This window comes from Leucopleurus acutus (assembly GCF_964270905.1).
Source record: "Leucopleurus acutus genome assembly, chromosome: 13".
NCBI lineage: Eukaryota > Metazoa > Chordata > Mammalia > Artiodactyla > Delphinidae > Leucopleurus > Leucopleurus acutus.
In genome coordinates this window covers 15,263,073-15,335,161 of record NC_139155.1, presented here as the reverse complement: position 1 = coordinate 15,335,161, position 72,089 = coordinate 15,263,073, and the positions used below count along the sequence as shown (strand labels likewise).

At 36.1% G+C, this 72,089-nt stretch overlaps 1 protein-coding gene across 1 annotated transcript; it reads left to right on the top strand.

Annotated features, from left to right (window-relative positions):
• Positions 1-17,240: 17,240 nt before the first annotated feature.
• Positions 17,241-58,332, top strand: LOC309970626 (glutamate decarboxylase 1-like; the record flags this gene model as incomplete). The annotated part of the gene is given in 15 exon segments (XM_082853064.1): positions 17,241-17,420; positions 35,911-36,031; positions 36,455-36,570; positions 36,572-36,622; positions 36,624-36,699; positions 38,743-38,833; positions 41,650-41,762; positions 42,081-42,196; positions 43,785-43,864; positions 46,088-46,142; positions 46,876-46,992; positions 47,996-48,060; positions 48,163-48,241; positions 54,250-54,357; positions 58,159-58,332. Coding segments are annotated over 15 exon segments (1,542 nt in total).
• Positions 58,333-72,089: the final 13,757 nt, after the last annotated feature.

Below are 72,089 nucleotides of genomic sequence, written 5' to 3'. Positions count from 1 at the left end.
TTGGGCAGGGCTCAGCTTCTCTTCCCTCCTGCTATTTTGGAGTATCTGTCCACAGGGGACGAACTCCAGCTGCTCGGCCTGGGGCCCATCTATCTCCTGCCCCATAACCACTCTAAAAATCAATGAAATGTACTTTCAACCAGTGTTTTGCTGACTGTTTTGTTTATCAAAATGGCAAATATGAATGATATGGTTTCAATCAATACCATCAAGGGTATTGATTAAAACCATCAGCCCCCTCATGTTCCTCCCATGGAAATGTAAATTGGTCCAATCTTTCTGGAAAGCAATTTGCAAGATTACCAAGACACTTTAAAGTGTCTTTAGACTTTGTTTTCCTCTTTTGTACATTTTGTCTGAGGAAATGAGTTTATGATAAATCATAATTTATGTGTAAAAATGTTCATAGCAGTGTGATTTGTAACACCCCTAAACTTGATAAACTGCTAATTGAGAAAATAGCTTAGTGCATTACTGTATGTTCACATGATAGGATATTGTGAAGCTACTGAATCTGATTTACTCAAATAAAATTTGCACAAGAGGGTAATGAATTAAGTGAGGAAAAAACAGGATAAATTTATGACAGCATCTGCTAAGTGTTAACCAAAACACACTTTATCCTCTTTTCTGGTAACACAGCTAGAATATATTTGTAGTTAGGTAGGTTCAGGTAACTAAGCTCTAATGGAATATTTGTAAAAATTATTTTCTTATCCCAAAAGACCCCCCAAGAAAGATGATCTGTGCTTTTTCCCCTTCCACTGAGTAGACAGAGGTTGACCATGGTGACTTTAGAATGGACTAGCTGATGATGGAGAAATTTGCCCCTGAATGACCACTCTTCCCAAAACACATACATGCAGTCACTCAGGACTCTGAGCAAAAAAATATATTTTACAGCTGTTGTTACAGACTTATGTTTTGCTTTTTTAGGTAGCACGGGTTTTTCTAAAACTTACCAAGGGTACAGATGGGGAGATAACTTTAAGAGCAATAACACAATTCTCCTGTATTCTTTCCATATTTGCTTATGGAAAGGAGAATGCTGCTCATGTATTTTTTGAAGTCCCCTGGAGTTGTCTTCACCAGTGTCCTGTACGTAAGCTGTTGCTTCAGCTATAGTGGCATCATCCGTTTAGGCCCTTTTTGGAGCTCTGGGCATCTTCAAAGTGCATTGCCATGGCTACCAGGTACCCTCATCTCTCTTAGAGCATCTTTGAGGTTCAAGAGAGTGAGGAAAACTGAAATGATATTCAGGTACAATCTTTTTATTTTATTCTTTCAGCCTCAGCACTGCAAATAAACCAAAACATTGTTTACTGTTTCAAAGATGGTATCTTTGGTACACTGAGATGTTTCTTTATTAAGGATTTAATTTTGCCAGACAATTATTTTAATCAAATTAGCTGCTCAGTTAATATAGTGTGGTGATTTTATTGAAACATATCCAAGATTTCATTATTTCTACTTGGAATTAAAATGATTATTTAAAAAAATAGCAGTACTAAAAGTCTTTTTAATGAAGTAGAGTGAGAAAATTTTATTGTGCCCATTTTATTCTTCACATAATTAACATCTATGTTTTATTATGTTTTATCACATTTGATCTTTATAATCAAATTTGGCTATATTGCAATATGAATTTCATACTATTCCTAATGATAATCTGTATAATACTTTTTAGAATTTATCATTTTTATTATAACCTGAATAATCATATTCTTAAGCAGCACAATTATTCTTAGGGTACACATTTTATAGAGAACTGAGGTCAAATAATTTTTTCTCAACCAAGCCTATGTAATTTTGGTAAAGTCAAGCTATGATCTGTATTAAGTTGGCTCCCAAGGGGAAGCAGTTAGCATACTTGGAATAGGGTAATTCACAGAGAGGTTAATTATTAAAGAGGCTTTTTACAAAGACATGGGCATACATAGTGCAGGAACTGGAACTGTTACGTCCTCTAGACCTGGAGGGGTAAGAAGAGGGTTCCAGTTACTGGAGCCTGGAAGGAGAGATTCCTGAGGAGTGAGCTGCCTTGAGAGAATCAGTAACCTTCAGAGAAGGGAACCTGTCTGCTCTCAGAGGGAAGGTGATGGGAAATAAATACACGAACCTCATCTTCTCCCTCCATCTGATCTCCTGCCAAGTTCGTCTTTGACCGAACCCAACCCAAGGCCAAGGGAAACTTTCATATGGTTCATATAATTCAGCCCACTGAGGTGGGAGGGGCAGGGCATCTGCTACCAGACCTCAGGCTCCATCTGACCAGAAGCTGGTCCTTCTCCCTTCACAGCAGAGAAGATCTTGTCCTGTTGGCTATCAAGGCTTCAGTGATGATTCAGAAAGTCTCTGTTTCGGTCCTTCCCCCCTCAGGTCTTACTGCACAGCCATTGGTAGAAGAGGAGATGAAGCCTAAACTGCTGGCTCCTGAGGGTTCTGCTGAATCCAGTGTTATAAGTAATACTAAGTAACCAGAGATTGAAAAGAACTTTGTACTGTGTATTTGTTATTTTTTGGCAGCTCAGCTTCTAAATATCCTTGCTATACACAAGGTCTAAGTCAAATATATGCTTCCACCAGACTTCACATCTGGAGAAGGATACATACACACACACACACACACACACACACACACACACACACACACAGAGTCATAGGAGAAATTACTTGAAGCCACAGCAGTGGAGTCAAGGAGTCCTACCGCAGTTGCCGTGGCTATGAAATGATGTTCACTGCCGGTGGATGACCAGTGGGGACAGCACAGCAGCTGTACCTTAACCAGACAGTTGCAATGGCATGACCTTGACTTTCCTCTCTGCTACCCAGAAGACTCCCTTAATTTCTGTTACTTCTTTGCTGATTCCGTGTGATATCTGGTATCCTGTTCATAAATTCATTTTCTACTTAAATTAGCAAAATTATCTTTCTGTTATTTTCAACAAAAACTCCAGTGGGAAAAAATCCTCTCAATGCAAGCATTATTCTTCAAACTGCAGGTTGAAACCAGTCGTGAAATAATAGGTAGCCAGCAACAGTTAAAAAATGAATTAGAATGTGATAGATGAGAAAATAAAATGCATCGCTTCTATTAAATTTAAGTATTTTTTCATTAGAACTTTGGGGGTTTTGTATGTGTTTGTTACTGTCTGTATATATGTGCTGAACTAAACGTAAAATCAATTTTTTAACATGGGAAATGGTCAAAGAAGTTTGAAAATCATTATTCTAGAGTATATTACAAGATTCTGGTTGTCCTTTTTTTTTTCAGCCATGATAGGTGAAGGAATTCATGGCCTCACTACAATGTAAACAGAACATTAATCATTTTTGAATTAGTGTTCACCACGAGCCAAATTGAAGGCTTAGATTGTGTGCTTTAAAAAAAAATTGTATCCTATGCTTTTATGTGGCATGGTAAATTTGTCTCCAGCATCAAAAGCTTTGAAAGTAGGGCTTCCCTGGTGGCTCAGTGGTTGAGAGTCCGCCTGCCGATGCAGGGGACGCGGGTTCGTGCCCCGGTCTGGGAGGATCCCATGTGCCGCGGAGCGGGTGGGCCCGTGAGCCATGGCCGCTGAGCCTGCGCATCCGGAGCCTGTGCTCCACAACAGGAGAGGCCACAGCAGTGAGAGGCCCGTGTACCGCAAAAACAAACAAACAAAAAAACCAAAAAAAGAGTGGATGGTGGTAAAGAGCAGGAGTTTTTCTTTTTTTCGTAAAAAGATCATAGAGAATTATCTGCTTTATAAGAGACTTGTAGTGATTTATCTTGCAATTCAAAGAAAAGAAAAAACGTAGATCCTGTCTTCTGATCTTGAGACCCAAGTGTATGACCTCACCAAATTTCAGGGGATACTGTGTTCTCAGGTTCAGTTAAGACAAACCAGTACAGTAAGTACTCTCTGAAAGATGAAGATGTTTGTGGAGTTTGCTGATAATGGATCTATATTGGCCAAGGCACAGTAAAAAACTTTCCGAAGGGGTGGTTGAGTCAGAAGCAAGAATGTGCAGAACTTATTGGGAACAGAGGTGTGGATAAGATCTAATGACCAGGGATTATGATGTAGGTGTTAATGGATAAAATTAGTGAGGCTGCTGTGGAGTCGTTTCAACGGCTCACTTGAAAGAGAGTGAGCCCCAGCCCTTGACCAGGGTTAAGTAAAAATAGGTATAAAATTTAAGGAGTATCTTTCTGTCAGGTTCATGCACATACGGAGTTGGCACTTGCACTGCCCTGAGAGTGAGTGCTTCCTTAAATTTTATGCTCTAGATTCCAACTCTTTCTTCACCCTAGTCTTTGTCAACGTGACTTCAGAAGAATTATCGCACTTGACCTGCAACTGGGGTACTATTTGTCACAGTGGTTACAGTCTCTGCACACAAATGTTAGCTACATTATGAACAAGTACAACAATCTGTGTATTTATTGTCTGTTTTGTGCCACTGATCTTCTTGTGTGTGCTAGTATTCCGCTCTTTTGGCTTCTATAGATTCATGGGGTGGTGCAGGTGATTTCCTGTCATTATTCTTCAGAACTGTTTGTGGCGAGGCTGATTCTTCTCAATCCCAATTATCTTTCAAGTGGTTTTGCCGAGTCCTAAGTGCGATACCACTGAGGGTATTGGCTGGGATCACAGTGAATTTGTAAACAATTTCATAGAAAATGTTTACGTTGCCAAGCCTGCCCATCACACATGACTTCCCCAAAACATGGAAAATGGTTTTCCATTATTTAGGTGGGTGTTTTTTGCCTTTAGTAAAGTTTGGTAATACGCTTCATATGGGTCCTGAACATTTCTAGTTGAATTGATTTCTAGACATTTTATGTATTTTATTGCTCCTATGATGGAATAATTTTTCTATCATATTTTGAACATTTTTGGCTTCTATATAATAATAAGCATTATTGCTGCTTAATTGTACCACTTCTCATTACTGAACCATGTTATCCATATTAATAATGTGTCGATAGATTTTCTTGTAATTTCTCAACAGATTAATAACATATATATATATATATATATATATATAAAGGATAATAATTATTGTCTTTTTCCAATATTTGTACCAATGATTCACTTTCATTTTCTTTGTGCCCTGGACAAAATATCTAGTAAGATGCTCAACAGTAATGGCAATATAATGCATTCTGCCTTTCTCTTGATTTTATGTGAATACTTCCGTTTATCTAAGTTATGTATCTCTGTGTCTTAATTTCCTCATCTGTAAAATGAAGGTAATAGTACCTAATACACAAAGTTAAAGGAAGATTAAGTGAGATAATTATAAATTATTATTATTTATACATAAATTGCTAAAAGTGTGTCTTGGCCTCTTTGGAATTCAAATAGTAGAGATATCTAAAAGTGCAGAACAAAGCTTCAAAGAAATGGAAACTATGTTGGAACAGATCATAGCTTTGGAGAATAGATTTAGGAGACCTGGAGGAAAATCCAAGGCAGATACGGGTGAGTTCTTCTTCCTTTTTCTTTGAAACTTTACATGTTTCATTTAAAAAAGTTTTAATATGAAACATTTAAAATATATAGAGAAGTAGAGAGAATAGCAATGAACTTCTATGCTCCTATATCACCCAATGCCTACTGTTATTAACATCTTTCCATTCTTAGCACAGTATTGTAAATCAATTGTACTTCAATTTTAAAAAATACATAAAACTGAAAAGCAGAAAAAAAAAGCAGCTTTCCATTCTTGAGAAACAGTCTCATCTTTATCTTCAGAGATATAGAGAATTTGTCATGAAGCAAAAGCTGATTCTTTTTTTCCCACCTAGTGAAATTTTAGTTAAATTTGGCTTCTGTGTCAAGGCTCAGAAATCAATTGAGCTGGTTTTCAAGGAGGTTAATTTTAGACAAGTCTAGTGTTTCATCTTCCAGTCACTAACTCACTGACTCAAGCTGAGTTTTCTGCTTTTCCTCCTTGTCTGCACAGGGGCCCGGTGCAGATGTAGCAACTTTTTTCCCTCAGTGTCCTTCTCTATGAAATGGTTGTAGTAGAACTTGGCTCTAAGGCCAGCTAGGTAACATTCTCCTGCCTCAGGACTCCTCAGAGACCGTTATATATAATCACCAAGTGTCACAGGCATGACGTGAATGATTATGCAAAACTCTATGCCCAATTTCCAAGTGGCTCCGTGATTTGATAAAATGATGTGGCCATTTGTGAAATGCAAGCAAATGAGAGGAAATGGAGGGTATAGGATTTCAGAAGTGACAGAGTTGTTCTTTACGGAGTATCTAGTGTGTGTTAGATAGTGTGTCTGAACAACAAGACCATATCCCTGTCCTCCTGCAGCTGACAGTCAAACTGGTAAGTAACACTCAAAAACTTTCTGTTCTCTATTTCTATGCTTAACTGTAATACACTACAAACAGGAATTAATTTCACCACTGGACATATTTGGGCACAGTAAAAATGAATTCTCAAGACTTATAAGCTATATTAAATAGAGATATAAATACAAAAGTATTTCATTCATAGAAAGATATAATTCTTGTCTCTGTGTAACACTTTCCTTTTTAATAGTCAAATTCAGGGCAAATGAAAGGAAGTATAACTTTGTATAGCTAGGAGAAATTTGAATACCAAACCTATTAAAAACTGAAAATAATAATAATATGTCTAAAAAGATTTTAATAAATTCACTGATATTTGTTCCTAATAACTTCAGGAAAATATTTTAGTATACTTTTTTTTACTTTAACTTTAGAAAAGCAATTTTTGTTGTACTTTAAATGTCTTTAGGTGATTCTAAATCTAAGATGAAAAATGATGATGAAAGATAAAGGAACTACCAGCCGTGTTTACATTCTTAGAATGGTTTTCTTGTACACAGATGTTTTTAATTTCTGAGAATAATTCCCTTGAAATCATGTAGAAAAGATACATTTAACACTTTTTATTTCATATAGGTCATTATGCAAAAATCTATTTATCAGAGAGGCCAGTTTTAGTGAGTCAAGAACATGTGAAGATATAACCAGCTATTGAAACTTTTAAATTGATGTTTAAATTACTAAAGTATTCTAACTAGTATTTTAAAATAAAAAGTATATCATAATATGCAGACATAACTCTTAAAGCTAAAGCTACTCTTTTTTCCCTAGAGATAACTTCTATTTTAAGTATGGCATTCCAGAATTTTTTCCATGCATTTATACTACATGAATTTACACACAGAAATATTTTGTGTATATATGTTGCATATGCTTTACATAAATGATGTCATATTTTAGATGTTATTCAGCAACTTCCTTTTGCTTTTTACTGAAATATATCCTAGTGCTCTTTCCAAGTCGGTATCTAGAGAATCAACTCATTTTTAAAATTACAGCATCATACTCTATGATACGGAAATGCTAAGTCTAGAATCTTTGTTCTTTCTAGATCCTTTAAAGCTTCTGTAGCTACTGATGATAATTTAGGGTAGAGCCATCTTAAAAAAGAAAAAAACTTAGCACTGAATATTGATTTTTCTCTTCCATGGTTGTATTTGACAAGCTTGTTAGCCATTCTTCATCTTTTAAAGGCATTACTTTATTTCTGGTGAAACAAAATCAAAATGTTCCCAATAATTAATGATCTAAGGCAGGAGTAACTTTTCTCTGTAGTAAAAGCAGCAGAGCTTTTAGGATCTTAAAACTATGCTGTTGCCAGTTAAGTAAATGCAGAAGTAGTTTTTGTATGACCACAGAACTTTTCTCTCTGTCTGTCAAAGTCCAATCTTTCTAGAGTAGAAACAAAGCAGTTCTTCGCAAGGAGGCCAACTAAAATTACACACAAATGCAGAATGATTAGGTTGCCTGGTATTTTCTGTAATTTAATCTGAGCGTCAGATCAGGGTGGCCTCCACAGCTGTCCCAGTGCTGGTCATCTGTGAAGGGTGATGTCAGAAGTGTCGTTTTTCTTATCTCTTTCTCTCACGTGCTATGCATTCTTAGGCTTTTTCTCTTTCTCTTTCCCTCTCCCTTCTGTTACTGACGGCATACATACTTTAAAGAAAAAGATTGCTGTACATTTCCTAGTTTACAACCTACCTTCTGCACTTAACCATCAAATCGTATGTTTATTCAGAAATGTGATGGCGATTCCTTAGAAAACCATTTAACCATTTATTTTATCAGCTCAATTCTCTTCGCTTTGGAACTTTTGGGAGTAATAGTAAGCTAACGTTAGTTTAGCGTTCTCTATGTGCCAAGTGGTGTCACTGTAACCCCACGAATAGATTGTGACATTATCCATAAATTATAGATTAAACAAATGAAGCACAGATTGGTTAAATAGCTTGTTTAAGGCCACACAGCTAATGAGTGGTAAAGATAGTATTTAAATTCATATTTTGTTTTTCTCGGAGACCACATATGCAAACTTTGCATTTTATGACTCTACATGGGATAAAACTAATGGATGGAGTTACAGTTTCTTAGGGACATTCCTTGGAAACATAGATGCATAAATCTGTATTTTTTTTTCTACATGGAAGGGCAATATAATACACATACAAATTTTTATGAAAATATTCTCCTAGACTCTTGCCAGTTTAACAACCCAGGAATGCCTTTCTCAAAGACCTGGGAGCCTTCTCTAGAACGTGTAATCACCAGGAAAGGTGGAGTCCCCATCTCCCAATCCCTACAGGGGAGTAGGGGCCGAAGTTCGATAAGTGGCAATTTGCAAACACACATGGCCTCCACACTGAATTATGTCCTTCAGTACTTTCCCATTAGCTCACCTCAGCATTTAAAGTTCCTCCTGCCTTTTGTTTCAGCAGAGTTAAGTTCAACCTCTCTCCCCTGTTGCAATCATCTTGACTCGTTGCAATCTCAGCTGTCTTGAATAAAGTCTTCTTGTCTGTTTAATTCGATCTGGTACAATTTTCCTTGACACCTGAAGAAACTTCTTTTTGAGAGGAGATGGAACAAAATGTGGATTAAAGTCTTCTGCTCTCTTCTGTCATCCACTGAGTAATCTATGAAATATCAGCAAATCCACTGGCCCATGCACAGTGCCTCTTGGCCTATACCTCTATTACTCATTTTTCCACCCAAATCTTAAATTCGAGGCTGGCGGATGTTCCAAACAAGTGCCTATAAAAGATAGTCTGGTGTGATTAGCAGTAGAATCAGAGGTTTCAGGTCCATCAAATATTCTAGTCTCTGGATTTCCCTTTTCTCTACAGTTGGCTAGAGTAAAAAAAAAGTAGTCAACTGTCTTCTGTGTAATATTCATTGCTGTTCGTGCTGCCTGTCTTACCATAGGCTTTTTACATCCTTCACTTTCTAAATCCATATAGTTTCCCTGACAGTTGGAGAGAGTATGATAAAATGATCCTGTGGTTACTGCTGTAGATTACAGAGGCTGGTAATAAGAGCTATCATATAATAAAAACTAATTCTGTGCCAGCCAAGTGCTAACCACTTTACACAAATTAACATATTTAATCCTTACAAAACCATGTGAAGTAAATACTATCACTTCCCTCATGTAACAGATGATGAAATGGAGGTAATAGAAGGTAAATAACTTGCTTGGAATTATAGAGTTAGAAAATGGTCCTTTTGTGTCCACCAAGATCTTTCTTTATCCAGCGTTCTTACAAAGAACCACTGCATTTCAAATCCTGGCTTGTCAATTATGAAAGTTTTGGGGGAGGTATTTATCCCTCTTAGTCTCAGTTTCTTCATCTTTAAATGTACATAAGAAATGCCATTAGCATTTTGTTAGCTTTAAAGGAGTCATACGTATTAAGTTTCTAGTACAGTAATCAACCAAAATAAACATTAATGGTAGCATTTAACTTTTCAGTATTTTGGTTTATTTAACACATTTATTCCAAAATACTATAATATTTTCCCTATAAGATATTAGAGGTCCAAAAACTGTACACTCATATATTATTATTCACCCGACTCTTATTAACCAGAATGGGCTTTACCATGCCAAATCTATAAAAAACTGTCTTAATATTTGAGTTAACAAGCCATGTAGAAAACTGGAACTAAGAATTTTTTAAAATAAACTTCTGTTTTTGAGAAGGCAGTCAGGTGAAGCCTGGGATGCTTCAGAGGGGAGATTGGGACAGAAAGTCAGATACAATCCACCAGGCAACAAAATTCAGTGGACCTGATTCCAATGTTTGTGATTCCTGTCTTCCTGAATGCAAATGGGAAACTTCCCACATTAATTGATGAAGGGATTCCTTCTGGTATGGCTGAATTCCCCATTATTGGGCTTGACGTTAACTCAAACTGGAAGCTTCAGATATTTTAAGAACTAGGGAAATGTTTGTTCTCTTACCAAATGTCAAGCCTCTTGCTGATATGTGAATTCCAGTTTTTCAAAGCATACTTTTCCTCCTCCTTTCTCAATGTAGTCATTCCAAAGAATGTACTTTTGGTTTTCAGTGCTGCTAAAATGCCATCCTGAAGGAAATGGAGACGTTATTTCAAATAGCATGAATATTACATCAGAACAACATTGCACAAAATGGGCTTTTCTCGAAGCTTTCTTTTCATTTGCTTAGGGGCTGAATATATGCTTGATTTTTTTTTTTTACATCTGCAAGTGACTTCAATAATTAAATGTCTTTTCTTTGAATCTGTGATGCGGGATGTAGTTGAAACTCTGCTGCTGTTAAGTAGCACTCTCTTTGCCTGTATCTGATCATTGAAAGAAGGAGGTTCACTGATCCGATGCCATCTGTTTCCTTGCCTGTTATTCAAAAATATTGTACGTAGATGGGTTTGAAAATGTCTTTAAGTGCCTTCAAAACACACATACAGCTGTTTAAAATAACCTGCACACACACACACACACACACACACACACACACACAGAGTAAGGAGAAGTGAGGACAGAATCTATTTTACTATCTTTATATCATATTCTGTTGCCCGCATCTACTCTACAAGACCTTTGCTTTCTGAGAACTTTGGTCTCAAGACATTAACTTAATGTTTGTGTACACACATATTCATAATTATGTACATTTGCATACATATATGTAGACATACATTTGTGTATGTATAATGTGTTTATATATGATTTATATATTCATACATGTTTGTACGTAGACCTAATTTTTCAAATGTGTGAATAAAAGTGTTTCCTTTTATTCATAAAAGTAACACATGTTCGAATGTACAATTAGGAAAACTATGTTATTTGTTAGTTAACAACATACTCTGGAATCTGGTTGACTACATCTAGAGTGACCTTCACTAGCTGTGTGACTTTGAGAAAGTCACTTCACCTCGCTCAGCCTTAATTTCCTCATTAAAATGCAAATAATAACAGGACCTATCAAATATGGTTGTTGGGAAGAGACATTGTAAGTAGATTACCAATAAAAGCATAATATTCAATGAATGTTAGCTGTTTAAAAAAATTACCCTTAATCCCACATTCATAGACAGCTACTGTTAATATCTGGGTAGAGATATAGTTATAGCTGTCAATACAAACATAGATATAGTGATAGATTATTTCAACTGTATGTCCTTAGATTTTGCGTTTGTTTGTTTGGCATCCGTTCATCACAGGCTCAATTATATTAACTATATTTTCTTATTTTCTGTATTCTTGAGATTCTGGCATTTGTGGTCTCCCTGACTGGGGAGAGTCTACCCCTCCCGGTGCTAGCCAATTCTTAGAGATAGCAAAGGGCTAAACCCAGAGCATGCCTTTCATATGCAAACTAACCAATAATTTGATGCTAAGCTCCACTTTTATAATAATTTCTATACCTCTGTTTGTGCAAGTTCAAGCTGAGTGACCTGGAAATTGTTTCAGAGGTTGAGCATCAGAGGACTTTTTCCATCAGGTGTGTGTATGTATGAGTGTGCGCTTTTTAATAAAACTCCCTTAATAACTTAGGCTGCTTCAGAACTATTGCCATCTAGACAATTTTAAGAGGGTAACAAAACCAGGGTTGTTGTATGTATAGGCTTGGAAGATAGTAACAGGCCTTAGAAGTATAAAATTCCATTTTTAATACAAATTTATTATTATTATTTTGGATAGGTTATAGCAGGAGACATTTAACCTAGTGCTATTGCAGAAAGGAGGCCATAAAGCATCATTTTACTTTGGAGAAGGTCTCCCATAACATACTGTATGTATGCTGATCTGGGTAGGAAATTTTGACACTTGTCACCCCAGTGACTGTAGTCAGCCTGAGCCTGCAGCGGCCATCTTGTCCGGGTCCTGCACTGGCGACCCATCATTGGTGCCTGGAAGCTGATGAAGGGATCATTCCCCAAAGAACCATGAGATCATGTCTTTTTTGCAGGCATGATTACCTGGAAATGGTGAAGCGGGAAGTACACACACAGTTTTATTTTGCCACTAGAATTTAAATATGCTAAATGTTTGTGTGTTTTTTTAAATCATAAAAGAAAGTCTATTTTTTTCTTAGTTTGGAATTCCTTTGCTTACTTTATACTTTGTTTCAAGATGAGTAACAGGATCAACTCATACAGTTAGGAAGTAATTTTACAGCATTTTAATGATTCATACTTTTGTTTCTCTTATCTCTGTTTTTATCATCTACTTCTCCTCCATTCATTGAACCTTTGGTTAAAGCATAGATCGCAGGTTCTACCAAGACTGGGAAAAAGGTGTAATTCAAAACACCTTGCAGAGAGATTTGCAACAATGATCATCTATAGATTCAGTTTATTCCCATAGGTAACAAGGGGTGCTTTAGCAAAGTACAAAAAGAAATTTATTTCATATTATTTATTAATAACTTCCTTCTTCCACAAAGTATTTAAGGGAGCATATACATGAACACGTATACTAAAACATAGCTAAGAATACAGAATCAGACTGAGAGTAGAAATAAAGATCTGGGAAAGAAGCACATACCTGGCAGCTTTAAATTTCACATGACTGCTGCAGGCAACTTCAGATTTATTTTTGAAGAAATGGAAACACTACTGTCTAAGTCCCATTAACACAGAAGAAGGAACATACCAGTTCATCAGTTGCTGTAAATTTTAAAATCAGTCTGACTCACTGAAGAAAAAATTCCTCAAAACAATTAGCCTTCTGGCTGAAGCTGGATTGACAAGATAGCATGCACGGTGCAGGGACGTTTTGGAATTAGCAACTTGGAGGTTTTGTCATTAGGCTGGCAAATTTTTCACACACATCACTGATGCATTTTGGTATTGTTCTTAAAGAACGTAATAATAGCATAACAATACCATCACCACTAACAGTAGCCCTTTCATAACAATTACTGTACCAATACATTATTCTAAGCACTTTACATTTTTTAAATTTGTCAAACTCTGTCACTGACCCTATGATATAAGTATGCTTTAGAATCCCTGTTTTATGGATAAGAAAACTGAGACACAAAAAGGTCAAGTATGTTGCAGGAGCAATCACTCAGTGAGTGACAGACCTGAGGTCTCAGTTATTATTTATCATGTCCATAATTTACAGAACCACTCTCTGGAACATGCTTGACTTTTACAGAATGGAGATGAAAGAGAAGATGAAAATGTACGTTATTGTTTACATTATTATAGTCACTACCTTGTAGAAAACAAATTGAGGGAAGAAAAGTGAAGGTAAAGCCATTGTCACTCAGCTTGGGCACCACAGAGCACAGGTTGTAGGGTCTATAATTGTTTGGACCAGTTAGCATTGTTTTATTTTCTAAACTGCCTGGAGGGGGATTGTATAGAGTGAACAAACCAGTGTGTATAGAGCATCCCCAGGGAAGGAAAAATTCAAATTGCATTCCTGGCTGTGAGTAAGCAGCATCTTCCTCATGGATACAGTAACATGTACCATCTGTGACTTTGTGTCCTAAGCGTAGTGTTGCCCAATCTTTTGTCCACAGGTGAGCATTAGATCTGTTACAGCAGTGGCGAGACAGTGGGAAATTATAATATGGGACAAGGAAATGTGTTTGTAACAGAATACTGAGGATTATTTTATTAACTAGCTTGCAGGTAGCTCTTTAAAATGAAACTAGATCCATAATAAAGAGCATTGGGCTTTCTGCTTAATTAAGGCAATAGATTTGCTCCTCTTAGAGAAATGAGGTTGTGGGTTACTTCCCTTATTACTCTGCCACTGAACAGATTATATAAATTATACATAATGCCTCACATTTAGTTTTCAACTTTCATTTTTTTCCTATCTTTTAATACTCTCCTATTTAGAATATACATGAGTTTCTGGAATGTAATATCACCACTAAATACTCATGATTTTGTCTTTTTATCCTGTAATTGTAAGAGAAGTTTAAAAAAGCAGGAAATATCTGGTAAGAAATTTTATAAGTTGTATCTTTTTAATGCAATGCTTTAATTTTGATTTTACAGAAAAAAGGTATATGACAGTATGAATTAAAAAGTATAAAACAGGTAACGTAAGACTGGGGGGAAAAGAACAAGCAAGTATGCCTCTGGTAAATGTTAGTGTTGCTATAATTGAGCACAATTAGCTCTTACCTCCTGTAGCTAAGGCAAAAATGGAAACGTAATTACTTATAGAACTTATGTTCTTGTTTCCATAGCAACTTACGTATATCTCTTGCATTTAATTTATTGCATTGCTTTAGAATTAGCTTTCTGAGACTCTGGTTCCCACTAGACAGAGTTCCTTGAGGTCAGACACTCTGCTTACCCAAAATAGTGGCTCCAAAAAAATCCCTACGTTTTTACCCTCACAAACTGAAACTCATTGTCCGGAAAGACAGAAATAATCCAAGTTTTCACAGCAATACAGATTTTTCATTTACTAAATCTGAAGGGGAATTTCTCGCTTGGGATATTACGAGAGGTCCATTGGGTAGTACATCAGAGAGTGTCCTCAACAAGTTTTATAGCAAATAAGGAAGTGAAATCCAAATATCTATTTCCTGTGGTGAAGTCTGATTAATTTGAGAGCCTAATATTGAAGCACCCATCAGTGTAGTGACCTTACCAGGAGCACGCTTAGGAGTTGCACACACGTAGACTTCCGGCAGTTTTAGTTAATTCAAAGGTGAAACTGTATATCTAGAGAATTGTGGGTTTTGTATTTACACATGTGTTCCATGGACCCTGAGGGACTGCAGGACTTCAGAATTCACTAAGGAGTAAGGAAGAGATGGGAGCTTTTGATGTTCTAGATCACAAATTATTTTTTAACCAGAAGACGTCCTCTTCAATCTGACTAGCATATTGTTTCTGTATAAACATAACTACAAAAAAGTGCATTGCTAAACAAACATACAAACAAATACGTTTTGAAGATAATGGGCCTAGATAATTAGATGGATGCGTGCACCTTGCGTGAGTCTCAAACCTGTCTGGTCAATCTGTTCACCTGGGGTTCTTTCCATAACCACAAGTATGAAGGTCCTGACCTTTAGAAATTCTGATCTATTAAGTACAGGGTAGTAGAGCACAGAAATCTGTCCTAAAAAAAAAAAAAAAAAAAATTCTGTGATCACTCAGCTCAGAACCCACTGCTTCTACCGTTTCCTAATACATAGTCTTTCTGTAAAACTATGGAAATAGTTGTAAATACAATGTCAAAACTATGGAAATAGTTGCTGGTACACAGCAAATTTAAATTTTGCTTTTTAGAATTTTATGGAATGATTTTTAGATTTTTTTTTTTGGCGGTACGCGGGCCTCTCACTGTTGTGGCCTCTCCCGTTGCGGAGCACAGGCTCCGGACGCGCAGTCTCAGCGGCCATGGCTCACGGGCCCAGCCGCTCCGCGGCATGTGGGATCTTCCCGCACTGGGGCACGAACCCATGTCCCCTGCATTGGCAGGCGGACTCTCAACCACTGCGCCACCAGGGAAGCCCTAGAATATTTTTGATTTATGGTTGGTTGAATCCAAGGATGCAGAACCCTGGTGATAGAGGGCTGACTGCATATTCTATCTTTAATACCCGATGACATAGATATATTATAATTCCAGTAACTTAATGATAAGGAAATTGACCTTTATAGAAGCTAACAAATAAATAGCAGGCTGGGACTTGAACCCTTGCAGTGACTTAAAAACTCTTTGATCAACTCATAGGGCAAAAATAAACACCTGAATTGAACCCTTTCATTACTGCTGTCTTTGGAAAATGTAAATGAAAATGCCTAAGCTGTTGTAGATGCCCCTGGAATAATGCTCTGAACAATAGCAGTAATGGGTTGAGAAGGATCTGCTGTGTTTTTTAAAACGGTAATTCTGCAATGTCTATGTAATACTGAGCAGTCCAGTCCTTCACTGAATGATGTTTATTGTTTGACTTTTGTTTTTAGCACTTTGGAGAAATAGAATTTCTATTCCTGAAAACCATCTGATGTCAAGTTTCTTTAAAATAAACTTAAAATTAATCTTCTTTTGGCTTTTGATCTTAAGTTTTAAAATGCCCTTGGAATGAAAATAGGACAACTTTGAGTACATGAGACGCATAATCAATTGAATCTAACCTGGTTTTTTAATTGTCCTTCTCAAAAGGGAGAACCAATTGAATCATTCAAAGTGGGCCAGTTTTGTGTTGAGACGACCTTTAATCTTTAAAGAATTGGAAATAGGGCACTGATGAACAAATAACGCAGTGTATTAGTATAAGACCAGTTATAAAGTAGGTGCATGTGCAGAGGATCTCTCTGATCAAGTGAATCAACGGGGAAACATAAGTAAACATAAATGTCTGTAGAAGACATTTAATAAATATTTGTTGGATGATGAATTATTTATCTTATAAGCATGACTCAGCTATGTGGTTTCAAAAGTTTCTGTACAAAGTCATACTATGAACATAGTACTGTTACTCACTTGGCCCTTCATGATATAACGGAGATGGGAAAAGTTGGACATAGTTAGGGTAAAACAATTGAAAAAAAATAAAGGAATACAAACAGAGATTTTAAAGGAAGCAGATATGTTTGGTAAGTTAAGGCAAACATCATATTCGCTAAATATGAAAAGCTGTTACCTGTCTGGGTGGTGGTCAGTTTCCCCAAAGTGTGCAGTACAGGGGTGAGTTAGTAGCATAGGAAGGATTGAGTAGTGGAAGCATCCTCTTCATCAGTGCTCATGAGAGCCTTGCGAATGATGAACTTATTGGATTTTCTGACTAGAAGGAGATCTACCAAAGTGATTTGGGATGTTTGGAGAGTTGGTAAACATATGATGTTTTAATCACCGCCTACTTATCCCATCAGTGAGGGAGGGGTTCCTCCACTAGAGTTATGGGGATGGCTGAACACATGACACCAGACACTGGATGGATGAGATCACAGCAGTGTATGAATCACAAACACTCACAGCCTGGGGGAGGAGGACCCCCCAGCCGGGCAGGACCACATTGGGCTGCACTTGGGAATAGAGCAAATCAGCAAGGGGCTGGAGGAGATGGGCTCTGGACCACCAGAAAGGTGAGGTGACCCCTGGTTCCCACTCGAGGATGTGATTGGCTTGTTTGAATAATTCCCACTTAGCAGCAAACTGAAACCCACTACAGTACTCTTGGATTAAGCAGGAACTGCTCTAGGTCCCTCTGATAAGGAGCGTTGTTTAGCTAGGGGACCTTATCCTCAGGAGCGAGTAAGGAGCAGCTGGGCCATTCAGTGCCCTCTCAATTTCACCAGATATCAAGGTAGCACTCGATATTGAGCCTTAATTTTAGGCCTTATGCCACGTGATGATGCAAGACATTATCAAGGAATGAACATTTTATGCCACATTTTTACTAATACAGGTGAATTGCAAAGTGGCCTCAGTTGGATAGGAAACATTCCTTTTTCCCTTTGAACAGAGGTGAGGTGAAGGGAAATAAAAATAGTTTTTGGCATCCTGTACCCAAAAGACACAACTGACAAACATGGGCCTGGACAAAACAGGCAACATGTTTCTTCTGATATTTTCCTTGTCTGCTGTGTCATCCCTTTATTCTCATAGACAAGTGATCCTAACTACAAGAGTGACAAGAACTCAGCATTATTTTTGCTGTGGAGTTTAGACGATAGCTAAACTATTGGAGATAGGTCCAATCTCGACAAAGCAGAGGAAGAAGTAACCTTTAGCTTTCCTCTGTGTCCCATCTCTGGGCCCCTTTGACCCGTTCATCTTCTTCAACTGTTTTCCCTGTGTTTTCACGCTATTTCTCTGGTTTACTTTGGCCCCCTAGAAGGGCTAGCTTTAATCAGATGTTTGTCTTTCATCCAAATGTCATTCCATTCTTTATGCTCATCAGAACTTGAATTTTCTTGGGTCAGCATCTTCCATTTATGTGCTGTGGTGTACGGAGAGTGAGATTTTGAACATCTACATCTGGACTCGCGCACTAAGTCTGCTATTCACTGTGTCAACTTAAGCGACTTCATTCGTTTCTCTGGCCATGAGTGCTTTCATTTGTCAAACTCATTAGTTAAACTGTGATCCCTAAGGTACCTTGTAGTTTTTTCATCTCAGGCTTCTGAATCTATGTGTCGGAAGTCTGGCTCTCAGGCGTGGTTTAAAATAAACGAAAAGCCTGGTTCCTGTGGTTCCTGTTCTGTCAGAGTGAATATGAGAGGTTTCCTTCCTGAGCTGAGGCTTGCTCCAGTTTTGAAGTCTATGTGCTTGAGGTGTATATCTGCTTCTGCTGACTACCTGGCCCTCATCTTCGAATTCATTCCTTGGATCTTCCACTCTGCCTTTAATGAACACCTGGCTTTGGTTTTTCTTCTGGAATTCTTCTTCCCCCTGCCCCCAATGCCCACTCATTAAAAAAAAAATTATCTTTCCTCCTGGCTCAGGTTTCTCATTCAGGAACTTAATTGGAGCCCATGTTAGGAAGGGCAACTGTATTAACTGGTTGCTTGGAGGAAAGGCTCTAATTAAACCTTGTAGGCGTGAATAGATCTTGAATTGGATGTCATTTGAAGTAACGTCACATAGGTGATTGCCTGCTTTGCGTCCTAATAAATTCATTGGTACTGGCAGTCATTGTGGGGAACCAGTTTTCTTTCTTTTTCTGCATAATTACCATTTCTGAAAGATTTCACTAAATGGTCCTGGTTGGATGTAGTAATAACCTTCGTATCTTCTATCCCTGGTGGCTGAATTCTACTCAGCCTTGACTTCAGAGTAGATGGTTTTAAAGGGGCTTGTATGAGGAACTAGTCTTGTTTAATATTCTTTTTATCTTTTATTGATCTAGAGAGGAAGCCCAACAAGGGAAAAAACTAGATGTGATTAAATAAATTCTCATAAGAAGCAGTTTTAAAAACTGGCCATTCTTGATAAAATGTTGAGATTTAATTGTATGTGTTTCCTTAATATTAGCTCATTATGATTGGTGCATTGGGATTCTTAACTGGATGTAATTGATTTAAGATTTATCACCATGATTTCTTATCATTATTGAATAATTTAATAATGTTTTAATGCTATTAATACAATAATATAATGAGTCAATAATAATTTTCCTCATTATTTAAGCTCTAGAAAAATTAATCCTCGACCTCAAGTGTTTTACAGAATTCTTTCTATAAAATTTAAAGCTAAGGAAAAGAGCTAAGTTTTTTTTTTTTAATGCCATAATATAATGAGTCAATAATAATTTTCCTCATTATTTAAGCTCTAGAAAAATTAATCCTCGACCTCAAGTGTTTTACAGAATTCTTCCTATAAAATTTAAAGCTAAGGAAAAGAGCTAAGTTTTAATTTTCAAGGGCAATGAAAAGTTTTGGAAATACAGACCATTATTCTGATCAATACGACTCGCAACTTCCTGCTCTGAGAGGAAGGCGGAAGCAGCGTTCAGTGAGCGGTTTGAGTATTTATTAAGACTTTCCAGGTGAACAACAGTCAGGTGGTATTATAAGTATTAAGGTCATTCAGAGTGTTTCACATTAGATTCTAATCGGCCTATCCGACTTCGGACTGACTAGTGAAAAATGTACACATATTTTGCTTTCAGAACAATTCAAAAGAACAAAACTCGTGCTTTTCAAGGGAAGGACTTGACTCTCTCTGAGGCACATTAGAATTCCATTGCTGCTCTGTATTCCTGCTGAGCTTGCCTCAGGAAGTCAAGGCAGGACTACGAATAGACACCTTTGTTCCAAGGCACCAGCACAGGAACAGAGTATGCGCTTTGCAGTTGAACGGACGCATGTGAATTCCGCCTTCTCTATTTACTCTGTGCCTTTAAAAGTTCTACTTGATCTCTCTGAGTTCTAGGTATCTCATGATACATATCTCAATATATCATAAGGTTACCCTGTGAGATAAATAAGATAAAATGCGGGCTTTTTTAAGGCTTTTACAAATGGTACTTAATATTATTTTATTCATAGAAATTTTAACTATGATACTCCTCTCCATGAAAAGCTTAGTCTGATTATCTTGTATTATGAGGATGATCTTAGCCTGCTGTGAAGCAGTAACCTAGCATGAAACCCAGCAGGGCTGATCATCATTGCTAGATGGTTTTCTCCCTTATTAGAAATTCAATCCCCAAGATCACCTGGGAGGCATCTGAAACAAAATCTGAGGTTAGAGACTCTTAAGTTAGTTTGATTTTGAAAATGGTCAAGTTACAAGTTATAACTTTATAAAGACCAAGACAATAAACATTTTTCTAATACAACTATTGTTTACTTCCTTGGTCTTTTAACATTTTTTTATGATAATTCAACAGATTTTACTGTCACAATGAAACAAACTATGCTTTGCATATAGGGTGCTTGCTAAGTTACTATTTTTTTTCAAACAGATTAATGCAGTATTAGGAGGTAAAGAAAGTCATAAACATTCATATCCGTTCAAGCACACCATAATAAAAGCCATCATCACTTTTTAAATTACTATTTTATAGAATAAATTCATTTCTGGAAAGTTGACTGTTAATTAATGCTTAAATAATATAAAATGGAATAATTCAAGGAAATATTGGGCATTTAAAGTATGACATAAATGTATATTGTTGACATAAAAATGCTCACTGTATATTTTTAAGTTTAAAAAAATCAAGTTTCAAGACAGTTTGCATATAATTCCATTTAGAAATTCTTATCATAAAATCATTGTAATACATGGAGTGATAATTTGTCTCTTTGTGGTGGAGTTGTCTATACAGGGTGGTTAAAGTTAAGTATAATGAGAAACACTCTAATTCCTGTATTGGACAAAATACATCTCTATTAATTATGATTGTTCTCACTTTAAATTCAGAATCTCTCCCTCAAATAAGTCCTGCAATCCTACTTGAGTTTCCCAGTCAATTCACTCGCCCACTTTCCTATAAACTATTCATACCCTCTCTCTCTCTCATCAAACTTTCAATAGCTCCTCTTTCCTTTCCCCTCATTCTTTGCTGATAACCTTCTTTGTTCCCTAGAAGTTGAAAGCATTTGGAAGATAACTTCTACCTGCTCCCTCCTCCAAATCTGCCCTCCTTACAAGCATCTGTATCTATACACTCCACCTTGCCTCATGTGTCAAGGGATAAACCACGTGTGCTGTTGTCCAAGGCCAACTCCTCTCGAATCTATTTTGTAGCTGTTTTCTTTTTCTGTCAGGATTTCAAAATGCCGTAATCGCTTATTGATTGTAAATCACTTTAAAGCTACCATTCCACTTCTCTGCCACTCTTTATAGCAAAACTTTTTCAAATTGTCACCTCATTATTGCCTCTTCTCTATTCTCTGGGACCCTCTTTAATCAGGCTTTTGTCGCCATAGCCGTTCTGGCCAAGGTCACCATTGATCACCCCCTACCCCATGGTCAGTTCTCAGTCCTCACCGTATTTTCTCAGCAGTATTTGATACCTGAATCATTCCCTTTTATTTGAAACACTTTCTTCATTTGACCTACTGTACACCGCTCTTTTGGGTGGTTTCCTACTGTTGCACTGACTGCGTGCCCCTCTCAGTCGCTATTACTGGATTCTCCTCATCTTCCTGTGTTTTTTTTTTCGGTACACGGGCCTCTCACCGTTGTGGCCTCTCTCGTTGCGGAGCGCAGGCTCAGCGGCCATGGCTCACGGGCCCAGCCGCTCCGCGGCATGTGGGATCCTCCTGGACCGGGGCACGAACTCGTGTCCCCTGCATCGGCAGGCGGACTCTCAACCACTGTGCCACCAGGGAAGCCCTTCCTGTGTTTTAAACTGTGTAATTCTACAAGGATTAGTACACATTTCTCTTCTCTGACCACAATTACTCTTAGGTGATCTCACTCATATATTTAATTATTGATATATATGACACATGTATACATAAAATTAAATATCATATGAGACTATATATATTTCATTTTGTATGAAAATATATATATATATATATATATATATATATATATATATATTCAAAGTAGCCCCTTTCTCCTCAACTTCTCACTTAACTCCAGACTAATATGTCTCCCTTCCTATTTGGGTATCTATAGATAAGTCAAATTCAACATTTCTAAAACTGAACCCTTGATTTGAATTTTCATCATCCCACTCACCCCCATGTGCACATATCCCACACCTTGTTCTCAGGCAATCTTTCCCACCTCAATTAGTGGAAACTCCAATTCATCTGTAGTTCCAGCTTTAAAAAAAAAAAAGGAATTCTGACTCCCCACTTTCTCTTACATCTTGTATTGAATCCAGGAGGAACTCCTATTGGTTCTCCCTTGAAAATGTTTCCCTAATCTGACACCTTCTCATACCATCCTCTCTGACCATTTGAGTCTGAGCACATCATCTCTCTTGGATTACTGCAACAGAATCCCAACTTCTGTTTTTGCTTCTGCCCTTGCCATCTTATGCTCTTTTCTTAACACAGCAATCGGTATGATCCTTTTAAAACCTAAGTCAGTTCATCTAACTTCTCCACTCTGATGCCTCCCCCATGGCTCCATCTATCTTAATGAAGGTAGAGGGCAAATCCTTACAATGGCCTGTAAGCTTCTATGCAATCTAGGCTCCTGTTGACCTCATCTCCTTCTCTCCCCGTGGCTCCACCCTCCCCACTCACCCTGGTCTCCTTTGAGGATCCTTGAACACCTTAAGGAAGCCCGGACATCAGGACTTTTGCTATTTGCTCTCCTAGGATTCCTTCACCCCACCCCTTCCAAGTAGTCATATCACTTACTTTCTCACTTCATTCTGCTGTACCGTCATCTCATTAGAAAAGACTGTCTTGATCACCCTGTGTAACAGAGCACCACCCTCCCTCCACCACAATCCTCCTTATTTCACCAAAACTTTATGACTTGCCATCACCTGACATAGTTTGTTATTTATTTATTGTCTGTCTTCCTCAGCTAGAATAAAAGCTACGTGACAGCAGGAACTTGGCATATTTCGGTCATTGCTGTATGCCCCATTTTGAAGTTGTAATCTACTCTTCATTCCAGGGCCAGACCGCCTACAGTTTGGCCCGTGCCCCAAACCAACAACTCCATGCAGATAGGCTCTGCCCAAGCCCAGCAGCAGGATCTGTGAGTCAAAGGTGACCCTGAGACCTGTCCCTGGAAGGCTGGGCCACCAGCTTCCCTTCTCTGACTCTCAGGGGTCCACTCCAGGGGGATATCCGCTCGTTTAGGCGGTGCTCTGAATCCCCTCTCCTCGCGCACCCTGATACAATGGTCTCTTGCCTCTTCGGTAGGTCCAGACTTTTTCCCGGACTCCCTCCCGGCCAGCTGTGGTGCACTAACCCCTTCAGGCTGTGTTCACGCCGACAACCCCAGTCCTCTCCCTGCGATCCGACCGAAGCCTGAGCCTCAGCTCCCAGCCCCGCCCGCCCCGGCGGGTGAGCAGACAAGCCTCTCGGGCTGGTGAGCGCTGGTCGGCCCCGATCCTCTGTGCGGGAATCTCCCTGCTTTGCCCTCCGCATCCCTGTTGCTGTGCTCTCCTCCGCGACTCCGAAGCTTTCCCCCTCCGCCACCCGCAGTCTCCGCCCGCGAAGGGGCTTCTAGTGTGTGGAAACCTTTCCTCCTTCACAGCTCCCTCCCACTGGTGCATGTCCGGTCCCTATTCTTTTGTCTCTGTTTTTTCTTTTTTCGTTTGCCCTACCCAGGTACGTGGGGAGTTTCTTGCTTTTCGGGAGGTCTGAGGTCTTCTGCCAGCGTTCAGTAGGTGTTCTGTAGGAGAAGTTCCACATGTAGATGTATTTCTGATGTATTTGTGGGGAGGAAGGTGATCTCCGTGTCCTACTCCACCATCTTGAAGGTCCCTCCACCATGTCCTTTTTGTGTGTGATTCAAGACTTAATTTAATAGTTACCCTCTTAGCAAATTTCAACTATGCAATATAGTATCATTAACGATAGTCACCAGGCTGTACATTAGATCGCAAGAACTTATCTTCCATAACTGAAACTTTGTGCCCTTTGACCAGCGTCACCCTATTTCCCCTTCCTCCAAGTCCCTTGCAACCACTATTCTAGTCTCTGTTTGTATGAATTTGACTATACCAGTCCCCCCTTATCTGAGGTCTCTCTATCCGCAGTTTCAATTACTCTCAATGAACTGATCTGAAAATATTAAATGGAAGATTCCAGGAATAAAGTTTTATAATGCATGCCATTCTGAGTAGTGTGATGAAATCTCGCACCAACCTGCTTTGTCCTGTGCTGTGAATCTCCCCTTTGTCCAGTGTCTCCAGGCTGTGCATGCCACCACCCGATAGTCACTTGGTAGCCGTCTCGTTATCAGATTGACTGTTGCAGTATCACAGTTCTTTTGTTTAAGTAAACCTTATTTTACTTAGTATTGGCCCCCAAAGGCAAGAGGAGTGATGCTGGCAATATGGATATTCTCTTATTGTGCCTAATTTGTAAATTAAATTTTATCATAGGTATGTATGTATAGGGAAAAACATAATATATATAGGGTTCGGTACTATTCATGGTTTCAGGCATCCACTGGGGGTCTTGGAAAGTATCCTCTGTGGGTAAGGGAGACTACTGTAATTTAGATTCCATATCTAAAGTGAGACCATGCAGTATTTGTCTTTTTAAAGTTAGATACAAAAATAGAACATAAATTATCACGAAATATATTTTGAACTAATTAACTCTTGAAGTTTACTCTCTACTACCCTTCAAATTTCAATCAGCTTCCATTTCATATTATTTCAGTTGGCATAATATTTCATATTATTTCAATTTTAACCTCCCAATATTTCCAACCCCAAATATTTCAAGGTCCCTGGCAGAAAGGTGGGGCTGTATAGTGGATGATCTTATAGGGGTAGGGCTTCTACTATTATTTCAGTATTTTAATAACCCGTATGATATTTCAGAAGTGGTTGAATATGAGCCCTGATTATCACCAATATTTCATAGAGAAATGTATGAATTTGAAACAAGCAGCAGGAAAGACACTGAAGTTTAAATTTGTTCAAATAAACCTCAAGTGTATACAAGAAATCCTAACGAGCAGTAAATGGAGGGAAATAAAATATCTGTGCAGATGAACAAAATCTTTTCTCATTCCTATTTTGAAATTATCAGCCATATTTATATTTTCTAAACTTTAGTCTATAAATTTTCTGAGAAGCCAACACATTTTTCAGTCACAAGATATTTAGTTCTCTCACAAGAACGGAGAAAATCTTGACTTATACAAACATGCTTTTTTATTTATCCTTTTGGAATCCAAAGCCATCAAGTGTTAGTGTGTAGAATTCAGGTAACGAAAAGAAGGAAAACCTGTAGTAGGAAAAAATCAGTGCTTATAAAAGTGGCTGGTGATTTGCCATCATGAATTCAGAAGTTTCTTTGTCCAAAGTCAGAAAGTAGAAAATAATTACATCATCAAGAATAAGATTCACAATTGCCCATTTTTATATTTTTAGATCAGATTACTGCGAGTCAGAAAGCTGATCATAGGATGAAACGCATAAATGACACAAATGTCTCTAACAAAGGAAAACGTCAATTTCCCTTTTTTCAATATTCGGATATTGCCCTTTGATGGAACTGAAGATTCTTGTAAGTTAATAGAAGATAAGCAAACTGATTCTATTCATGAGGTTTCCACTATGTCCTTCAACTGAAACAAACTAAAGGCCAGTCTGTCACTGACATAAAGCAACCAATAACTCACGCACCCAGAAATAATACAGTTCAAATAACGTTATCTAGCATACATTGTTTCAGAAATCAAGATTATTAGCTATAGATGGAAATGTCAGCAGGCAGTCAGCAATGGGCATGTTTTCGGGATAGAACATCACCCTCATGCTCTGTGCTATTAACTCATACACCCTGTTTCCTGGAATCGTGTAAATGCTACATATTTATTGCCTTTGAATTTGTTTTTGTGAGCTGTCATCACTTGTGTTCCCTGAAATTCAATCTTAGTACCATCAGTTTCACCACATTAGGGTGATGAAATAGTTTCTGCTACTTCTCATCCTACTGCTTTACCCAAGTGCATTACCGAAGGGTGATATGCCCCATTTATGAATATATATACTCATATAAGCCATTAGCCATAGAGATAAAATGATTAGAATCTTAGCATAGTCCCATTCACTCACTTCATGGGTTTTTAGGTCCTGTAAATATCAAACTGTTTTCCTTGTAAAAATAATTGTAAAGTTTAGAGAGGTAAAGCATTTTTGTTATCAATGACACTCCCACAGAGTTGTCAGTTTCTTTAAACTTGAGCAGGGTGCACCTCCCTTAAAGGTAAACAGTCCAGGCATTCACAATGGCTTAAAAGAATGAATGGGTCATACATGTCAGAACCCTGGCCACTCATCTTTATGCATACAACCATTTCTTTCCCGTGACATCACTGCTGGACAAGGACATTAGAAATATGTTCCCCTTTAATAATATGTTCCCCTTTAATATAGTGCTTTGGAGTTAAGCAAACTAGGATTTTAATCCAAGCTCCACCCCTTACTTACGAGAATATCCCCATCTTCTTTGAGCCTCATCTTTAAAGAGGAGGAAAACTGGCACCACTCTTACAAGATTGTTTTGAAGGCTAATTGAAAGCCTAGGGCATGTGAAAGATATGCTCCTCCAAGTAGTGATGGGAAATGAGACACAGTGCATGTGCATCCGTAATATCACGAAAAAAACGTATCCACATTATCCCTGTGGCAATGAACCTTAGCCAGTCGCCACAGGGCATGTCTCCTTTCTACACTGATTGATGCACAAGTTCTTAGCATATTATGATAATTACTACAATATAACTAGGAAGAATAAAGATAGGAAATTGAGTTCTACTGTGTGCCAAGCATTGTTCAACGCTTCTATTAAAAGTGCACTTGTAATGAACTTCCATGACTTTACTGTAGAAAGAGCAGTGTCAACAGTTAATGTAATTTACTGTCAAGAGAACTTCAACTATTCATGAGGAAGAGCTACCTTTTATTTCTCTGTGGTCTTTAGCTGGCCTACACCTGGTAAATGCCCAGGGAAGATCCTGAAAGAGTCCCAGGAGGTGGCAAGATTTCATGCTTTGCTTTCCTTTCCTCTAGAGAACCTTACAAACAGAGAAGGCCAAGATGTGATGTAAACAAGCATGACAATGTCTGGGGTGTGTGTAACTACCAGGTAAACTTTGGTAGCGCTCCGGTGACATTTCTATCAATATTCGGGGAATCTTTTCATTGTTCCTCTACCTTCTTGCCCTTGAATATCATACTTATATCATAGGCATATATTCAAATATAATGATTATTTTGTATCAATTTAGTGGAATAGTTTATTTTTGGATGAAAAAATAAATCCTCACACATTGTCCATTTTAGTCATAGAAAAGTATTCAAATTTGCATTTTTCTCTACTGAATTGTGTTTCTTGGCTTCTAATAAAAAAAGAGAGAATTCTAAAATATAAGGTGGAGATCATATATATTACATTGTATGATTTTTACTATTAACTAATAGTTATTTGCTAATAACTAATAGTTATTTATTAATAATACTGTTATTTAAAGAATCAATGATTTAGTTTTTATTACTGTTGCATATATTCACTAGAATGTGAAAGAATAAATATCAATGTCTCCATCAAAACATAGGACAGAACCAAAATGGATCCTGTCCATTACAAATAATAAAATGATGAATAAAATATAAAAACACTTAAAATATATAGCTGAGTTATAAAGAAAAAACATTTTTGAGTGCTGGAAATAGATAAGACCCTCAATGCCAGGTCAAGAGACTAGAGCTGATGATTTTGCAAACCCTGAAAGTGGGAAGAAGAGGCAACGGGACGAGATGTAAAGCCTAGAAAATTTGGAGCAGAGGTTCTGACTCCACATGGGGCTTTGGACTTACTAAGTCTTAGGTCCGAAAATCCTAAATAAAACCATAAGGCCAGGACCTTGTGGTGCTTCCTCTTCTGTGAAAATGAAACTGGAAAAAAATCTTCTCACCAGCCTAGGAAAGTTGAAAGAAGCTTGTAGTTTGCCCCAGGTACAGGCTGACACTGGGGAGGGGAATGGCTTTTAAAATTGAAAACTCAAAAAAATGTGACTCATGAGTCACTTACGAATTCACACTATCAACAATGTCATATATTTTGTTAACAGAATAAAAGGGAAAAAATACATGATTATCTCAAAAGCTACAGAAAATCATCTGACAAAAATCCAACACCTTTCATAATAAAAACACCCAGCAAACTAGGCATAGAAGAGACCTTTCTCAAACTGATGAATGTCATAGATGAAAAAACAAACCAACCCACAAAAACCACAGCTAATATCATACTTAACGGTGAAAGACTGGATGTTTTCCCACCTATATCAGGAAAAAGACGAGGAGTTTCACTGTCCTACTTCTGCTCAATAATATACTGGAAGGGTCTAGTCAGGGCAAGAAAAAAACAAAATGCATACAGATTGGAAAGAAGAAAGACTATCTCTACCTGTAGATGACGTGACATGATCTTGTGTATAGAAAATACCAATGAATCTACTCTCAAAAGTCTGTTAGAACTAATAAAAGAGTTCAGCAAAGTAGCATGATACAAGATCAATATTAAAAAATCAACTGTATTTCTATAAAACAGCAATGAACAATCCAAAAATAAAGTTGAGAAAATGATTAAATTTACAATGGTATCAAAAGGAATAAAATACCTGGAAACAAATTTAACAGTAAGTGCAAAATTTTGCATTGAAAACTACAAAACCCTGTTGAAAGAAATTGAAATAGACCTAAATAAATGAAAAGTTATTGCATGTTCATGGATTGGAAGACCTAATATTGTTAATAAAGCAATACTCCCAAATTTACCAACACATTTAATGAAATCCCTATAAAAATGCCAGTTGGATTTTTTTGTTGCTGTGGAAATTAATATTCAGATCCTAAAATTCACATGAAAAGACAGGCAACCTAAAAGAGCCAAAACAATCTTGACAAAGAATAAGGAGTAAACTTCACATTAACAAGAATAAAGGCTAAAAACTACCTATGAATATATAAAGGAAGTTTTAATATAATAGAGATAGCACTACAAAAAATAATGGACTAGTAAAAGGATGAATGTTTTTAAAAAGTGGTGTTCACTACTCAGCTATATATATGATTAAAAACTTAAATCAGATCCCTGCTCACAGCATGGAGAACACTTAAAGTCTGAAATGTAAAAAGCAGAAGTTTAAAACTCAGAGATAAACTAACAAGAGAAAGGCAAGTCAATTATGAAATGGATAAAAGACAGGCAGTTCACTGCAAGGGAACCCCAAGAGCCAATAGACATACGAAAAGTGCTCAGTTTCATTATTTATCAGGAGAATGTAAATTATAACAACAGTGAAATACCGTTTTACTTGATTGGCAGAACTTAAAACTCTGATAATACCAAGTCTTAGCTAGAATATGGGGAAACAAATTCTCTCATGCAAGGCTTGTAGGAATCTAAGTGTTTGCACTGTTTGCGGGGAGCAACAGGCAATTTCTAATAAAGCTGAGCTGTGCCTGTGTTTTGATCCTGCCATTCTACTTACAGAATTAAAACCTATTTAAAAGACCTGAACGTATGTGCAGGTGAGCATCCTAGTATAGTCATTATAGCCTTGTTTGAAAAGCAAAAACAAATGAACAAACTAACAAATAAATGTATATCAATAGGTAAAAGGAACACCTTACTATGGTGCACTTATACAACAGAAATGAATTTAATTTGTTTCAATCAGAATTGATAATCCTTAAAACCTAATGTTGAGTTTACAAAGAAGGTAAATAATAATTATATTATGGTGTGAATTTTACAAATACGTTGAGGAATTGTATTTGTTGTTTACAGGTAGGGAAATATGTTATAAATTTATAAATTATAGAGAGAAGGATGTACATGGCTTCCTCATGAGGAGAAGGGTGTGGGGAGAGATGGAGGAGAGACTTTTAATCTTTTTTGTAACACTTTATATAGACTTTATTTTTATACATTTAAAAATCTGCATATAATAAAATACATTATTATTTATGTATATACATTTTATAGCAAATGTATATATATAAAATCCTGAGGTAAACATGGCAAAACAATTTTAAAATCTGGGTAGTGAGTACATTGTTCTATTGTTCTCTGTACTTTGACTGTCTTTGAAATCTTTCATAATTAAAAATAAATATATGAAAGCCTTCTTTTGAAAGTAAAAAATATCACATGGTTTTGGAACTATCAAGAAGTGTGTAAGCATAGGGCATATTTTGGTTAGTTTAGCATATATACGTAATTCAAGGAAGGGCTTTTTTTTTTTTTTTTAGCTCTGAGGAAGCAGTTGAAAACTAAATGAATTGATTAATAATATGTTCTTATCGTCTTAAGATGCTCCTAAAATACTGGAAAACCAAGTATCTTTAAAATGGCCATATCCAGAATAATATTTATCTTCTCTTTCATATATATAAGATTTAATTTCAAATTTACCCCTTTATAAATCTCTGGCCCTGAGCTTATGAAATCAAGATTATCAGTTTATACTTTGTACATCCTAGAAAAAGTGTTTGTCTTTAGGATGCATATGTAAGCACTATAGGGAAATAAATTTGCAGTTATAGTTATCACTGCTATTTACAGAATGAATACTCTTCATTAGTAACTCAACAGCTGATATACTAATACCAAGGGATTTAAAAAAAACAAAACAAAATGACAATATCCCTAGCACTTAGAATGGTGAATAGCACTTAGTAATTAATTACTCATTAGTTTTTTATTGAATGGGACAATGAGTGTGGAAATATTATTTCATTTGATCTTCAGAATGATCTTTAAAGAAGGTATTAATCTCTACGAGGTTAACAAGGTTTTCTAACTTACCCAAATTCACACCATAAACCACTTTTTTTTTTTTAAAGGAATTTTGCCTTTTTGTTTTTAAACGTTATTTATTTATTTATTTATTTTTGCTGTGTTGGGTCTTCGTCTCCGTGCGAGGGCTTTCTCTAGTTGCGGCAAGTCGGGGCCACTCTTCATCGCGGTGTGCAGGCCTCTCACTGTCGCGGCCTCTGTTGCGGAGCACAGGCTCTAGACGTGCAGGCTCAGTAGTTGTGGCTCACGGGCCTAGTTGTTCCGCGGCATGTGGGATCTTCCCAGATCAGGGCTCGAACCCGTGTCCCCTGCATCAGCAGGCAGATTCTCAACCACTGCGCCACCAGGGAAGCCCAAACCACTGTTTCTTGAACCATCCTCCAAGTCGGGAACAAGAGTTCCTGTCGTCACAGAACAGGGTTGCTGTGGATGTGTTGGCAGTAAAATCTCTGATTGCGCTGTTTTTCTAGCAGGTAGAGACACTGTACCTCCAAGGTTACAGGAAGTGGGTTCTCCTACCTCCTTCCTATGAATTAGTGGTGAGAGGATTTGAAGATTTTTTCTTTGGAGAGAGAGTCTGCACTCATTTCTGTATTGTTTTTCTTTTCAGTTAACAGAAAACTAAACACAAAGTTCATTTGCTTCTATCTGCTATCATATCATGGAAATATATCTCCCTCAGGAAGTCAGTATGTATGCGCATGGGGCGTAATTGAGGCCCTGTGATGTGGGCCAATAACTTCTCTTTAGCTCATGTGTGAATCTCAGGTTAAGTGTTACTCTGTTAAATGACATTTAAATTATTAATGTAACTTTCAGACATTTGTGTTTTAGTAGTGCCCTCTCTATTCTCAAAGGCTTTAGGTAGAAAATCATATATTTACCTTACCTAGTCAGGACCGGCCCAGGTGAAATACCAGAGTGAGATGGAGGCCTCTCGCCTGGTGGGAGAGGCATGAGGACGTGATCACAGGTGGAGGGTAAAGGATGCTGAAAATGGAAGTTGTACAAATTCTGTTCCATTTCCCCAAGTAGGGCCTTGCCTGGGCCTTTTGTTGGGAGGCCTCTCACCTAAGTCTGCGAAGCACAGCATGCTGACCTTGGTTCTGGGTTCTCTAGACTGCGGCTTCATGACTGTGGCTCTCAGGAGTCTAGTAAGAGGGTGACACATGCTCACAAATAACTGTGATAGGTGATAGAATGTCCCTGTGAGAGAAATAAAGAAAATGAGTAGATTTCCTTTCAGGAGAGAATTTGTAGGTCATAGGTACCAAAAGACTTGGGGATTAGGGTGGAATTTTTCATGACTGTTAATGACTTGGCAGCATTTTTGATGTAAGGAGAAGAAATGGGATAAAAAATACACTCATCTCAATCAAAGGAGGCAATTAGATTTCTAACACCTGCATCAAAAAATGAGTGTTAAAAACAAACTGAGGAGTACTGAGTGTGGATAAAGAAATAATTTCTCTTATTGTGGGAGTCCTGGATTAATCACATCTAAAGCATACTGCTTTTCCTTAAATTTGACCTCTCCAAGCCAATACATATCTTCCCCAGAGCTGAAAAATATGTACCACCTGACATTATAAAGCTCTCTACCTGATTTTTAAAATAATTTTATTAATGATTTTGTTGTATTGTAAGAAAATTCCTGTATGAACAATACAACAATCTGATTTTCTTAATACACTGTAAGAGGAAAAAGTAGCATTTTGGACTATCAAATATTTAAAAAACTACTTTTGTTTTCTAGTCTGGTAAACAAAATGAGAGAAACGGAGCCTGCTGAGTTAATTCCTTGAATTTCATCCTGCACAGGCTACCTCTGTTTTTAAGTCCAACAGTGCCCTCTACATCCCATTCTCTGTACAGAATTCCAGCGTTTGAAAAACACAGAATGATCAAGACGACGAAACTGCCCTCAAATTTATGAGTGTATCCTCAAAATAAGTATAACAAGAAAAGTTTACTCATATACTCTTTAATCTAAAGTACATAATTCTCAATATTTTCTACTTCTAAATCAGCAATATCTTCTGATCTTCTAAGAAGACAGATGTCAGGCATAGGTTGCTGGAAAAATATTAAATCTTATATTCACATATTATTTATGATATTTTCAAAGCCATATTTGAATTATCAGTAATTTTAGAATTTCTTTTTTAAAAAATGTGATCTCTAAGGGTTGTCACTGCTTGAAACTAGATTTCCAGAAAACTGGCTCCTATTCTGTTTGTCTTTGAGATCAAACAACTCTCAAGTTGCCAGCTGTTAAACTGTCATTAGTAATCTTGCCTTAATAACTTGATACATTTAGAAACAGCATGCTTTTCTAACTGATTTCTCCTAATAAAAGTAACAGCAATTTCATTTGATGGACTCCATTTTTATTCACAAATGTTCTTATTCAATTTGATTTTTAAGGATTTCGATGTGTGATGAAGAGGTTTGTTAAGCAGGACCAATTCAGTTACTTCTGAACTTGGCGCACTGTCACTGTGGCCTAATTTATATGTATCAGCAGAGTTTCCATCAGATGTAGAATTTTACTTTGTGATTAAAGGTGCTATTTCATAGGTAAACATTTTGAGTCCTGAAGAAGAATTTCAGGAATGTAAATGTTTTTAAGAAAAAACAAACAAATAATTGATTTATTCCAGATCATTATTAGCTACTTAATATATACCACCACATCTTGGGAACCAGAGATAAAGAGGTGAATAAATTGAGAACATCACTCTCATGGGGAAATTAGAGGAGGGTGTCCAGACAATAACACAGTCAAGAATCAAATTAATTTTATACTTGCAGATATTTTTTTGTTTGTTTTTTTTTGCGGTACACGGGCCTCTCACCGCTGCGGCCCCTCCCACTGCGGAGCACAGGCTCCGGACGCGCAGGCTCAGCGGCCATGGCTCACGGGCCCAGCCGCTCCGTGGCATGTGGGATCCTCCCGGACCGGGGCACGAACCCGTGTCCCCTGCGTTGGCAGGCGGACTCTCAACCACTGCGCCACCAGGGAAGCCCTGTTAACATATTTTGACAGAAGCATATTAGCAATCATTATCTTACTTATGCATTTAAAACAAGCATTTTGTTATTAAAGATTAATTTAATTTAGTTTTAGGTTGTAGATCCAATGTGTAGTTGAGCTATTAGTGGAATATAATTCTTATGCCAATAATATCAAATTTTTTGGTTTCTACATAATTTCCTTATAAACGTTCTGTAACACTGTTTCATGTACAGAAGCTTTTTACTTTCCCTTTTCCTTGTGCTTTTTGTTTCCACTATTTTTAAAAAGTAATGCTTTTAAAGCTTTAGTACTTTAAAATTTACTTATTATCAATTATTTCTCATTGTCTATAGCAGTGAAACTCGAAGAAAGCAATTTTCCTCTAGAAAAAAAATTGTACAAAGTATTAACCTAATATATGTCTACTGGGTCAACATGTAATATGGAAATTTGTTTTTAAGTACACTGCATTCTTTGCAGATCATCTCACATTTCTGTAATTTCTGCTCTCTTTTCTTATGCACAGTTTTTTTCATGTATCAGGTTTTTATTTATGGAAAAAGCTATTATAGAACACTTTTATCTGTTATACATAAACATTTAAAATGCTTATGTTTTATCAATTGATAATTGTTGTAGCAATGCTTAAAAATTAAACCAAATTAATCTTGCTACAGTTTTAACAAATGTAGTCTGGATGATATAGGGAAATAGCTTATTTTACTTTAAGAAAGATCCATTAGAACTGGAAACAATACTACTAAGCTTATAAAATCCAAACTACAAAATTTAGCCATACATCATTTTCTGATTAGTGTTTTTTCTATATAGCTATAGGTAAACAAGTTGATTTTATACATTATAGTTTGTACTTTCTTTTTTCCCATACATTGCCCAGAACATAAAATGATGCTTAACAACGAATTACTTGCTTGATTGGATATCTGGTTAAATACTTTTATTGAAGAAGACCTCAAGACTTACTATTTTCAAATATTAATTTTTAAAGAGGATAGATAACTTAATGGCGTTTCGATTCAAATACCTGTCTATAAATTCTAGTTCCACCATATATAAAGCTATCTTTGTTAATAATAATAGTTATCTACATCATAAGCCTATGCTATAAGGATTGAATAGAATAATACATGTGAGATACTTAGAACAGTTCCTGGGCCATAGTATGTGCTCAACAAGTGTTAATTATTATTATTTCTTCTTTAAATCTGTTTATGTGCATGCTGGGAAAAATGTCTTTATAAGGATTAAAATGTGTGTACAGCACTTAGGACTCTTAGTATGTAGTAGAATTTATAGTTAAATGCTAATATGTATGCAAGGCACTTCAGGATCCTACATAGTAGGCACTGTTATTTATAGTTAAACATGATAGGTCTTAATTACTAAATTACTAATCCTCTACACTAAACTGATATGAAACTAAAGAGCCTTACGTAACTTCAGTAGAACTAATGCTTCTCTCCAGTTTACACCTATCCACCAGAGATCATGTGTAAATAAAATTTCTAATGTTATGAATTTTTTGGAGGCATACATTTGATTACAGATAAAAGCAGTAAATACATATTATCAGCATGTTTTAATAATCACAAATAACTTTCTTTCTCAACTTAGATAGGAAACAGACAGATGAGAAAAAAATCTGTCTATCCATTTCAATCAGCTGACAAAGATGCAAAAAAAGAAGCTCACACTGAAAATTTAATGACTAATTTATCAAATGCTTATGCTTCAGGTATGGATGCCATTAACAAATGTTATTTGTTTTCTTTTTACAAAATTCTATGTCATCTATATATTTATTGAAGCAATTATGATTTCCTTAAGATCTGATTCTTCAACTTACTTTTAAAAGTACACTTACCAGCTCAGTTTTTGACAAGACAAATAAGGTACATCTAGGAGAACTTGAAGGGACAATTCTTCTGTCCAATGATGTTAATCTAAAATGGTCTATTTTTTGGTGAAAACTGTTATCCAGTGGGACTTTGAATGAAGATTACTTGTTGGATTTGGACAAATGCTGCTTCATTTGCTATTTGACATGGCCTTTTAATATCTTTAATATTTAATGATCAAAACTCAGTCTCATGGTGATTTTCTTTGGCTCTTTAGTTACTGACCCTGCTGTTTATCTCTCTCTTTTTTTTTTCTCTAGATTTGTTGCCATCCAAGGATGGCAAAGATTTAACAAAATGTTTTCTGCTACAGGTGGTAAATATTCTTCTGCACTACATCGAGAAAACTTTTGATGTTAAGAGTAAAATATTGGACTTTTCATCATCCTCATCAACTTCTTGAAGGTTTGGATGGGTTTGACTTAATAGCTGTCTGACCATCCTGAGTCTCTGGAGCAGTTGCTTGGTTACTGCACAGATACCTTAAAATATGGGGTTAAAACAGGTGATTTTCAAATTTGTGTGCCTGAACTGAACTGGATGAATAGCTTTGAGTTTACATTTGTGTTGAAAAATACTCCAATTTTATTCATTTTTATTTAAAACATTTGGTTTATTTTAAATTGGTATTGTCATATATGAATTGCTTATTAATTAACAGAGAAAAGTAAAAAAAATGATTTTGACTTGGAGAGTTATATCTCAATGGCAAATAACACAATTTTTATTTACCTTTTTCATTTTTTTGTTTTATTTGATAATATTCATTATTGATGCTTAATTTATTGTCTCTATACATCAATAAAACATAGAGTGCTAAAATTAGATATATGTATAATTTATATATACAGCCTACATTTTAGAAAGTGTTTTCTGAATAAATTAATATCATTGTAACTTGATTCTTAATCTCTTAAAGCAATGATACTTCCAGGAGCAAACGATATTTGAACAGGCTCTAGAGGCAAAAAAGAGATTCAAAAAGAGCTATCATGCACATCATCTTTAAGATATAGTGTAAAACCAGTGCAAAGAACAATCCATTTTGGAGCTAAGGAGGGGAAGATTAATTTAAACTGAGCTGAATATAGATTGTTCAGTTTGACAAGTAATGTTTGGTGATCCTTTCTTAATATAAAATTTCAAAACATCATTTTAAGAGGGACCTGGTTTTTTTCATAGTTGAAATTATCTATTTTTGGTGTTTTTTTATTTTTATTTTTTCACATCTTTATTGGAGTATAATAGCTTTACAATGGTGTGTTAGTTTCTGCTGTACAACAAAGTGAATAACTATACATATACATTTATCCCCATTTCTCCTCCCTCTTGCGTCTCCCTCCCACCCTCCCTATCCCACCCCTCTAGGTGGTCACAAAGCACCGAGCTGATCTCCCTGTGCTATGTGGCTGCTTCCCACTAGCTATCTATTTTGCATTTGGTAGTGTATATATGTCCATGCCACTCTCTCACTTCATCCCAGCTTACCCTTCCCCCTCCCCGTGTCCTCAAGTCCATTCTCTACATCTGCGTCTTTATTCCTGTCCTGCCCCTAGTTCTTCAGAACCTAGTTGAAATTATTTATCTTTTTTTGGTGCTTTTTAAAAATTATTTTCCATTATGGTTTATTACAGGATATTGGATATTGTTTTCGGTGCTATACAATAGGTCCTTGTTGTTTATCCATTCTATATATAATAGTTTGCACCTGCTAAGCCCAAACTCCCACTCCATCCCTCCCCCCACCCCCCTCCCCCTTGGCAACTACAAGTCTGTTCTCCGTGTCTGTGAGCCTGTTTCATAGATAAGTTCATTTGTGTCATATTTTAGATTCCACATATAGGTGATAGCATATGGTATTTGCCTTTCTTTGAGTTACTTTGCTTAGTATGATAATCTCTAGGGACTTGATGTTTTAATCAAAAAATGGATAAGGAACTTCGGAGGGAAAATTGTTTTATCTTTTAGGTGGTTGATCCCCCATTCACTGAGGTAGCTTTACACACCGCATCCTTGGTCTGCTTTAGGTGGGCTCCTCGCTCTGGCATTGGCATTCAAGCCCCTTCTCAATTCAGTGCCTTCTCATAGCTGTTCCTTGTGCTCATAATAATCCTCCTCCACTGTTTGGAAACCAACCAAATTGTCCCTGAAAGATCACCTCCTCCTCTTCTCTGGAGATTGCCTCTTCTGCTCCCCTGACTGCTGTGGATGCCCTAGGAATGGTCTTATAACATCCTGATCCTTTCCTTTGTAGTGATTTTTACTGTAATTAAACACATTTGTGTCATTACTTGATTATTGTCTTTTTCTTCCACCAGTCAGTGAGATCCCCATGGTAGCAGCTATGTCCACCTTGTATGCCCACTGGATCCCAATACCCAGCATTGTCCCTGCATATGATAATTGCTCAGGAATATTTACTGAATGAAATAAGTAAAGTGTGCTTGATCCATAATACCTGTTCACTGAGAAACTGCTATAAAATTTAACTACTTTTTAGCCTTGTGTTTTTACTTTGACCCATTTGCAATTTTGTCTTTTTTTCTAGGACATCCATGCTATTTTAACCAGCTCTCCAGTGGGCTAGATGTGACTGGACTTGCAGGGGAATGGTTGACAGCCACTGCAAATACCAACATGTCAGTATCCTTCTGGGTCTAAGGAACGTGAGACTATTAGACACACAAGCAAGAGCGAAGATGTCAGTTGCGGAAGTTACATTTTGCTGGATAGGATGTTTGCTATATCAGAAACAAATAGTTGATACCCCGAGAGAAATGCAAAGAAGATGGTTCCTGTTCCCTGAGTGACATTTTGACTGGTCCTCTGGACAGTCTCTCTCTAGAAAATCTCAGGATATGAATTTCCTGGTAAGTAGTAAAGTTCAGTTTTTTAGTCTGAGTTATTAGTGTGCAGATTGGGAGCCCAGCTCCAGGATTGGAATCATTTCAACACTACCCAAAACAGTCCAGAGCACGTAGTCGAAAAAAGACACAGACAAGTATGTGAAAAGTTTCCTGAATATAAATTAGAACTTCAATCTGCTTGAAGGTGAAGAAAGTAAACTATTAAAGGAAAGTTAAATTGAACTCCAATGTGATTCCTTACAAATTTTGAACTTTGCCACAGCAAAACTTGCAGTTATAAGAAAATTAGATACACTGCTGCAACATTTTGAAGTAAAATTAATTTTAGGGCAATATATTTCAAGGTTAAAGGGATAGGGAAATGATTAGATATGAAATTGAAAGGATCAGTCTGTGTCAGATGTTAATATAATTTAACTAGCTATCAAAAGAGAAAGGTGGTAGAAATTTAAACTTTAAAACCAAGAACTAAACATTTATGAGAAGTGACTGCTTTGCTATGTGGGAAAACTGTGGTTTATTTTAACTGTTTAGTTGTCACTGGGATTTTAATGATGCACAGGGATTTATAGATGTGAAATGCATGTAAAAATAACCTGCACAGTTTACTGCTAGTTTTAATTTTTATTGCTTGATTATGGCCCTTTATTTAAACATGCATAGAGTAATACTTTAAAAAACCTATATCTTTTGAGACTATATGATGCACTTTATATGTTATATAAATTATTACACAAAAATCATTTTATAAATCTTGCTTCATTATTTGGAATCCCATTATTATGAAACTTATTTTTTGTGTGAAGAAAATATAGATTCTTGGTTTAAACAGAGAAATAGTGGAAAGAATACATGGAAGATGCAAAGACAAAGGATTTAAGAGAGGGTTCTTTACCTTTGAATTTTTCTCATTTTAATGAATGGATATCTCCATTGGATAGCTCCATGGGTATCTCCTACCATAATCTGAGATAATGGAAAAGCATGTGAGATGGAATTAACGAGAACCAAATTTAAGTCCTAATTCTACCATTTAATGGGTCTCCGTTGTCTGAAAATAATGTCTACTCCATGGAATTGAAATAGGATCAAAAATGTAATGTGTGTAGAAGCTGAAATTGACAGAACACTGGCAGAAATGAGCCTCATTGAAATGGACATCTGTAGGCTTGCTATGTAAACTTTGTTCTTCTTGGAACTAGAAGCCTAATTCTAATAGGTAATGGATTTTCTTAATCTGTGTTTTTGTGCAGAGCCTGGGGCCAGAGTTTATAGAGTAACACTTTATTAGGGCATGCCCTGCAGAGGAGCAGGATTGGGGGAAATGAAGGGAGTCAGGACAGGGCAGAGGGTAACATGAGGGGCATTTTAGACCTGGCTACCACTTAGTATAAGCAGAGGTGAGTGCATGATCTCCTGGGATATATGGCCCCCTGTAAGTGACTGCTTCTAAGATCAGTCCCTCTGGAGGGAGCAAGGGGAACAAATTTATTCTCAACCGGGTCTCTTACAGCCAAAGGACTGCACGATGGGATGTTAAGTTCCCCACACGTAATAACTGGGCATTCTTGGGATTACCAGCTGATTCCATGACTTGTGATACTAAGGGCAAAAGGAAGACCCTGGGGCTGAAGGTCAGAGACTGCAAGTGTGGGTGGGAGGCGACTCTCCATTGGGTTGTGGGTGAGTCTGAGTGAAAGTGGTCACAGTGGTGGCTGGGCCTGAATAACACCCAAAGGCCTTAGAGACAGAGAAAGCTGAGGACATCTGAAGTGGCACATACGTGGTCCCTGATACCGGCATCATATATAATTACACTTAGAGAGGTCTTTACAATTTTTTTAAGAACAAATAAAAGGATTTCTTGAGAACAACTGAACCCATTTTTTCATTTCAGAGCTCACTGCACATACATCACTGTTTATTGCATAGGATACATATAGAGAAAAGCTTAGAGCCTTCTTTGAAATCCCAGCTTCTTTCTCTGGAGCTAATTTCACAGGGAGACTCAGAGGAGAGTCCCCGTAACAGTGCTCTCTGAATTCTTTTCCATGGGGCCCATGTGGTTCCTGTAACGTCTGCTTGCTTCAAGCTGTTATTGAAAACATAACCGTATTTAGCCTTTTTTTGCGGTGTGTTTGCTCACAGTACAGTCTTTAGGTGAAAAACGTTTATCAATCAGTTTTTAGAAAAGGCTCTTTCAGGTTCTGCAAGATATTGTCTGTACCTCTAGATATCTGTCTTTCTAACTTGTCCCCTAGGCAAAGTGTAAATATTTCCTTGATAACTGGACATTTTCTGTCCCAAACAGTGTTGTGTGTGTGCTGAGGGCACGGAGCTACTTTCAAATTCCTTTTGGTGGAAAATGAAATTCCCAGCTACCTCACAAAACCATGGAAACCTTGATACTTCCTTTGTAGAACTAACGCACTCTAGATCTGGAAGGGACCAGTCAGAACATATAAAACTTAACCATTTCTTGCACAGTCTATTATAGCATACAGAAATGTGTAGAATCTTATCTAGCACATGATTTTATTTATCCTCTTCCATGTAATATAATTCACAGTAGAATTTCTATATTATAGGTTTACCTATGAAATAGCTCCAGTATTTACCGTCATGGAAACAAGTCTTCTTAAGAAAATGTGTGAAATTATCGGCTGGAGAGAAACAGAAGCAGATGGAATATTTTCACCTGGTAAGAAAAATGTTTATGAGCGAAAAGAAATATCAGGAGACACTCAAAATGTATTTCAACTAATATGACTGTTTTCCAGAGATAAATGTTCATAAGCCGTTGTGTTGGTTATAATTATAAAGAAAGTTTTTAGAAATCTTAAAGTTGTGAATTGTGTTGTTTGAGCTTTCTCTTAACACTTTCAAGGAAGGCTATTTGAAAAATGACATCAGTGATTTGGCACAATTTTAGTTTCAGAAAACTCTCAAATTGTCATGATTTCAATCCACATTTCTGATTTTGGAAACTAGATTAACAGTCACGATTTCTCTTCCATAGGTGGGAGTATATCAAACCTATATGGTGTATTAGTACCTCGTTATAGGCAATATCCAGAGATAAAAACAAAAGGCATGACAGCACTTCCATGCCTTGTATTGTTTGTTTCTGAACAAGTAAGTATAAAGTTTAGATTTTTCCAACTTTTAAGAGTCTTCTAAGATACACTGATAAAGTAATTGAAAGACTGAGAATATTAGCTTCATTTTTCCATTAAATATATTCAGTAATCTGTCTGGATCTATGGATTAATATTGGAAAGGGGAAAAACAACTTTCCAGTTGGTATAGACTCTATAGATTAGCAATACAGATAAGTCAGTATTAAAATTTTATTTCAACATAGGGGAAACTAACAGAAAAAATGTGATTATAAATATAAAACATTTTGCTACCTATACCATAAAAAAAGCAAGACAGAAAATTCAAATATACAATGGTTCACTTTAAAGTTGAATTAAAAGAACGAGAATGTGTTTAATGTTTTCTTTTTCCAGTTAGGACTGTAAGAGTCGGTTGACAAGAAAGCTTTATTTTCATAGGTCCTCAGCCAGATGTTTCTGATACTGACAGTATATCCATTGAGGTCTCCTGTAGTTTTAATGTTCCAACCCTGTGCCTAGTAACAATACGTATTTTTAAAAAATCAATTCATCCTCTAATAAATTCGATCACTTTTTTCTTTTCTACCATGGTAACATTTATAATCTTAAAGTGTAATTGTAGTCCCAGCTTGAGAATTCTATCTAAAAGTACTTGGAAACACAGGGTTTTCTTTAAAATGTCCCCATGTTTGCAATGTCTTTCCTTTGCCAAACTCAAATTGGCATTATATAAATGTATATTATCAAATTAGAGACCACTGCTGCATATTTAATGTAATTTACTATAAAACTTAATACAATTGAAGATGCTTGTTTACAAATGTCATTTTCATCATTTCACATATACTTTTTAAATATAATGAGCAAATAAGCTGAAATTCCACAATACAGATTAAAAAAGAACATTTCCTATTTCATCTATGCATTCTCCATTGAAATGAAAATATATGGTTAGGATTTTAAATTTCTCTACTTGTTTCTCTCATATATCTGGTCTTTTCCGGGCAGCTAAAAATAACCCAGGCCAAGTTTATCTTTGAGCTGTCACCTCCATCTTACTGATACTGTTTACATTATGCAAATGATACAAGGAGACAGTAGTCACCTAGAAGGCAAGAAATCAAAGTTGATGTCAAAGTCAAAATTAAAAACTGCAAGCAGAATAAGAATTGATTCATTTCTTCAGGCCTCACTCTTTAAAAAAAAATTGGAAATTCAAGACTTAAACCTGTCCATAACATGTAAGGATTTACCTGGAGGATATTGTCACTAAATTTATAAATGACACGATTCATGTGTATACAGAGAACGAGAATATTCAAACTCCTGCATTTAAAGAGTCGTGTTCTGTGACAGTGCCTCCTAGAAAGAGGTACTACAACCTTCTTCATCTCAACAAATGTAATGATAAGGGTCTGGAACTATGCCTTAAGAACTCTACTTGCATGTGTGTGTGTGTATATATATATATATATATATATATCCATGCACAAACCCATGCAAAGCTATGCGTATAAGCCCTAGTGTGAGTGATGCACTAGTGTAAGTGATGATTTAAGGCAGGAGAATTAATACCTTTCTTGTTTTCATTTTTGCCCAAGGGTCAGTATTCAGTAAAAAAAGCTGCAGCAATCCTTGGTATGGGAACTGATAATGTAATTGAAGCAAAATGTGATGAAAGGTATGTCCTTAATACATTCTCAAAATTTTTTATTATCATGCTTGGTATGAAGATTAAAATCCCATTTTTCTATTATCCCAATTTTTAGCAAGAATACTCTCCCATATTAGTTTCAATAATTTTAACTAGAAGTAATTATGAAACAAGCACCAAGGTATCCTATCCTACTGTTAAGACTTCTTTACTAAGTATAGTCCTAAATCAGTGAGACTGTCACATATCCATTCCTTGTTTTAAGTAGATCCAGTTAGCAATATGATGTTTAGAGATGAAAAATTCAACTGCATTAGAAATCTACAGAGTGAAAATATATTTCCATTTGTCTTGAATCCTACTTTTCATAAATAAACTACATTACAAATACATATATTCTGGGAGATCATTTTGATGCATATCAAATGTATTTATACATTTATGCATATCAAATTCTGTGTTATAATCTGCAACTTATTCTTTTATTTTTTTTGGCTTTAGAATATATCTTAGGAATCTTAGCCCATGAATTTATACAGACCTTCCTTATTCTTTTTTAATTACTTCGGAGTTTTCCATTTTATAACTGTAACATAATTTCACATATCTTATTTAAAAGGGTTTTCACCTAGATATTAGTATTTAAGAACAATGCTTAAATGAATATAATTATATAAATATATTTGAGTGTCTGTGTTTTAATATTTCTCATGTGAATCTCTAGAAGTTGAATTATTGGTTCAAAGAATGTCTGCACTTACAATTTCATAAAGATTTTTATTTGCCCTTCAAACATTTTTTAGTTAATTGATACTCTTATCTACCTTGTGAAGCCTGAATATTATCAATACTTCTATACTTGAAAATTCTGATAGACAAAGATGACGTTTAGTTATTTGGGACAATGTATAGGCAATATATGGACCAGCCAATTGTGTATTACCATGATCTGTCTGTTCATGTTTTTTGCCCATATTTTATTGGTGGTTTATTATTTATTGGCTTGTAAAAAATATTTATATATTGAAAAGTTTTGAAATATAAAATATATGAATATAAAATATTTTGCAAATATGTTTTATGTTTATAATTCAATACTTATCTCAGGTCATTTGGTTTTCTTTATATAAATCCCGAACATTTCCTGAGAATCCCTCCCCCAGATACTCTATATCTTTTTTACTGCTATGAATAGGATATGTTCTATGTTTATTCAGAACAATTAGTTTTAAAAAATAGGAACCTAATTTTTGTAACCACCCATTTGCTCAACATTCTTATCATTTTCAAGAGTTTTTCAATAAACAATGTTAGGAATTCCAGGTATACAACCATATGTACTCAAATTAGGGTTTTTTTCTCCTCTTCTTTTTATCTATCTATCGTCATCATTATAATCATCTAGCTAGCTAATAGGTATTTCTTCAGAAAAAAATACTATAATATTGATGGTAGTGAGCATCCTTATCTTGTTCCTGACTTTAAGAGAAATGTTTCTTCTGAATCATCAATAGACAGGATTTTAGTCTGAAAACTGGATGGAGTAGGAGAATATTGGCTTTTGGGTTTTTTTTCCCAGAAATTCTCTGTGAAGAAATGTGAGGCCACCTGAATTTGTGTCATGTTCTTCCCCCACTCCCCCAATTTGGACACTTGATTTTTCTACCTTGATACTAAGAAGTCTTTATAATTAAAGGTTAATAATTAGGTAGATGAAAGAAAGAAGAAAGGAAGGAAGGAAGGAAGGAAGGAAGGAAGGAAGGAAGGAAGGAAGGAAGGAAGGAAGGAAGGAAGGAAGGAAGGAAGGAAGGAAGGAAGGAAGGAAGGAAGGAAGGAAGGAAGGAAGGAAGGAAGGAAGGAAGGAAGGAAGGAAGGAAGGAAGGAAGGAAGGAAGGAAAAAGAAAAGAAAAGAAAAGAAAAGAAAAGAAAAGAAAAGAAAAGAAAAGAAAAGAAAAGAAAAGAATCATCTGTATCTTTCTTGGAAAAATCAGAATCTTCTGATTTGTAAGTAATGCTGATTTTAAGATGATTGAATAGTAAACTAAGCATTCTTTAACTCAAATAACACGATATTTAACATTGGTTTTAGACAATTAAACATTTACTTAATAGTTGTTTTTACACCTATAAATACCTTTGGGAGAAAATAAAAACTAATTTTTTAATCTTGAATATTATGTATTCTTCTAATTGGTAGAATTGGTTTGTTTATTCACTGATAAGAAATCAATGTGTATTTGCATTTTTAAGGGGAAAGATGATTCCAGCTGAGTTAGAGAAAAATATATTACAAGCTAAAAGGAAGGTATGTTCTGAAGTTCCATATTTAACACACAAATGCATCTTAATTTTCTTCACCTTTTTTTTTTTTTTTGCGGTTTGCGGGCCTCTCACTGTTGTGGCCTCTCCCGTTGTGGAGCACAGGCTCTGGACGCGCAGGCTCAGCGGCCATGGCTCACGGGCCCAGCCGCTCCGCGGCATGTGGGATCTTCCCGGACCAGGGCACGAACCCGTGTCCCCTGCATCGGCAGGCGGACTCTCAACCACTGTGCCACCAGGGAAGCCCTCTTCACCTATTTTTGTTAGTGGAAAACAATTGATAAGATAATTGCTAAAGGAAATAAAATAATCCCTAAATGTAGGAAATTTCTTCTAAAACTGAAGTGAAATAATTAACATTGTAGTATTTCCTGATAATTTTGTTTCTGTTAACTATCAAAAGAAAAGTTATCAGGATATTTACTAATAAAGGGGTTTGGTCAGCTCTACTGTTGTGGTATGATGTTCTGAAAATAAATTCAGAGAGAAATAACAATAAATGAGACTCAGAGGTAGTGGTATTAGTTCATCTTATGGTTAAGCTACTTTTTCCATTACTGTAGGTACCTTTGAGTATTTGAAATTTTTAAGTACTTAATGCCCTTAGTCAAAGTTATCCAGCTTCCTGATGTCCAGAAGTGTAACGGTTAAGTAACAATATTAGCATAGGAGTGGACTTCATGGGATTGTAAGAATGATGCAGCTTTTGTCATCACCAGGGCCAAACTCCTTTTTGTGTCACTGCCACAGCTGGCAGCACAGTGTTCGGGGCCTGCGACCCACTCCACGACATCGCAGATATTTGTGAGATGCACAAACTCTGGATGCATGTGGATGTAAGTCACGTCCTTGAGTCTGGATCATGATTCACCTTTTTAAAAAGATGTATCCTATGGATAGTCCTTAAAATTTTTTAATTGACACTGCAGGCAAGACAAAAATATCTGTAACCCTAATTTTTATAAAGAATAAATATCAAGAAAAAATAGTCTTATTTGCATAAATTATCTTAAATTAGACTTAATACACTATCATGGAATGAGCTACAAATGTATCTAGTGTTTAAAAAAAGTCTAAACCTCTATTAATATTCAACCAACAATTCAGAAAATCAGTTTAAAGAAATACTTAAAACAATTTTAAATCAAAAGGACTTAGCCCATTACTCTAATATACGTTTCTTAATTAACAGCTATTATGGAAATCAAAAGTTTTGATGCTATTAGTTTGGTACAGTGACTTTGGGCAAAAATGTCTTTGGCTTTGACTAGAGTTGGACAAATTTAAAGTTATATAATATGGTAGATATTTTAATTTTTCTGTAGTATTGCCAAATCTGATTCCAACTTTTAAAAATTTCTGTCTCTGGAAATTAGAAGGTATCTCTTTGAATTAATTAGAAAAAAACCTTTACTATGTCATGAATAGACAATGAAAACTAATAGGAGGAAATTTTTAAATGCATTTTTCTTCTAAGTAGGATAATTATAGCCAAGTTTATAATTATCTTGAATAACAATTAAATCTTCATCAACTTTTGAAATAAAATTAACATAGGAAAAAGCATTCAGTGCTATGTAAAAAGAAATAGAGGGCTTCCCTTGTGGCGCAGTGGTTGAGAGTTCGCCTGCCGATGATGCAAGGTACACGGGTTCGTGCCCCGGTCCGGGAGGATCCCACGTGCCGCGGAGCGGCTGGGCCCGTGGGCCATGGCCGCTGAGCCTGCGCGTCCGGAGCCTGTGCTCTACAACGGGAGAGGCCACAACAGTGAGAGGCCTGCGTACCGCAAAAAAAAAAAAAAAAAGAAATAGGAACACAAATCCTTTGTATCTGTTACAGGCAGCTTGGGGAGGTGGATTGTTGCTGTCCAGAAACCACTCCTATAAACTCAGTGGCATTGAAAGGTGAGACCCGGGTCATTGCTTGTGCAAGCGAAAGAACCTATTTACGCTTCTGTTTTCTTTCATTAGACGGTGAGCACTAACTGGGGCTGTTTTGTCACCTAGGGCCAACTCTGTGACCTGGAATCCACATAAACTCATGGGTATCCCCCTTCAGTGCTCTGCTATCCTGACTGGGGAAAAAGTAAATAATTTCTATTTTCAAGTAGGGACATAATGGACGTCTTGGTAATGATTAGCTTCATTGTGAATGTTCAAAACCAAAATAATTGTGGCCTCATTGAATGAACGTAGTGCAGCACCATTTGCCCTGTTGAAGAAAACTGATCCTTCCCTTTTGATCTTTTTATTTTTTATTTTATGATATAGTCCTTTTATTTAAGTTAAAATATTGCAATTATTTTTTCCCATTCAAATACTAACTGCTTTCTTAAGGCAAGTTTGAATTGCTCTTTAAAAAATCTAATTAAGATATTCAACTCTTCTTATTTCTTTGAACCTGCCTTCTCTGTCATAGTGCAAGTTTTCATCATCTCTGATTGGAATTGTTTCCCCTAAATATCTTTCAGCTTTTAGGTAGTCCTTCATCTATGACCAGTATCATTTAGCAGGGAAGATGGACCTGAGTGTTAATCTCATTCATTTTCAAATCTTTGCTCTAACATGTATTAGCTTTGTGATCTCTAACCTCTGCTATACTCTCCAACTTATCTATTACAATTCCCTCTTTATTCCCTTATAAATTATCATTAATTAAGCAAGAATTGAAGAATTATAGGTTTACAGTCCCTTATTTACAATTTTAAAATTTAAAAACATTCTGAACAATTAATTTTTTTGTAGTTCATCAGGTGACAAAACCAATCCTCACCTGTTGTGAGGCTCATATTGACTCTATGTACCCACTTAATGTAGATATTCATACTTCACTATAGAAATGTTAATGTATTTGATTATGACATACAGCCCCAGACCCCAATGAAATGCTGCATTATCTTCTATATATGGACTAAACTACTTATAAAAAAATCTGTATTTTGACACCCACCTGTTGGCAAGGTTTTCAGAGAAAGGATGTGAATTTATTTATTTATTTATTTAACATCTTTATTGGACTATAATTGCTTTACAATGGTGTGTTTCTGCTTTATAACAAAGTGAATCAGCTATACATATACATATGTTCCCATATCTCTTCCCTCTTGCATCTCCCTCCCTCCCACCCCCCCATCCCACCCCTCTAGGTGGTCACAAACCACCTAGCTGATCTCCCTGTGCTATGCGGCTGCTTCCCACTAGCTATGTTTTACGTTTGGTAGTGTATATATGTCCATGCCACTCTCTCACTTTGTCACCACTTACCCTTCCCCCTCCCCACATCCTCAAGTCCATGCTCTAGTCTAGTAGGTCTGTGTCTTTATTCCTGTCTTACCCCTAGGTACTTCATGACCTTTTTTTTTTTTTTCTTAGATTCCATATAGATGTGTTAGCATACGGTATTTGTTTTTCTCTTTCTGACTTACTTCACTCTGTATGATAGACTCTAGGTCCATCCACCTCACTACAAATAACTCAATTTCGTTTCTTTTTTTTTTTTTTGCGGTACGCGGGCCTCTCACTGTTGTGGCCTCTCCCGTTGCGGAGCACAGGCTCCGGACGCACAGGCTCAGCGGCCATGGCTCACGGGCCCAGCCGCTCTGTGGAATGTGGGATCCTCCCGGACCGGGGCATGTCCCCATGTCCCCTGCATCGGCAGGCGGACTCTCAACCACTGCGCCACCAGGTAAGCCCAAGAGCAGCATATACTGTCTCTCCAAACACTATGACAACAGCAGGACATGTCTACACCCTCATTCTGCCCCTTATTTATAATTTTTAACTGCCCCTTATTTAAAATTTAATTTAAATAATTGACATGCTTTTAGGAAGCTATTCCTGTCACCTTCTTCCCAGTACTCTATAGGAAGATGGGCATTAGGTTCTGTTCAGATGAAAGCTTTGCCATGAACTAACAACATCTTTAATATATTGGGGACCTGGTCCTCTACATTACATTACCCACCCTGTGGACCCTAAGGGACTCTCTTAGATGTCAGTATCAGAGGCAGTTAGAGCTGGTTAGATTTTTATTTGGTAGATACGGAATTCCTAGTACAAAACACTGATAGAAAAATATATTCTGTAACATGAAACACAGAGGCAAATTCATGATCCTACTTTGGTTAGTCTATAATATATTGGCAATAATATATTGGTTAGTCTATAATATATTGGCATTAATATATTGGTTAGTCTATAATATATTGGCATTAATATATTGGTTAGTCTATAATATATTGGCAGCATTTTCTCTTCTAAATTTATCTCTTTCATCAACTGCTTTTTCCTAACCTTATAATCACCTAGTTCAAAACAAGCATTAAAAAAACCACTTTGAATAGTGTATCGACATTGGTAACTCACCTTAAATTCTTTTGATAATGAGGCATTGAAATAATGAATACATTCATTCAATAGTAATGGATCTACCATTCATTGAACATGTATTAGGCTAGAAAGCTTTACGTATGTTATTTAGCTTATGTTTCCCAACAGTTGTGCTGGTTATATCTGTTAAATAGGTAAAGAAATTAACTTGCTAGTGGATGAAGAGAACTACATCTAAGGAGCAAAGGTGACAACTCACCTAAATCCAAAATATATTTTTTTCCACAAATTCATATTGTCTGTCTTAATACAATTCATAGCACCATGGGAATGCCAAAACTCACACTGGGTAGTGATGAAAAGCAGGCCCATCATCTTTTGCACATGGAGACTGCTTCATAAAAATGGTGTATAAACAGATGTTATATAAGTAGGGCCATTCCTGGGAATAGGAAAAAAATTTCAGCGTACCGTGAAATGGGAATTCCTTTATATTATAGAACATTTTTATATACAAGAAATCAGGTTCAGGTAAATACCCATGATGGGCTTGAATGGGAGGAGTTGACTTGCACGTTTGTAGCATGAGTTATAACTAGTAAATATTTAAACATTTGCTATGTGAATCTCCATCAGTACTCTTCACAAAATAATGGGCATTAAGAATGAAGTCCAGAGATATAAATGAAAAATTTCATAGTTTTTCTCATTTGCTATAATTACAGAATGAATACTTCATTGATAGTAGGAAGAGGAGCCACCTTTAATGAAATTCGTATTTCTTAAAAATAAAATTAGTTACATAAAATACTGTGATAGGTTACAAAAGTAAGTAAGAAGAAAATCATATAGTAATGTAAGATTCTACAAACATCGATTATTATGCAGAAGCAAATCGAATGCAAAAGCTTCTTTTTGGTTGAATTTTCTACATGGGTTGGACTGGTTTTATATTCATAAAATGACTGTGTTTGGCCAGGAGAGTGCTATAGGGAGCTTAATTGTCCAAGAGCCCATCTGCTTCTCTTAAATTCATAACTGCATTTGCCCTGAGGCTGTGCTTTCCAGAGTTTTCTCCCAGTCAATCACTGACTGAGCACGGCAGGGATTCTAAGGCATTCCCATTCCTGAGAGACACAAGACTCTCTTGATAGCTGAGTTGGTGTGAAGAGTTCCCAAGGGCCTTTCTGAATTTTACTTAGATTTCATCATACTCTAGGACGCTTCTTCCCCACCTTTCCCCACCTGTTTCCTTCACTTAGGGTCAGACTTATGCACAGTCTGAAAGCTCTCCCAGTCTGATTGGCTCCTTCCCACTGTCTTTCACACAGGTACTTCACTAATGAAGTCCTTGCACCTTTAATCTCATCTTGGTGTCTGCCGTTTGGAGGACCTGGGCTAACAGAGTCCAATTAAGTTCAGAATAGAAGTGCCATTGTCTTTACTATTCAATCTTTGTAGATTTTTTTCAAGAAACTTAAAGATACATTCACAAGGAGGATGCATATCCTGATACTTTTCATTGCCAATTTAGTATGCATTGAATGCCACCAAAAGCTCTATGTGGAAAACTGCTGAAGAGTAATAAACTCTATGCCAAGTACTTCAATGATATTTAGCCCCATTTCTTCAGAATTCAGAGTAGGAATATTCTTCATCAATAATTTCTATTAACTTTTCTGCAATTTTTTCTTCCTCTAATTACTTACAGCTTCTCCCTGAACCAGACTGCCCTCAAAGAAAAATATCAAATGATAAAGTGGTTAGCTCAAAATATTAGTCCACTGCTATTTAATCATGTCTATTCTTAAGCATTTCAAAGACTAGTAATGCCTTCTCCAAACCAATATTTGTTCAAAATTGTGAAAGTTGGGAGCATCTGACCAAATGTTCATACAATCAAAGCTTTTTACACATTTTGATTCATATATATTTCTTGTGGAGAAAAATAAGGCTTTGAAAAGGGATAAAAAGTTGCGTGCTAGGGTTAAGTATTTATAATTTTAAATAGTATAGTAATTGTCAATAAGAAGGTTACATTTGTGCAAAACTCTGAAGAAAGTGAAGAGGAGATCACGCTAATATTTAGCTGTGTAGCAAGAGGGAATCTCAATTTAAAATCTTTGAGATGAAGCACACCTGTTGCATCTAAGACACAACAAGGAGATCAATGTGGCTAACATGGAATGAGCTGTTCATATGAGGAAATAATGTAAGAAAGAAAATGAAAGGGTTCCTCCGTCATTACTCTTTCTTAGAACTCCATTGCCTTCGGTCTCTGTTGAAAACAAGTTCTGATTTAAACAGAAAGTGTAGCCTCTTGGGGGCTCCGAGCATCCCCGCTTACTTAGTTGTAGGTGTAGCATCCTTACCTCATGCTATTTGCATTGTCGCTGAGTTGCCACATATGGTAGGACCAGTGGAATCCCATGCTCATTGTGCAACGCAAAGGCTATGTGTGCCTGGGGAGGCAAGGAGTGGCAGACATATATGTTGCCTGTATCTCCTTAGCTCATAGGCATAATCCATTGTCCCACTGGAAAAACACAAGTCCAAAATAAAATTTTAAAGAATTTCAGGACAGCGACAGCAGAGCATTACGTTAAGCCTGAAGCCCTTCTGAATGTGGGCCCTGTGTGACTGCACAGGTTGTGTGCTCATGAAGCCAGCTCTGATCACAAAGGCTTAAGTATTGAGAAGACACTGAAGTACCACCTCATATGGTTGTCAAGGCTCTATACTACACAAGCCTAGAGTAACTATGAACACATACCCTCAGCATGGACATACATGGAACGTATGGACAGAAGCAAAGAGACCAGTTAGGAAGCAATTTTAGTAATGCAGTGGACAGTGATTGGGCCAGCATAGTGGCAGTGAATAGGTTAAGATATATTAGATTCTAATTACGTTTTAAAGAAAAATCCTGTGGAATTTTCCAAAATATTAGAGGTGGGGAGTGAGAAAAAGAAGAGGGTCGAGGATAAGAAAACTTTGATGTTTTGGGCCTTAGCAACTAAAGGATAAAATTGATGTATTACTGAGACTGGGAAGACTGGGAGAAACAAGTTGGTGCAGACAGGTCAGGAGTTCACTTTTGGACATTGATTTTGAGATGTTTATTAGTTATGTGAAGCAGGAGACTGAGGTTCAGAGATGAGGTCTCAGACGGAAATGAAAGTGGGAGAGTCATCAACCTGTATGTACTGCTTAGAGCCATGAGACAAGTGGAAATCACCAAGGGAAAGACGGTGAGTGGAGACAGATTGGTCGATTTTTCTGTGCCTCCATTATCCACTTTATAGGATTCTTCTAAGAGTAAATTAAACTAAGAGTACAAAGCACTAAACTACATACCTGATATACTGCTGAAGCTCAACAATTGTCAGTTTTAAGATGCACTATGCCAGCCAGTATGCCAAGGGCTTTATTTGCCATATTTCTTATTTTAAAAATTTGCTCTGCATACTAGACAGATAAAAAATTCATGTCAAAATATTTATCAAACATTTGTAGATCTAGGCAACCAAACTTAGAAAGGCTGAGTAACTTGCCTCAAGTCCCACATACAGTAGGGAGTAAAAGCAGGTTGAGGGGATAGAAATAAGAATGCAGTGAGAATATATAATACCTACTGTTAGTAAGATAATAATCACATTTATTTAAATAAGTACATTTAAATAAATTTAATACATTTCAGGAACTTCTTCAGTGTAATTTAAAGGTACTTACTTGAATGAAGCTTTTGATTTTTTTTAACTACAGGGAACCTATGGCTTTGAGGCACAGATCAACAGATATATGGAACTTGCAAAATACTTTTATAAAGTTTTAAAGAGAAAAGATAACTTTAAGCTAGTATTTGATGCAAAGGTAAGGACTCGATTAGTGGGCTTTTTTTGTGAGAGTGAGTTTAAAGTATCTATACTTTCTTTGCTGAGTTTTTTTTTGTTTTGTTTTGCGGTACACGGGCCTCTCACTGCTGCGGCCTCTCCCGTTGCGGAGCACAGGCTCCGGACGCGCAGGCTCAGCGGCCATGGCTCACGGGCCTAGCCGCTCCGCGGCATGTGGGATCTTCCCGGACCGGGGCACGAACCCGTGTCCCCTGCATCGGCAGGTGGACTCTCAACCACTGCGCCACCAGGGAAGCCCTTTGCTGAGTATTTTTTTTACTTGAATATGTTACCTATCCAATACTTTGAGATAATTTAAAAGTTATATGTAAAAATTATTTTAAATATTTTATCTAAATGCAAAACATTTCGGTTTTAAAAACTTTTCCATTTGAGTTCTCTTTCTTACAGGCCGAGGGTCCAAAATATTAATTTGATGATTATACTCAATTTTTAAATTTTTGAGATGAAACTCTTTGGTTATAATTGCTTTTCTGATTTTGATAACACTGAATTAAGAGTAATTTAATTGTTCCTAGTTTTTTTCTTGTATGTTAGAGAATGCAGTTGGGTTTCTGGATAGTAGATGACATAAGAAAAAGTGGCTTTAAATTATATGATAATCCTTGGTTAATCATTATTAAAGTACTAAGTAGATATTAATGAAAAAATGGAGAGGTTTGCTAGTATTCTATCCATCTTCCTCTGCAAGGCCCAGTCAGCCAACCCAATGGCATGCTTTAAGTCATGCTATAAGAGTAACTATTAGGAAACAAAGGTGCTTGGTCTTTTTTCTACATTGTCTCCCTCTGATTGTATTATTTCTATTTTTGGTTAGTCTCGCTCAGTCTTAAGTGGAAACTAGAAGTAAAGAAATCTGTTTGTTTTTAATACTGTACATTCTCTGATCATTTATCTGCCTCTCTGAAATGAGCTTTCATAAATTGATTTAAGTAAAATTCTCTTATACCCCTTTATCTATATAAAAGACATCTAGTCACTGAAGCCAGAACCTTGAATTCATCTTGAAGACCTAGCAAAGATCAATTCTATCTTTTGAAGATTTGGGAAATTTAAACTCTTCTATCTGTACCCGTGGCCACTGCTTCAGTGAAGTCCTCTCCATTCTCTCCTGAATTACTATAACATTCTATTAACTAATATTCTCCTCCCCTCAATTGTTCTCTCCCCTAATTGATTGTCCTGAATGACCTTACTCAAATATAAAATTGACACTGCCATTAAAATATTTTGAGGAATGGGCATGGGATGGATGGCTGAAGACTGGGCACTCTGTGAGGACACCATTTCCTTTATCTCTGTATTTGGTGCCTGATACATGTATTAGATCCTCAAAAACTATTTTAAAATATATTAAAAGTTAAATTAAATACTTCTGGGATAATTAAGGAATTAGGTAGGGCTTTAAGGATACTTATAAAATTACTAAAGAATTAGGTAAAACTTTAAGAATACTTGTAAAATTTTAATTTTTTTTTTTTTTTTTGCGGTACGCGGGCCTCTCACTGCTGTGGCCTCTCCTGTTGCGGAGCACAGGCTCCGGACGCTCAGGCTCAGCGGCCATGGCTCACGGGCCTAACCATTCTGTGGCATGTGGCATCTTCCCAGACTGGGGCACGAACCCGTGTCCCCTGCATCGGCAGGTGGACTCTCAACCACTGCGCCACCAGGGAAGCCCTAAAATTTTAATATTTGATTTAGCCTGAGTTCACCAATGTCTGCTTCTGGACTTAAACGTATCTCAAAAAGTTTGGAAGAGATCAAGAACTGCAAAAGGTAAGTTTGTGGGTATGGTGTGGTATTTATCATTTTAATATTGCCTTTTAAATAATGTATCTGGGTTAGTTTGATTGGTTAGTGGAAGGCGGTAATGCGGTCTTAAGCCATTTTTAAAAAATATTTGTATGGAACCAAGTGAAATCTCAACCCACCAGTCATTTTGCAAATTAATCTAGTCATCCTTTATATAATTGAAAAATATTTTTTGAATGCTAATATTCAGTCTACTGAGTTTTTTACCCTTTGGTTAATTCATTCATCAGTTAATGCTTGCCATATGTTCCAGAGGATTTAGAGGTATAAAATGAATAAGACAGAATCTGAGTTCTAAGCTAGAAGGCTTAGTGGGGAGAAGATAAGAATAGAAATAATTACAATTTTTATGAGCAACAGAAGATGCGCTTGGAGAAGAATGATCACATTTGAAATATTTATCATAAGGTCATCTGAGCAAGAATCTAGGAGAGATTTCATTACAGATCAGTGATCAGTACTGAAAAGAATCCAAATAAATGTCATAGCAATGAGAAGATTTAATCTTTACCCTAAGAATGTATATTAAAATAAAGAGAATTGCCACTATTACATGTTCTTTAGCTATACATTTACTGTAAGTTTTTAAACCTATCTTAAGCATGCATTATATACATACATCTTATAATAGTATCACCACCACTTTTGAGTTGACCAACATCACAACTACTTATCTTAGGCAATGTGATCCGCCCTAGGAGAAGTTGAACATAAACTATCTGATATCAGTGTTTAAGGGCATCAACTTTTTATGTCATCAGAAAATTTCACCGGGCTGATAAGTCTTAAGAGAAAATAGAGAATTTTTTTGGTTTTGTTTTGCTTTTTGATAATACCCCTTGTTTAAATATTTTGTGGTTTGAGGCAAGTATTGAGTGAAGCTCTTAATTTTTTTTCTTAACATGTAAGTGTTACCTTTTACTAGGGTAATTACTACCAGCTGAGAGTTAGCGGAGTACACGTTTACAGAGAGCGAGCTATTTCCTGGAGATACACACACTCACTCACCAGAGAGCCGTCCCTCTCAGAGATCTGCGCATGCTCCTGGATGGAGGGCAAAGGGGAAATATAAAGCAGTTTTTAATAATATTGCAGGCAATAACTAATACCTTTTATTTTATGGTCATGTTGATTAATTAAAATATTAAAGAAGGACATTAAATGAAATGTCTGACCATATAATGACTATATAAACATATATATATATATATATATATATATATATATGTATGTATATGCCCTGCCATATATAAAAACTTATGGGAAAGTTAAGTAATGGAGAGCATCTGTAGAATTTTAAAGGTAAACTGTGCAGGAGTAGAAGTTTCGAGAAGAGGAACACATTCAATAGTTACAGAATGCCCTCCTCTTCCTTTCTGAGTCTCAGTACCACTTTGTCTTATAATAATAACCCAAGGGCGTAATGTGATCCAATGTCACGTGCATGGTATTGTTTTAGGAGCTGTGCAAGACAATTAAACAGATAGAATTTGTCTCTGTAAAATTTACAAAGAAACTATGTTTTGCTGCAAAACAGTGACCTTGTAGAAAAACTCAAGATGTATTGTAATGATTCAAAGAGCGGAAGTTAGAATACCAAAAGATACTACTGCTTTTCCATTTTCTATTTCATTTTACCTCTCCCAGATACTTCTACTTGAATTGCCATATAAATAAAATGTCACACAACCTTCTTTAATGTATTCTAGCACACTTGCATTATTTTGTGAGTTTGGTAATTGTGAATCATGGAGTAACAAGAGCTACAGTATGAATATAGAACGTGCTGCCTTTTCTCTGTACTAAGCTGCTTCTTAAAAATTATCCCTGACAGTTTTAAATTGCCTGCAATTTACTTCAAGCTAATGATAGTTATGTAGCCATCTAGGATGTGGAACAGTATTTACTTGTGAAATTTCCTTTTAATGATATTTGCATTTATACACAGATTGCTCCAAAGATTAAAGCACAAATGATAGAGGAAGGCACAGCCATGCTAAACTACCAGCCTTATGGGGACAAAGTAAATTTTTTTCGAATGGTCTTTTCTAATCCTGCCACAAGACAAACTGATGTTGACTATGTTATTGATGAAATTGAAAGACTTGGGAAAGATTTATGATACTGCAATATGATTTTGAATACCAAAACTAAACACCAACTTTAAAGATTTACTGCTGAAGATAATAAGAAAGGAATATTATAAATGATATTCTTTCTTCAGAACGTTTGATTCTCTTTTATCCTATGTTATACAAGATGAATAAAGAACAGTGGGTCATTGAAGATAGATAGATAGATAATAGATTCAATTTTGTTTATGTATTTGTTGTTTTCATTAATTCAATGAAAGATTATTGAAAATCCATTAACTGTCAGGGACTTTTCTTGGTGTGTTAGAATACGTCAGTAAATAAGAAAGACAAAAATCCTACCTCTTGTAAAGAAAGAAGTTCCATTGTGAACATTTGGTAAGTTAACATATTTACATGCTTGAATTAGTTGCATAAAGCCTTCCCGAGGTGAAATCATTTTCAGTAACATATGGTAGTGTTCTGTTTCTGTAAAAAATAAAATAATACTTATGATGTTTCTCTATTTCAATAAATCAGATGAACAAAACGTTCTGTATTTTGGAGCAGAGAGTCAGGGAAGAGAATGACAAGGGCTGACATATTTGCCTTTTGATCCCTGCATTTTTATTTAGAAGGAACTGTGGCTTCTACCAAGTTTCTATGCAATGATTTAATTCATTTTTTTCTGCAGTGCCATTTTTAATGTCTCTAAAGGTCAACAACAGTGGCATCGTTTCATAATTCTCCAAAAGTATATTGGCCATAGTTCACAAAATGGAATCAGGTAGCTCCACAGTGATGATAAAATTAGTATTTTTCAGCTCCTTTTTTGAGATAATAGAGTTAACATTGAGCACTTACGGTATGCTAAGAATCTTAACTTGCATGGTTTCATTTATTTCTCTCAATATTACGATTTAAAGTGATTTATTATCCCCATTTCATGAATGAGAAGATGAAGATTTAAAGAATTTAAATACAGTGTCTAACAGCATGCTGCTGATAAGTAATAAAACCCAAATTTGACGCTAGCCAGGTTTTTTCTCAAGTGTGCATGACAAAGAACCTGCTAAATGCCTTGATGCAATTCACATACACTGCTACCAGTCGAGCCATTTGTCAAATCACTTGAGCTATGCAGATCTCTTTCCTCTTCTCTGAAATAGGAATAATAATTGTGCCTATACTGCAGGGATGTTGTTAGAATAAAATAAAGTAATTGTGTTAAATATTTTTTAAAACTTTGAATCACTCTGTATATGTTAGTTTTATTCTTTCACAACGTGTACATATATCAAATCATCATTATGCACGCTTTAAATATCTTACAATTTTAATTGTCAATTGTAATACAATAAAGCTGAAAAAAATTAAAAGATATTTTCTCAGTATAGGAAAAAATCAAATAATTTTGTAACTTCAAAGAGAGCTGAGACCTTAAAAATTATTACATGATGAGAAAAATAAATGGAAATATAGAATTGAATTTAGACAAGAATACAGAGAGGAAAAGGATTTAATATAGTATATATATAACTCCTTCTTTGTAGCCCATTAACAATTATTTCCCACCAATAGACAAACAGAAAGGCAGACCCAATAAGAGCTCTGTAGTCTTGGCTGTGTATAGGCTCAGTGCATAATCGTTAGTTTTGCATAATTAATTTTTTATTATGTCAAATAAAGCCAGAGATTTAAAATATTAAAATATTAAAATCTCCAGCACGAAAATTCACAAACCACTTTTGACACATTTGATCCGTCACAGCACCTTCTCCATACACTAAACAAATCTTTTGTGTTTCGGTTGCGTTTTTACCTTTCTTGAAATAATAAAACATAATATGCTGAAAATGTTGCTTTTTTCCTTCTATATTCAATATTAAAATGGCTACACAAAAATTCACCAATTTTGATGTTTTTTTAAAAATGCACACTGATACGACACCTGTCACAATACAATCTAACAAAATTGTTTTGAATGAAGTTAAAGACAACTAAGCACTACTAGAGCCATTTTATGGAAAAAAACTCAACGAACTTCTTGGCCAACCCAGTAGCTAGACTAGGTAAAAATGAAGTTCCATAACATTGGTTTTATCTTTATGAATCATTCAGGGTGCAAATATTGTCATGGTTCTTCATTACAGAGGAGATTGTACCCTTCTGTTTTTCAAGCTCTGTTGCATCCATTCAAGTTAAATGTCTGAAAACTTTTATATTTTAGAAATAAAGACACATGAATTGGGATAGAGATTCTTTTCAATTGTTCTTCTATCATATAAATAAGACATTTCATGTCCAAAGTTTTTCTCAGAGGAAACATAAAATTGATTATGCTACAGACTTTGATAGTTTGTGTCTTTGTGAAATACAGGGAAGAGCAGTTTAATTATCTTAGTGCAACGTATCCTTTAATAAGAATTACTGCTCTATACGGGAGGGTTTGTTCCAAATGCGATCTGGTTTGTCAGACTTAGAAACATAAATCTGTTTCTTCCCTATGCATTATTCATAACTGCTTATCATTACATAAAGTTTATCACGCACAGATTAAACATTTCCTTTTCAAAAAATATGCCTCAAGTTTCTTTGTCCCTATAGCCACAATTTTAGGTATTGGTTTTATTTCTTAATCAACACTTTGAAATAAGAATATACTAAATCATAAGAATACTTTAATATATATTGCATAGGTTATATAAATTAGTTAAAACAGTGCTTTCTTCCAATATCAGTTCTGTGAATTAAGCAAGTATATGTTGTAGAGTTTTGAGAAATCTACAGTCTGCTTTATTCATCAGTGTCTTGTTAATAACAAGGAACCTAATAAGAATTGTTCTATTTTGAGGTATACAGCATTTTCAATTATTTGGATACCTATTTTACACATTGTTGAAAAATTGTAACATTTAAATTAAAGAAAGGATAATACTCATTAACCTGTGTCATCCCCCCACCCTTGAACTTGGATTATTTTTTATTTCATGGCCAGTCAAAATTATTTTAGCCACAGAACACTGTTCCCTTTGCTGTGTTCTCTCAACCAAGGTTCTGACACAAACCTTGTATTACATGAAATAATGTGTGAGTTTTCTTTCCATAACTTACAGGAATTCTATAAAATGGGCTCCTTTCTTGCTGTTAAGAGACTTGGTTTAACATAAAATTCTTAAAGGGATATTACTAACTTTATCTTTTTCTTTTGAACTTTTCCCAAATATATGACATATAATAAATAGCATTGGTTTAACCAACAGAGATGACTTCCAGAGAGACTGTGTCTCCTGAACTTAGGGTAGACCAAAAAGTGAAAATAATGTGTTTTTAAATTTTATTTTCAATTCAAAGTGCTAGTATAGAATTGTGCATAACATATAGAGGACACTTGAAACATATAACAACATCCAAAAGGGGTTCTGAAATATTTAGATTCTTACCAGGCAGATAACGTGGAGCAATGGTAATCAGAGTTACGTGGAGCATCAAAAATACTTTAAATAAACAGTTGGATATTGCTGGAGTAGAGTATAAAATTACAGAGTCTGCTTCAAGTAGCTGGAGAATTATAGGTCCTTAAATTTAGCATTTTGCCATTGTGAAAACAACTAAAGTGAATGCAATGGGGGTAATAAAATAAAATTTGCATTGATGAGGGGGGAAAAGACATTGATTTTGATGGCAGTTTCAAGGACTGATTGGAGGAAGAGCAGGCCTTAGAGGCCACTGCAATAATCCAAGAAGAGATAAGAATTTAGCAGTGCAAGGTAATAGGGAATTAAGTTTCGGCAGTAAATTTGCCAACGTGCATTGAGAAGATAAAAGTCCACAGAGCCTGAAGTTTCTAGCTTGGGAGACAGCTTAGATCTCAGTAGCTCAAGAATCCAAAAGGGAGACCCATATTAGCACAATGTCATTGTCTTATTTAACTTGCATACAGAAAACAAGATGAAATGCATGGATTTACAGGGCTTAGCTCTCTGGAAAATATCACACGAGTTATATAGCTACCTGAATATAAAGTAGAGATGTTTCATGACTGAAAAAGCTCCCTTCCATGTAATTAATGTAGCATCATACATTACCTAGAGACTCATATGTTAATGTAGTCTGAACCAGCAAGAAAGGACCTGGGCAACCCTTTGACAATCCCATGCCTCTCTCTACTTTGTGCTTCGCAATTACTTGTATCCTAGAAATTCTTAGTAAATCTTCATACTGAACAAGATCTCTGAGTCTGATTTGACAATTCAGATCCTTTGTATTAGCTCAATGATTATCTGACCCAGGAGACTGAGAAGAAATGCTTGAAGACCCTGGTCTAAGTTAATTCCTTCACTGTTCCCAGTGCAGCCCTATAGAAGTGGGTCTGGAATGGAGAAAAGTCACAGTGGCACAGGATTGACTCTAAACAATCTCTCTTTTGCTGAATCATAATTGCTTTATATTCTTGGGGTCTTCAGTTTTTTGTTTTGGCATTTGAGCTCAGTTGGTCCCGTAATTACTTTTGAATGAAGGGTCAGGCTTTTTTTTGCTTGTTTGTTTTGTTTTGTTTTCCCTCTAATGTCTGGCTTTCACATTAGTCCTCCATCTAGGACACAACTTTTAATGTTTATTCTGCCCAATCAGCCCCTTGCTCTTCCCCTGGGCTGCTTGCCCAGCCTTCACCAAGAGATGAGGGATACTGGCTCCACCCAGAGGCTATGCCCCACTGTCACCTTTGTTTGCTATATTTCGAACGGTATCCAACCCTTTCCATCTAAATTGTCCATCTAAATATACCTGTTTTTTCCTAATCTAAACCCCCCCATGGAATGTGGGTAAAAATTCAATAAATATTTTTACAAGAATATTGGAATTTTTCCCATCTCTTGTGAGATTTCTTATGTCTAGGTCCCCATTATAGTTTTCCTTTCACAAATATAAGAATGAATGGGCATTAAATCTTTCTGATCTTCACTCCTACACAGAATGTCTTTTCACATAGAAAAAATAAAAAAAAACAACTTTGCAAGACACTTTCTTGATAAAGTGATGATAGTGGCTATGCTGATACATTATTTAAGCTATCTATAGGAATAACAGATATCCCACTAAACCATACCAGCATCCTCTCAAACTAATGAGTCATTTATAAAGAACGCTGTTGTGGGACTTCCCTGGTGGCGCAGTGGTTAAGAATCTACCTGCCAGTGCAGGGGACATGGGTTCGAGCCCTGGTCCGGGAAAATCCCACATGCCACAGAGCCCCTAAGCCCGTGCACCACAACTACTGAGCCCACGTGCCACAACTGCTGAAGCCCGCACACCTAGAGCCTGTGCTCCGCAACAAGAGAAGCCACCACAATGAGAAGCCCGCGCACCGCAACGAAGGGTAGCCCCCGCTCGCCGCAACTAGAGAAAGCCCGTGTGCAACAGTGAAGACCCAACACAGCCATAAAGAAAAATGAAAAACAAAAAACAAAACAAAAAAAACACTGTTGTGCCTTCAATTCTACAGTTCGTTGGATATTCAAACAGTCTTACCATCTCCAAGATTCCTCTCAATACTCTGAAATATCCTGTTAAGAATAACTTTAATAAAATTTCTTAAAGAAGCATCTTTGGTACATCTAGTTGCAAACCTTACCATGTTTTAAATTATAAAATAATTAAAATAGCTTCGGTTAATAAATTCTAGCAGTACTTTATAAGCCTATGGTCCTTGAAAGGCTATGAATATTTTTGCTATTTTTACTTTGATTACAAATAGTCTAATTGGGTTCTATAACCTCGTAAGTTTAAATCACTGGTAAACAGCACTATGAAAATCCTATGAAAGCATTTGTTGAAAATGAGATACTAGCTAGTAATAATCTAATTTTTGATAGCCATTTTCTAGCTTAAAATCACTTTGGCATATTTTATTTTAGCTGATTCTGTTTTCTAAAGAAGGCATAGTCACAAACTTTGTGAAAATAAAAAGCATGACAAACAGCTTAAAGAGCACAGATGCTGGAACCAGGCAAACTGCCCCTTACTAGCAAGTTCCCTGGTCTTCCTGTAGTCACTTTCCCCATCTCTATAATAAATAATAAGAATTCCTCACAGGTAAATGAATTAGTTTGTTTATATTAAGTTCTTTAAACAGTGCCTGAAGTCTTAAATATAGACCCTAGATACATGCTAATATTATTAATACTACAAACACAAGTTTTAAAATTGTTGTTTTGAGATAAGTTTCTGAACTCAGTGTTCAAAACGCATTTTCTTTCTAGTTTGTCATTCTGCCTTTCCATGTGCAAAGGCTTGTGTCAGAGGCACAACACAGAACAAATAGACAATAGTTGCGCCTAAAGTGTGTGTAGATGTTTATGGGGGCAGTAACAAGAAAGGTATGATCTGAAACTATTTAAAGAAGAATGATATAAAGATTATGAATCTATTACTTAAGTAAAAAGTATTTCAAATAATTTGACATAATGAAAAAAACTGAAACATTTTTCAATTATACTCTGGTTTCATAATTTTATTTCCTAAGTGCAAAGAACACCACCTTTCTGATAAAATGACCAGACTTTATCAGAAAATGTAACATTAATCTAGAAGGAAGAGTCATACCTTTATCAGGAAAAGAAGTTTTATATAAATTTTATCCATGAATTATCCCTGATCCACGGTGGGTCAGTTTTCCTGTCTGTGTCCTATATATAGCATGCCCCTGGAGCTCAGTGTCTACCAGGCTGAAATACAGCAAGGATAAAGGTTATTTTTGTGGCTCCTACTCTCCATGTTTACCAATATAAAGAGATATAGAGAGAAATTTATGAGAGTCGGAAATTTTTGAGACAGCAAGCAACACATTTGGATCAAAACGATAAATGTTATGTTTGCTGAGGTTTCCCAGGCAGACCAAATAACCTTGGCTACAGAGACCTCGCATACATTTGGAACTAGTACTTGCAGCTGACCCATGATTTCAGATTTTCTCTCGGCAACTCTGCAGCCCCGTCTGAGAGGATCTGACCACTGTGGTCCCTTGTGAATATTTTATGGCATTTAATTTTCCACAGGTAGTAAACACAGTATTTCTAGGTATCAGCTCCCCATTTCCACTTGTCAAATCATTTCAACGTAAATAGAAATAGAAGTGAAGCCATATATATGCAAATTATCTCTGATTTAGCCAAGAGCTAGAGGTATGACATAATTCATAGTTTAAGTTAATTCCCTTTGCCCAGATCACATAGCTCAGGGAATAATTGGCATAATTAAAAGTACAACTTTGTTCAACAATTTAACTTTAGTATATGCACTTCATTTCAGTGATTTATGGATAACTCTGAAAATGAACATTACTCAGCCCCTCTCAAATGCTATGGATCGATCCATGTATAATTACAGCAAATGCGTTCGTTAACGGTGTTATAAATTAAAATTTTTCCTTTGAACAGATGATTTATTATGATCATTCAACAGTGCTGCATTTTTGTTACAATGACTGTATTGAAAAGTTAAATGCCTCCAGGAAGTAAGATGACAAAAATATGAAAATGCCAACTATATAGAGTGGTTTTACAGCTTTATTAAATTTGGTTTCTACTTTTACCTTGACTTTTAAAGCAAAGAACATTTCTGTGGGTTTTTTCCCCTTAAGTTAGAAGAGCAATTTTGCATCATGTTGCTGTAAATTTTATGCTTACCTTTCACCCCCTAACTCCAAGGCCATTAAAGGTAGAGACTTTCTTAATTGAATATTGTGAGGCAGGGGTCAGTCTAGGACCTGGTATATGTTAGGGACCAAAAGGAGCTGGATTATTTGGTGATTGATTTATACATTCACAAGTCCTCACAATAATGCACATACCAAATGAGATCACATGCAAGTGAAGATAGTTTTGTGAGACCTGGCTAAATGTTACTACTTATTTGTGACATTTAGAACTTGTTATGAAAATCAGAGAAATTTAAGTTGTTTCTGTTTCCTAAGAACAGAAACACACTTTATTGCAGACTTTTGGGTCAGTACTGTAAGTTCTGTACCCTGAGTCTCCCAGTCTTCTCTGAAGTGCATAATTATTGCCAATCAAAAGTATCTTGACTGATCTCATGCAACCCAATTACAAGACCTAGTATAAAACTACAGTAATCAAGACAGTGTGGTATTGGTGAAAGGATATACATAGATTATTGGAACAGAATAGACAATACAGAAATAAACCCACATAAATATGGGAAATCGATTTTTGACAAAGATCCAAAGATAAACTGATTGAGAAATGATATCTTTTAAGTAAGTGGTGTCACACACACACACAAATCTTGACCCATAGCTCACAGCTTATACATAGAAAATATAGAAGAAAAAACTTGTTGGGTCAGTCAAAAAGTTTTCAGCAAAATTCATAAAAGAAAAATTGGAGCTTTATCAAAACTAAAAACTTTAGGTCCATGAAAATAGTTAAAAGAAAGAGAAGACAAGCTATAAACTGGGAGAAAATCATGTTTCTAACAAAAGGCTTTTTTGCAGATTATATAAGAACTCTCAAAACTCAGCCATAAGAAAAGAAACAACCTGATATTAAAGAATAAGCAAAAGAACTGAACAGGCACTTCATCAAAGAAGATATGTGGATGGCAAATAAGTGCATGAAAATATGCTCAACGTAATTATTCATTAGTAAAATGCCCGTTAAAACCACAATGAGATATCACTGCATACTTATTAGAATGAAGAAAAAAATTTGGCAATACCAATTGCTGGCAAGTATGTAGACCAGCTCTAACTCTCCTACCTTGGTGGTGGGAATGCAAAACAGTACAGCCATAGCAGAAAACAATTTGACCTTTTCTTATAAAGTTAGAGATAGACTTCCTATAAATCTCAGCAAATTCCACTTCTAGTTATTTGTCTAAGAGGAATAGAAACTCATGTTTGTATAAATCCTGCATGCAAATGTTTGTTTATAGTAGCTTTATTTCTTATCACCGAAAGCAAGATACAACCTAAATGTCCTTCAGCCAGTAAATGGATAAACCAACTGTGGCATATATTCCATTGTATACTCTCAGTAAGAAGGATAAAATTTTGACTCCCGTAACAACATAGATGACTCTCAAATGCATTCTGATAAGTGAAAGAAATTATGCACGGATTGTAGGAAAAGGCAAAATTACTGGAGACAGATCAGATGAGTGATTCCCAGGGGCTGCAAGTCAGGGGGAGGGATTGTCTATAAAAGGGTAAGGGATTTGGGAGGTGATGAAACTATTTTGTGTCGCGACTGTAGTGGTGGATATGTTACTCTATGCCTTTGTGAAAACCCACAGAACTGTACACCACAAAAAGTAAGTTTTACTGTTTGTAATTTCTAAAATAAAAAACAACAATTTGGAAAATTAAAGCAAAGTAATGATTACTTTGTTCTCAGTTGCACTTCCTCTGAAGTAATACAATGATTTGATTCAATGGTTAGAGAGCTGATTTGAGACAAGTAGGAGTTACAAAATACCATGCACCAGTAAATATTCTGAAATATTTTCAAAATATTATCCTGTTACTATACTACTAAAATTTGGGGATTCACCATGTTTGTTACAATCGTTTTACCAGATGTATTAATTGTTGTAGCTTATAACGTGGATGGACTTTATTTTTACTTCGTTCCATTGGCAGAAATTTCATAGTGCAAAAAAATGTTAGAATCCAAAAGTTCATGATGGATTCATCCAGGAAGTAATATCGATTTTAGGTGCCGTTTCCATTGTGTTTGGGGCAAAGATGTCTATAATTGCGTCTATTGCTAAAAAATGAAATTTGCAATGATCTATTGATAGGTATTCCTTCATAGTAGAATCACTAATGATAAGATATATGGAGACAAATAATTGACTTGAATACGTTCATTAGACATAAATCAAGGAGAGAAAGATTTTACAAATATAATTAAAAGAGCCTATATTTTACAACTAGAGAGCCACATGAAAAACTTCTACTTTGGCAGAAAATCTGAACTTCTACTTTGACAGATGATCTGAAGTCTGAAAATAAGAGTGAGTCACAGAAATTTGGGAGAAATCAGTATTTAATAGGATCCCATTTAATGGGCTTCTGTCTGGTTCTTCTCAAGCAAAGGAAAATAGAGAAGTTCATATCAGACTTTCCTTCATTTCAGGGGACTGATCACTCAGTGGGTCTTCCACATTTGTTGCCATGACAACAGAGATGTGGAGATAGAGAAACTATTAACTATGGCTCTTTAGAAACTCAATTATATGTTTGATAGGATGATGTGGCTGATAAAAGATGACAGTGCAGCACATTGCTCCATAGATTCAATCTGAGTTTTCTTTTTGTACAAGCTGTCTTCTGAACCATCCCATCAATTTTTATATCAAACCCTGGTAAACTGTTTTCTCTTGATCCAGTGGTCCTCATAGGCTATTGCTTCTCCCACCCACATATATTTCCACAACATTGTCCACTGACAACTCTACTGTTGTGCCCAATATACACTATTACCAGTTTGCTGGTTTTCCTGTTGCTTGTTCATCTACAGCAGAAGAGAAAGTTCTTGCCCAGCTGGCCTGTGGACACAATCAACTGAGTTATAAATCTTAACTCTGTCTTTACATATATATCTCCACTCATAAGAAATTTTTTCTGAACGAATAATGCCTCCTTCAATAATAGATACTTATATTCAGTTAGACAATTATCTCTACAAGGATAGGGACTACTTATGGGACTACCATTTTGTAACCAGGGCCAGTGACATGAGTGTCAAGAATACAATTAACGTGTGTTTACTGACTTGGATAGTACATTAGTTGCAATGACATGCTTGGCAAACTGGCTCTCTTGCTGGACAGTAACCTCTTCTGGGCCAGGGATGATTCTATTCCTGGCAAATAATGGGTGTGCAGTGATGCCTAGTATATCAATGAGTGTCATGCACTTAGCTCTACAAATGTAATGCTTCAAGGTTTTGATAGCTATAGGATGAGGGAATTTAGAACTGTTGTACTCTATGTTATAACAGGTGTCATTTCTCATTCCCTGTTTACAGTAGAGAAATGGTACTGAGAGGGAAATGGTACTGAATAATTTAATACAAAGAGCATATACCACATAAACCACACACACATAAAAATGACATAAAATCAGGAGCAATTACATAAAACAAAAGTTAATTGCTTCGTTATTATATATGGCCCTAAGCAGGTCATTAGTACCCTGAATCCCCAGGTTTTAGGTGGGCGTATCATGAGGAAGCAAAAGCAGATTTTAAAAACACAGTGACATTATTCAATTACTATTCACACATTATCTTGCCAAGGTCTTAATGGCATTCTTCTCAGTCCTTAAGCAGTCTTCTACAGTGTTCTACTAGAGAAAGATCACTGGGCTGGAACTCAGTGCTTTGGGTGTTTGAAGCTTGTTTTGTCTAGTAGTTCTTAAACTCTGGGTCATGACCCCATATGTTGGCCCATTTCAGTGGGTCTCCAAGGGATCTTTTGAAAAAAATACAAATGCATGGACCCGCCCAGACAAATTAAATCAGAATTTCTGAGATTGTGATCAGAATATTTTTTTAAAGTATCCCCAGTGATTCTGAAAAAAAGTTAACAGTTGAATCACTGGCTTATCAGCCAGTAAAGTTAAAATAGAAAAGTCTGACCTCACTGAGTTCTATCCCCTGAACAGCCATCAATAAATTGGCTAGTTTTTTGAAAGAATTAATGTTCACATTTATTGTACACAATGTTTTGCTCTACCACAACATTTGATGAAAGATCATATATTTACTTTGAGCCGAAATAAAATATACAATTGACCCAAAGAGCTCATTATCTGAGCATTTAATATATTAATAGTATGATATATGTTATTTGGATAGATATTCTAAGTAGAAAAACATGAGATTGTTGAACAAGGCCTTTTGATATTGAGAGAAGCAATTATTCATTCTGGAATGGAAGTAGCTGAATTTATTTTAATCACATCTCTCCCCAAATAAAAAAGAATCATGCAGTTTGTAAAACTACAGAATATAAGTAAAAAAATTATTTTAAGGATACTTAAAGGTCTGATGTAAATGACTTCTAGTTCAGTTACAGGGATTATAGATGACCTATTTTATTTCTGTATAATCTAATGTGTATCAATTAAACTGAGACAACTTAAAACCAACTACTTAAGATAAAAGAGATTGATGTTCTTAAGGGCAGGGAAAGAATAAGAAAGTGGCAACAACTCTTCCTCTTCTCTATAACTTATTCACCAGGTAAGGATGTCTCAGGATTGGTTTTTCTCTCCCTCTGGGTAGATAAGGCATGCAACAAAAGAAGAGTTAATCCAGTCTTTGATTTCAACTAAATACAGTTAGAGGAGCTTGTTGGAAAACATCCTTCTATGTTCAAGGTATAAAGAATAAATCTAAATTGGAGAAGTCTGGAAGGTATGTCATCTGTCTGTATCTAAAGGTCAAACCTCTAATAATATGTCAGGCTTTGATAAAAGAAATGTTTATATAAAAATTTTGACCTCCAAAAATTCTTGACTTCTATGTTGCTGATATAAGCATAATATTAAAAAAAAAAGAAATTCTCTTGTCAAATGATGTATCCTCAAGATATTCTAAATAAGTAAAACAAACCTTTGGCAAAATGATCAATAAAAAGATAGAAGTACAAGTTAACACTTAAGAGGAAACAGGGCTTTTAAATACAGATTCTATAGAGATTTTTAAAATCATAAAATTCAAAGCAAAAACTAATGCTAGTAATTTTGAAGGACATACTACCATAATTTTCTTAAGAAGAAGTAGAACAATAGAAGAAAATGAAAACATTAAATGAACTGACTCAGTAACTTTGCTGCCCTATAATAGAGACATATAACAGGTCTTGGTAATTTTATAGATGGGTTTTATACACCCTCAAGGAACAGATAATACCAACTTTATCACAGCATAAGAAAAGAGAGAGACCCCTCAATCCATTTTATATATGTATTCTAACTTTTAATAAGACCAAAACAGAATAGTATAATAAAATTACATTTTATACCAAAACGCTTGTGAACACGGAGGTATATATTCTAAATAAAACACCATCAAATCATAGTAGGGACTTCCCTGGTGGCACAGTGGTTAAGAATCCGCCTGCCAAGGCAGGGGACACGGGTTCGATCCCTGGTCCAGGAAGAGGCCACATGCCACGGAGCAGCTAAGCCTGTGTGCCACAACTACTGAGCCTGCCCTCTAGAGCCGAAGAGCCACAACTACTGAGCCCGTGTGCCACAACTACTGAAGCCCACGCGCCTAGAGACTGTGCTCCACAACAAGCGAAGCCACCGCAATGAGAAGCCCGTGCACCGCAACGAAGAGTAGCCCCCGGTCACCGCAACTAGAGAAAGCCCGCGCGCAGCAATGAAGACCCAACACAGCCAAAACTAAATAAATAAATATAACATTAAAAAAGAAATCATATTTAGCAGTGTATGCCCATCTAAAAGAAGACTCAATATCTTAAAATAGAATACTCTTTTAATTAATCTTTACATTCAAAGCAATTTCGATCAAATTCTCAGCAGGTGTTTTGTGTTTATTTCAAAAATTCACAACCTGATCTCAAACTTCTTATAACAGAATAAAGAACCACAAATACCCAAGTCATTTTGAAGCATAAGTACTGGAAAGGAGAACTTGCCTTACAGAATATCAAAGCTTCCTGCAAAACTCAAGTAATTCAGACACGGGTACTGGCAGAGGAGTAGATCAATAACGTACTGTACGACTGGAACTGAAAGTGAGAATTCATA